General features: G+C 48.9%; 1 long non-coding RNA gene across 2 annotated transcripts; it reads left to right on the top strand.

The window, feature by feature from the left end:
• Positions 1-33,466: 33,466 nt before the first annotated feature.
• LOC140384874 (uncharacterized) lies at positions 33,467-54,305 on the top strand. 2 transcript variants are annotated; one of them, XR_011933186.1, is made up of 5 exons: positions 33,467-33,499; positions 46,360-46,389; positions 50,874-50,903; positions 53,132-53,161; positions 54,258-54,305. It is a non-coding gene; the product is annotated as an uncharacterized lncRNA (long non-coding RNA). The 2 variants fall into 2 exon arrangements; XR_011933185.1 differs by lacking the exon at positions 33,467-33,499 and adding an exon at positions 43,389-43,421.
• Positions 54,306-72,089: the final 17,784 nt, after the last annotated feature.

The following is a 72,089-nucleotide window of genomic DNA, read 5'->3' as shown; positions in this document are numbered from 1 at the left end:
CCCTCATTAAATCAATGTTCCCCACTCACTTGACAACTGGGATTCTGAATTAAAAAGTGATGGAATGATTTTCCATTCTGTATATTCACATCATTAACTGTTTTGTTTACAGCATCAACATCAACGTCAACTTCAACAACAAGTATGTAAAAAACAACATTCTGTCAACATATGTTTTCCATAATCTCGGATTAAAATTTCTTCCTGTGAACGAGAGAGTTTCCCATTTCTGAACCAAAGAGGTCAACTTTTACCTGTCCAACTTGGGTAAATTAGAAGATTAGTCAGTTAATATCCATGTAATTACTCATTCAGAACTCAACTATTTCTTCATCACTAATTTAAAGCCTGCAGCATCTCTGAAAGTTGTAGTGATCTGCATATCTCTATGCATATAAAGGGTTAATATACAGAAGTAACAGCTAGATAACCACTAGATGGCAGCACTAGAGATGGGAAGAAAGACAAGCTGAAGCCGAGTTCCCTCCTCTTCATGTTGCGTGTGACTAGCAGACAGAGGTAGAGAGAGATAGCTCAGAGTGCAGGTGTAGTTAATCATAGTTTAGATATGTCTAATGTTGTTAATTTAATCTCTAGTTGAGTTAGTGAAGAGAGACCAAACTCACAGTTTTTTTGCGAACGTTACTCAACAAACAATTTGCTTTAATTGGAGACCTGGAGTGTAAATGAACATCGAGTACAGGATCATCTTGGAAAGAAGCAAATGAGTAACATATATTACACAATGTAATATAACAAAAGTAAATGGGACACCTGCCGAAAGTAGGCCTCAGCCCCAGAAATGTCTCCAGTGAGACTCCAATGGCATTTTTACTGGGATCAGAGTGGAGTAGCTGGTACAACGTTCCTGCAGGGAGAATCGGGGTAGCAACAGGTGGCAAGAATCAAGAACAATTTTCACTCTGTACGTTTCTGTGGTGCGTGCATGTAATTCATATAAGTGTGTGCTGTACCACATACCTTTTTTGGGATTCATCATATGAATCCAAACCTTGGTTTTGGGAATTCAAGTATAGACCGGGAAATAGGGGATTCTGATTGAGAAAGAGACAAGCACACTGAAATAAATGCAATTTAAACAAGCTTGGAGTTAATTACAATCAAATTCTAACCTAGGTTCATGGTCAGAGTACCCAGTCTAAACGCTGAACAATAGATTAACCGTTTATAGACTTCTGAGTGAGGCACAGTGCAGGAATCTCCATTGAGGAGACTAAGTGTTGCCTCCTGGACCAAATTGCATGGGTGGAATAACCTGCATGAGACTCGTCCAGCTGTTTATGAATGTTTCCCCATTTTCATTGGAACTTGTGCACCAAGGTCTGTGAGATCTTAGACAATTCCTCACTTGGCGCCTGAAAGGACCTTGTGGCTTAAATGTTCAGGACGACCGTCGTCTCGATGGCCACCGGGAGTGTGTAAGCTCCCCCATTTCCCTGCTGGTGTGCCATCATCTGGCAGATATGTCGCACTGTCTCTCTGCACAGCCAGAGTCAGCGGCGGCACGCCGATCTGGCACGTCCTCGAATGACAGGAGCTGCTGCTACACATGAGGCTCTCCAACCTGTGTGGCTGTCACCTGTGTCTCTGCTGCCCGCTCCTCTATTGCTCGCTCCACTGCTGCACTCTGCGCAACTGCAGCTGCTTCCTCCTCCTCAAGCAGTTCACGCTCGTACAGCAGCAGGGATTCTCCCAGGGCTGCGGCCACCAGTAGGAACACCAACATTTCTGGTTATTTTCCAATATCCATTGTCTGCTGGGGGTGAAAGATCAACATGTTAGTATGGTGCGTACCTCTGTGCCCAATCAAGTCCACCGGGCTACACAGTGGCCGCGACTTGCGCTGCGGGATCCGCACCGCATTTCCCCCCAAATCTCCTTTCTCCTCCATAAGCCTCTCCCAGACAGGGCCTCCCATCCCAGAAAGCAAGGGCAACATCCAGGCAGGCAACCGGCAGTCACTCCTATCCATGTCTGTCCTTGTCTCTCTCTCTCTCAATAGCCACGACACCGGTTTCCTGATTTTTTTTAAGCACAAGTGAACCATGCCTTCGGGACCTCGGCCCATCATAGGCAGAGATTCGTTGAGGCCACGGACAATACTGGGTCGGGCTCGCTAATGATATGCAAACGGTATCTACTGTATGTGCGGAGTGAAACGCATTGACACCGTTTCTGTGGTGACAAAGAATTGCGATTTGGCGTCAAATGGGCTCCTGCAGCAATTTTAGCGTCGGAAGCTATTCTCCCATTTTCCGATTTTGCCGTCGGATAACGGAGAATCCCGTCCCATGGAACATTCTCTGATAACAAGATAATTTTGTATTCTCAATACTTAAATCATCAATTGTATCCTTCCAGAGTCAACAACAAGAGCAACATCAACAACAGGTATCAACTTAACCACATCGCTTCAACAAAGTAATAAGTATTTTCCACATCTGCACTAACTGTAACCTCACCAGTGGCTGCATCATTGAGTGTAGCAACTATTAATGTACAAATAATTAGAAAATTGAAACAATATCCACCAGAATAAAAGTGAGCAGAAATGTGCTGCCCACAAAAAGTAGATCAACACCATACCTCACCACCCCATGTGTGATTGAGTGAATTGTGAAATGTCAACAGCAGTGATTGAAATGAGCAAGTATTATCATCCCAGTGTATATGGGCAAATCCAAATAATCAAACTCCCTGAACACCAATGAGGAAACCAGAGTCAGTCCACTCAGCATATCCAGTACAAATTTCAGACACCAGCGGCTGCATTCTCCGATTTTCAGACTATGTCAGGAGGATCCGTGGCATTTTACATCAAAAAAAATCGATGATGCCCCAGCACCGATCCTCCGGCCGGGGAGGGGCTTGCAGCCGCGCCATGTAAAACGCCTCGCCTCCACGGCAAAAATGGGTGGAGAATTGCTGGGTCCGTGGCCGCGTATGCGCACGGCGACGACCTGCAGCTGTCGCACCGTACAACATTGCTCCAGCCGTGCGTGCATCCGGCCTGCTAGATATGCCACACAGGACATCTCCTACACTCCGGGCCACCTCCCCACCAGGTCCCCCCAGTCCTCGCCTCAGCCCCAACGGCCAACAGCACGGCCCCCGCCCGACTGTGGTGGTGCTGGACACAGCCCGCAGCCGCCACGTCGGGTTCCCGATCGCTCAGACCATGGGTCAAATGCACGTTCGGGAACTTGTCCCATTGGGGGCCGTGCATCAGGCTTGACACTCACAACACAATTGTGTCGACTTATTTGTCCAAGATTTTAATACACTCGCACCTCAAATCATTCTTTTCATGTGTTAAGCACACCAACTTCAATAACCATCCGGTTATGTTAGAGGTGGAAAACAAGAAGGACATGATCATGATATTGGGGCGTTAAGTCTGCAGACCTCTAATTTGTGAGAGTGAATGATTGAGAGTTCTTCGAGCACCAGAGAAGACTTATTTGTTCATTTTCTTTTTTAATTCCAGGAGGAATAAGCAGCCAGCCTTATTTTCCAAGACCATCTTCAACAACAGGTAAAGTAGACAAGGTTTATAATCTTGTTCATGTTTTTATTTATATTGGCTTCGATTCCAACAGGATTGAGGGGCGTCATAAATAGTAATTGGGTGGGCGGGTAAACAGGATGTTCTTGTGGTAACAATTTTTATTCGTGTCACAAGTTGGCTTAACACTGAAATGAAGTACTGTGAAAATCTCCTAATCTCCACACTCCAGGCCCAGTTCGGGTAGTCTGGCCAAGTCATGACCTCATGCAAACTACCTAGATTTTCCCGAGGATGCACCTAACTGCAAAGTCGAGATTTTCAATTCAAAAGAAGGTTGTTCTTTTGGAATCTGGGCCTAAAAGCCAGTCCTAAACACTAAACGTCTTTACTGTGATTGACCAACTCTCCTGGGCTATTTTCCAGCTTCCACCCAACAAGTCTAAAATTTGTGGTTATAAAATCTCGTCTGTTGACTTGACAAGGGAGATCTTCAACTGAAAATGTTATATTTTCCCAACTTACATCTTGAGTTACTTGCCTTTCAGCAACAACAACCCCATCAACTTTGACAACAGGTATGATATTGACAATATGCATTCAGCAATGTCTTCAGAATGAAGATGGTTTAAAAAGCCTCATATATTGGCCTGGAGTTTTAGATTGAAACACCAATGGGAATGTATTAATTTAAAGCGTTACGGTCATTGTCAGCAGGAGACACAGGGCTGAATCTTTTCATCGCCACCTGACAACATGCTAATTTCATTAACAGTTGATGGAATCATCATTTAGCATTCCCATTCTTAGCATTTCATCTCCAGTGATACTTGAGACATAAATTCATCGTTGTAATGTTGAACATTTGTCATTCAATTGATCGATTTGTTTCAAATTATGTCTTTCAGGTGAAAGTCCAGTTGGAGGCACTTTGCCAAGTAAGGAATATTATAATTTTACTTTATCCAAATGAGGCAAATTAGTAAAATCTTATCAGATTATGTTGCACAGAGGAAGATTTTTTCCCAGCTCAATCTCAACAATGTAACAAAAGAAGACTGTAGTCAGATCAATATTAATATGGTAGGTTCCTATTCTGCAGCAGTCAGGATTCCCAGGATGAAGGAAATATTTTTGTGTGCTTTGCATCCCCAACATGATGAATTTCCTGGATTTAGTGCACAAATGGTCACTGAACTGTTGGGAACAACGAATAGGCTAAACAGGCTCCAATTCTTCAATAGTATTCGTTGCCTGAATAACACCGTACCCCAGTCTATCCACTTATCTGGTAGCTGCAACTGACAGTCCCTGAGAAGGGACATCAACATACACCATACAAAAATGGGTGTTGGCTCGCAAGTGCAGACAACAATAAAAGAGAATGCATTTATTAATCAGGCACTCTGCTCAGCTACTATCAATTGCTTTCCTATTCACAGACTAATGCCCCCTTTCCTTGGTTTTCCAACTACGCTATAAATGGAAAAGTGAGAGCCTTTACGGTAAAACCAACACCCTTCCCTATTCGCACAGCATCATTCTTCACTTTTACTCCCGGTTCCTTGATCACAGAAACCATCAGAGTATGAGGGACAACTCTGATGAGCAGAAATGGATCAAAAAACTAGGGCGAAATTCTCCGTTATCGGCGCAATGTCCACCGATCGGCTCGGAAAAACGGCGCAAATCCGACTTGCGTCACGTCGGAAAAATGGGTCGAAAGTCTCCGGCCCGAAATGGGCTAGCAGCGACGTAACGGGATCCACGCTTGCGCACGTGGTTGACGCCGTGCAGCGTCATACGCGCCACACGGCGTGACGGCTCATAAGGCCGCGCTGCTCCCACCCCACCCGACCGGAACACCCGACCGGAATACCCAACTGGCTGGCTGGCCGCCGCTCAGCCCTGAGGTTCGAGTCACGGGATGTGGAGGCGCTCCTGGACGCAGTGGAGCAGAGGAGGGACGCCCTGTATCCCGGGCACGGCCGCAGAGTTGCCCCACGCCACAGCCGGCGTCTGTGGAGGGAAGTGGCAGAGGCCGTCACCGCTGTGGCCCTGACACCACGGACAGGCACCCAGTGCCACAAGAAGGTGAACGACCTCGTCAGAGCAGGCAGGGTGAGCCTCCCTCATATCCCCCCTCCCCCATATCCTCCCTCCCCCATATCCCCCCTCCCCCATATCCCCCCTCCCCCATATCCCCCCTCCCCCATATCCCCCCTCCCCCATATCCCCCCCTCCCCCATATCCCCCCCTCCCCCATATCCTCCCTCCCCCATATCACCCTCCCCCATATTCCCCCTCCCCCCCTCCCCCAGATCACCTGATCACTGCCTGCGTGTCTAACTATGCATGCTTCATTGTGTATCGCAGGACCAAATGTCCAGGCACCCATCCCCGCAGATGCAGACCGCCTGCAGGATGCCCCTCGGAGGCCACGGGAGACAGAGAGACCCGGATCCTCCAGCATGCGACGCCCGCAGGATGCCCCTCGGAGGCCACGGGAGACAGAGAGACCCGGACCCTCCAGCATGCGACGCCCGCAGGATGCCCCTCGGAGGCCACGGGAGACAGAGAGACCCGGACCCTCTAGCATGCGACGCCCTCAGGATGCCCCTCGCACACCACGGGAGACGGAGAGACCTGGAGCAACAGGGAGGCGACACACCCGTCACGTGCGGGAGCGACCACCCAGCGACGAGGGGGGGCAGCCACAGGCCCCCGTCACATCCGAGCCAGGACACCACTACCCAGGACACCACTACCCAGGACACCACTGCCCAGGACACCACTACCCAGGACACCACTACCCAGGACACCACTACCCAGGACACCACTAACCGGGACATCACTGCCCAGGACACCACTACCCAGGACACCACTACCCAGGACACCACTACCCAGGACACCACTACACGGGACAGCACTGCCCAGGACACCCCTACACGGGACACCCCTACCCAGGACACCCCTACCCGGGACACCCCTACCCAGGACACCCCTACCCGGGACAGCACTACCCGGGACAGCACTACCCAGGAAGACGAAATACCGGACAGTGACTCAGAGTGGATGGGTGGAGACGAACCCTCACCCCAAAGTGCCATGGACTCAGAGTGGGACGAAGAGCACGACACAACGCCACTGCTGTCACCAACACCCTCCACCATTGCAGAAACACTCACCTCGGTTGGGCACTTTAGTGATGAGGCGTCTGGTACACTCACTGGTGCGCACAACACAGCCGTCCCGGTACAGCAGGTGGAGGTAGGAGCAGCAGAGGGGCCGGGCGGTCGGAGGGCAGCCCAGCCCAAGCGAACATCTGCCGCCCAGATGGATCCCGGGTTCCTGGAGTTTCCACACCCACACATAGATCCGATGCAACCACCGACCCGGAGACGAGCGAAGAGGGTGACGGGCGGCTTGCGGCGGCTGCAGTCGCAGGTGGAGGAGTCGACCCACGTCCAGGAGCTGGAAGTGGTGCCAGTCATGCGTGCCACCCAGGCCGACACCGCACGGCGTCGTGGCGTCGTGGCGTCCGCGGTGGAGGCAATGGGTGGGGACGGTGTCAGACATGGGGAACGGTTTGCGAGGCCTGGGGCTTTCCGTGCAGGCGGCACCTGTGGCCCAGGACATGGCTGCCCTCTCACAGGAGGCCATGAGCCAGTGCCAGATGGCAGAGGCGCTCAACACCATAGCCCAGTCTCAGCAGGCCATGGCCCAGTCTCTGCAGGCCATGGCCCAGTCTCTGCAGGCCATCGCTGAGGGCATCGGCGCCAGTGGCCATGTGCGAGCCAGCGTCGCACTGTCACAGACAGTGTTTGCCAACCCCCTGGACTCCATGGCTGCAAACCTGCAGACCCCTGTCGATACCAGCACGGGCCTCCAGGACTGGCAGCGCCAGATGTCGGGGGGGCGTCGGATGGCCAGTCCGTTCGCATCCCCCACCCATGTAGAGGCCTGGGGGCCATCGGGCACCCCGAGGGAGGAGGAGGTGGTGTGGTCCGTCCCGGCTCCCCCTGTAGGGGAGGTCCCGGAACACCTCAGACTCCCCCCTTCCGTCCCAGGTGCATCGGGTGGGCAACGGGCAGGACAGGCTGGCAGCTCGCCATCCCAGTCGCCCGGGCCGCAGCCTGGCCCATCTAGGCCAGGACGCCCCAGGAAACGGCCGCCAAAGGGATCCAGTGTCAGAGGGCAGGAATCACAGGAGTCCACCTCCAGTTCTGCTGTACCGTCTGGGGAACCACGTAGACATAGTCAAAGGGCCCGTAAGGCCAAACAATTAGACACTGAGTAAGTTGGCACGGGTGCAGGGCACAGATGAGCTTTAGGGGCTAGGGCACGTCCATGAACTCGTTTGGTTATTAAAGTCAATGTTACACCTACAGAAGCTGCCTTTGTGCTCTGTCCTAAGCGTGCGGGGGGTGTCACGTACGTTGAGCGCAAGTGTGTGTGTGAGGGGTGGTCTTACCTCAGCCCCAGGTGAGTCAGCCCCCTTCCCCCTGGGCCGCCATAAACATCCCCCCGGGCAGAGGACGGGACCGTGCGCTGCAGTGTCACAGCCGCATGCAGGGATGGTCCGGGTGGATGGTGGTACTGTGGCCATGGGTCAGACATAGTCCAACGATGTGGAGCCAGGAGCTCACCGCAGGGCGGGTTGTCATCATCCTCCATGGCCTGCAATAGACACCCGCAACTGTGTGAGCCCGGCCGTTGTGCCGCAGGTGGATCGGCAATGGGGGGGGGGATGGTGTGCATGCGGGTTGTGTGGGTGGGGTTGGGGGGTGAGGGTGCTGGGTGGCTGGATGGGTGTGGGGTGTGGGTGGTCGCCTGTTGCCATGGTGTGCGGTCTGTGGCCATCCTACCCGATTCCCACGCCCATCTAGTCAGTGGGGCCGCGACGTCCTCCTCCCCCTCCTCGTCCTGTCGGTCAGGTGTCCCTCCAGCCTGGGCGGCTGCCGCCTGCCCCTCTGCGGCACGCTCCTCCTCCTCCTCCTCATCCAGGGCAACATGGACATTAGCGGCTGCCGCCACGGCGGCCAACATCGCTGGATGATCGGAAAACATGATGGCCTGTTGGGGGGGGGGGGGGGGGGGGGGGAACGACGACACGTCATCATTGCCAATATCCCCTCCTTCCCCCCAGCCAGGTGGCATGGACCGCATGTGTCCAACTGTTGGAGGCTGGCACCTGGCCAGGCGAACCAACTCACTTGCCCTCGCACCCCCCTCCCCTGCACGGACCCCCCCCATCCCCCTCCCCGGCACGGACCCCCCCATCCCCCTCTACGGCACGGACACCCCACCCCCCTTCCCGGCACGGACCCCCCCCCCCCCCCCCATCCGCCTCCCCGGCACGGACCCCCCCCCAACCTCCTCCCTGGCATGGACCCCCCATCCCCCTCCACGGCACGGACCCCCCCCCATCCCCCTCCCCGGCACGGACCCCCCCAAACTCCTCCCCGGCAGGGACCCCAACCTCCTCCCCGGCACAGACCCCCCATTCCCCTCCCAGGCACGGACACCCCCCCCATCCCCCTCCCCGGCACGGATGCCCCATCCCCCTCCCCGGCACGGACCCGCCCCCCCCATCCCCCTCCCCGGCACGGACCCCCCCAACCTCCTCCCCGGCACGGACACCAACCTCCTCCCCGACACGGACCCCCCATACCCCTCCCCGGCACGGACCCCCCCCAACCCCCTCCCCGGCACGGACCGCCTCAACCTCCTCCCCGGCATGGACCCCCCATCCCCCTCCACGGCACGGCCCCCCCCCCATCCCCCTCCCCGGCACAGACCCCCCCAACCTCCTCCCTGGCACGGACCCCAACCTCCTCCCCGGCACGGACCCCAACCTCCTCCCCGGCACGGACCCCCCATTCCCCTCCCCGGGACGGACCCCCCCCATCCCCCTCCCCGGCACGGATGCCACATCCCCCTCCCCGGCACGGACCCCCCCCCCCATCCCCCTCCCCGGCACGGACCCCCCCCCCATCCCCCTCCCCGGCACGGACCCCCCCAACCTCCTCCCTGGCACGGACCCCAACCTCCTCCCCGGCACGGACCCCCCAACCCCCTCCCCGGCACAGACCCCCCCAACTTCCTCCCCGGCACGGACCTCAACCTCCTCCCCGGCACGGACCCCAACCTCCTCCCCGGCACGGACCCCAACCTCCTCCCCGGCACGGACCCCCCATTCCCCTCCCCGGCACGGAACCCCCCAACCTCCTCCCCGGCACGGACCCCCCCATCCTCCTCCCCACCACGGACCCCAACCTCCTTCCGGGCACGGACCCCCCATTCCCCTCCCCGGCACGGACCCCCGCCCATCCCCCTCCCGGGCACGGACCCCCCCAACCTCCTCCCCGGCACGGACCCCCCCCATCCTCCTCCCCGGCACGGACCCTCCTCCCGGCACTCCCCCGGAGCCCAGCACACTCTAACCACCCCCCCCCGCCGCACATACACACACACAACCCGAGACACACCTCTCCCCACACATTCAGACTGCGGCCACGCCATCGCCTGCCCAGAGCCAACCCCACAGGCCGTCACTCACCTCCACGCTGGTCGGCGTGAACCTGGAGCACAGGGTCACGCCGATGAAAAGGAGGTTTGATTTACGTCGACGTGAACGGTCGTCACGTCGACGGGACTTCGGCCAATCCGGAAGGGAAACTATCGGCAGGCCGAAAATCGGCTGCCTTGCGCAGACCCATGCCATTCTCCGAAGTCAGCGGCGCCATTAACGGCCCGCCGACTTTGCTCCCTTCGGAGACTTCAGCAACCGGCGGGGGCGGGATTCACGGCGGCCAACGGCCATTCTCCGACACTCTGGGGGGTCGGAGAATGACGCCCCCTAACTCCCTCCATCAGAAGCTACCAAATGAAAATCCTGCTCCCATCAGTATAACATTAGCTCAGAAGCTGCCACTTCTCACTGCATTACATGCTGTTAATAAATAAAAATAATAATCTTTGTTGTCACAAGCAGGCTTCCATTAACCCTGCAATGAAGTTCCTGTGAAACGACCCTTGTCGCCACATTCCGGCATTTGCTCGGGTACACAGAGGGAGAATTCAGACTGTCCAAATGACTTCACAGCATGTCTTTCGGGACGTGTTGGAGGAAACCAGAGCACCTGGGGGAAACCCACGCAGACACAGGGAGAATGTGCAGACACCGCACAGACAGTGACCCAACCGGGAATCAAACCTGTATCCCTGGCACTGTGAAGCAACAGGACTAACCACTGTGCTACCACGCTGCTTATATTCTCCAGCTTCAATATCTTTATACACATACAGATGGGTCATTTGCAATATTACCTAAAAATTCAATAACTTCTGAAATGATTACGAATTGAGGTATAACTGGAGGTTAATCAAGAACAAAATTAAATTAATTCAGTGAAAATGAAAGGATTGATTTTCAATTACTTGTTTATTGATATTTTCCATTGATAAAAATGGATCATTTTGATGCTTCCCACTCTAACATCATCAACTGTATCCCGTTCAGCATTGGGAACAACTGCAGCTTCAACAACAGATATGGAATTTTAAAAAATATGTAACAATGGTGTTTATCAGTCTTAAAAAGTGCACAAATTAAGATTGATCATCATCATTAAAATATTACTTTGCAGCCTAAGCAATATTTCTAAACCACAGAGGTGGTTTACCTATCCAACTTGGGTACATTAGAAGATTGGTCAGTTAATATCCAGGTAATTACTGATTCGGAACTCTACTTCTTACTCCATCGCTGATTTAAACCCAGCAGCCTCTCTGAAAGCAAATGGACACCCACATAAGTTCGATGATCTATTTCCAGACTTCTGGGTGGAGACACAGTGCAGGATTCTCCATTTGGGAGACCAAGTGTTGCTCCCTGGACCGAATTGCATGGGTGGAATAATCTGCATGGGACTCGTCCAGTTGGGGATGATTGTTTGCACATTGGGGCAGCACGGTAGCATTGTGGATAGCACAATTGCTTCACAGCTCCAGGGTCCCAGGTTCGATTCCCGGCTTGGGTCACTGTCTGTGCGGAGTCTGCACATCCTCCCTGTGTGTGCGTGGGTTTCCTCCGGGTGCTCCGGTTTCCTCCCACAGCCCAAAGATGTGCAGGTTAGGTGGATTGGCCATGATAAATTGCCCTTAGTGTTGGGTGGGGTTACTGGGTTATGGGGATAGGGTGGAGGTGTTGACCTTGGGTAGGGTGCTCTTTCCAGGAGCCGGTGCAGACTCGATGGGCCGAATGGCCTCCTTCTGCACTGTAAATTCTATGAAGTCACACAATCTTTGGAATTTGTGCTCCCCTGCTGAGGGCAGGTAAAGTTACCCGGTATGAGGATAAAAGTTTGGCCACTGCAGAGCCAATTAGAATGGAAACATGACCCGGTGAGATGTTCCGTGTCTCGCGCAGATACTGTTGTTTTACTGAAGGAAAATACTTTTATGAAATTCGTCGGACTACCTTCGCATTATGATAGCTGGCTCGCATTTCCTCTGTGGCTTTATTCGAGAAGCGAGTCAGGAGATACAAGTCCAGCACTCTACCCATGAGAATTTGGAGAAAATCCCGTTCCCCTGGCATCCGATTCGCTGGGTCTGAAATTGGTACTGGAGATTCGGACTAGCTGGAGCTGCTTGTATGCTCTCCACTCCCCAAACATCCTGATTTCAGCCAAGCAGATATGTTCACGGAGTCCTTCCCCATGATTTTATAATCAGAGCTCGATTGCATGCTGGACGAGGTGGAGGAGAGGAGGGAGACCCTCTTCGCCAGGGTGGGCCGGAGACTGAATCCCGCCAGTGTTAACAAAGTCGGGGAAGGTTGCAGAGGCAGTGAGTGTTGCCTGCCTCACCAGCAGTACTGGGACGGGGGCAGGAAAAAGATAAATGACCTCCTCAGGGCAGCTTGCGTGAGTCACTCCCTCTGTGCCAGTGGCATCACTCCTGTCCCTCAAACGTCACATTAACCCTCATTCCCCTAGAGGCCAACCAAAGCCAACCTCCCTGCATCTCACTTCCATCTCACCTTCCACCAAAATCTAACATCTTCATTGTAATCCTTGGCCAGGTGCCTTGCTCCACTGCTGTCCACGTGGCATTCCTCCTGGCGTTCCGCTTTCCTCCCACAGTCCAAACATATGTGGGGTGGCTGAATTGGCCCTGCTAAATTACACCTTAGTGGCCAGGAATGTGCAGGTTAGGTTTCGTGGATCGGGTGGTGTTGACCGTGAGGTGGACATGGATCAAGTGTTCATTCAGAGGGTTGGTGCAGACTTGATGGGTCAAATGGCCTCCTTCTGCACTGTATGATTCTGATTCAGGGTAGAGTCTTTGTGAGCAGCTTCCTTGGTATACCTTATATCAGCATTTCTCACTGAAATATGATGTAGTTGCGCAATATTCCCCTCATTCAAACTTCCAAATCTTTACTTTGCAGCAACAACAACAATGACACCAACTACAACAGGTATCAAATTGCTTATATAAATTGAATGATTTCCCATTCACCTCAAACAAATTCATTGTACTGAGAATGACAGTGGATTTCAGAACTCAATAATTGGCGTTCACTATTAAAGATCACAGGATTATTTAGTATTTCGAATAAATATATCTTCACCACTTAGTAAAACAATAACTTAATTGATCAGAAGAATGTGCATTAATTATACAAAAGACTTTATTGTTGGTGATGAGAGTTTTGGTCATCGGCTTGAGAAGAGGTGAGTGCCCTGCATCGTCTCTGTTCCAGAAGGCCGTGCTCATTAAATGCCAACCTCTGCAATGATGGCTCATCCTTGGGGTCCAAATTCCATCCATGACGAGCAGTCAGCCAATATTACGCCCGCAAGGACAAGGGCGTGTCTCTCAAAGCGAACCCTCCTTCCCAATCCTGTGTCCAGTGATCAGACACCGGATGACTTTCAATAAGATCACCCCCACAAATCCAAAGTGGAATTGCCCACTTAAGTGCCTCAGTTGCTGGTGGGCTGGGGACGCCATTCAGGAGCCGACACACCATGGACTTCATCGGGCAGAGGCAGGAAGGCAGTGAGATCACAACTCACCTCTGTCCTGCTTGATGAAATGCCGCACTGCCACCAAAATATTTGAACCAATATTTCTGAATTAACCTTTGATTTTGTAACACAAATTTCCCACTGAGTAAAGTGTGAAATTGTACGAGTGTCAGAAATTATCAGCACAAGTTGTCCCATTGGATTCTGTGCTCATTTTTCCTACAGCTGTCTAAATCCATCCTCATTACTCCGATATTAATACAGGTTCCAGTCCCTTCCACTGTTTCAAATGTTTATTCACTTTGCTGTGTAAAGATACAATGGTTCCTCTCTCAACCAGTCCCTGTAATATGCTATCACCTTTTCTGCATGCGCGCATTCGATCTTTTTCCAAATTTCTTCAGCACCCCCTCATTAACTCAATGTTCCCCACTCACTTGACAACTGGGATTCTGAATTCCAAGATGATGGAATGATTTTCTATTCTGTATATTCACATCATTAACTGTGTTCTTTACAGCATCAACATCAACGTCAACTTCAACAACAGGTATGTAAACAATAATTCTGTCAACCAATGATTTCCATAATCTCGGATTAAAATTTCTTCCTGTGAACAAGAGAGTTTCCCATTCAGATAGAGGACAGGATTTGAATTTTCAAGATTGTGGGTTTGTGGTGGGTTTCAGAGAATGCAGCAGATGAGAGACCCGAAAATATCAGTAGGTCAGGAGGAACTTAAGGCCATCGACTTTCTGCTCTCACAAGGATAGTTCTGGATGCAAGCAGGAAACTCCCATGAAACTGTCGATGGAGCAATTAAACTATTTAACTATTCCATTCATGGGGGATTTCACATCCAAATCTGAGTTCAGCAGCCAGCACACAACTTTTCTAACCCTTCAACAAAGCAAGAAAACAGACAAGAGCCATTGATCAATTAAACTGACAGGGAACAAAATCTTTAAATAGTAAAATTTCATGGGCGGGATGCTCTTTTGGCAAAATCGGGAACAGCGATTGGTCGGACAATAGCTTCCGAATCGCAGCAGCGCTATTGCATATCATTTGTGGGCTCACCCGCGATTTTCCACCCCCGATGGGCTGGGTTCCCGATGGCGCGGTCCACGTGTGCTATTAAAAATTGTGAACCTGCCGTGGTGGATGCTGAGAGAGAGAGAAGAGGTAGGACACGGAGAGGAGTGACTGTGGGATACCGGGCCGGACACTGGCCGTGCTGTCTGGGGTAGGGTTCCCTGCCAGTCGAGCAGCAGGATTCACCACCATCACCGTGATGCCCCGGGTCCAGGGGCCGATCAACAGGATTCATGTTATCTATGGGCACTTGCGGATGACAGGTGTCTCTACACAAACCGAAAGGGGTTCCACTCGATGAATATTCAGCTGGTCTGTGACCATCAGCCGGGCATCATTCACCTCTGCGCCCGATAGCCGGGTAGTCTGCACGATGCCTTCCTCCTCACGCAATCGGAGATTCCTGACATTTTGGAGAGCCGTCCCCTTCCTGGCTGACGGGTTGTCTCAAGAGTTTCAGGGGTTATCTGCTGCGGTCGTGGCTGATGACACCTATCCGGAGGCTACAGATCGCGCGGAGACCCACTACAATGACATCCATGCAGCGACCAGGGGTGTGATTGAGCGGAGCTTCGGCCTCCTGAAGATGCAGTTGATGTGCCTGGACCATTCTGAGGTGCCCTCCAGTATGATATCGAGAGGATCGTCCACAATGTGGCGGACAGCTGCGTCCTCCACAACATCGTGTATATTCACATCATTAACTGTGTTCTTTGCAGCATCAACCTCAACGTCAACTTCAACAACAGGTATGTAAAAAACAACATTCGGTCAACATATGTTTTCCATAACCTAGGATTCAAATTTCTTCCTGTGAACAAGAGAGTTTCCCATTTCTAAACCACAGAAGTGAACTTTTACCGTAGATTAGTCAGTTAAAATCCAGGTAATTACTAAACCACAGAGATCAACTTTTACCTAACCAACTAGGATAAATTAGAACAATAGTCAGTTTATTTCCAGGTAATTACTCATTCAGAACTCAACTACTTCCTGCATCACTGATTTAAAACCTGCAGCTTCTCTGAAAGTTGCAGTAATCTGCATATCTGTATGTATAGAAAGGGTTAATATACAGACTTAACAGATAGGTAATCACTAGATGGCAGGACTAGAGATGGGTATAAAAGACAAGCGCATACCAAGTTCCTGCTTCGTCGTGTTGGGTGTGACTAGTAGACAGAGGTCGAGAGAGATAGCTCAGAGTGCAGGTGTAGTTAATCAGAGTTTATTTGTATTTAATATCTTAATTTAATCTCTTGTTTAGTTCGTGAAGAGAGAACAAACTCACAGTTAATTTGCTAACGTTACTCAATAAACAATTGGCTTTAATTGGAGACTTTGTGTGTTAATGAACATCGAGTACAGGATCATCTTGGAAAGAAGCAAATGAGGAACATATATTGCACATGAACAAAAGTAAATAAGTAAGTAAGTAAAAGTAAGTGGGAAAGCAGGCGTCAGCCCCTTACATTCCTCCAGTGAGATTCCAATGGCATTTTTACTGGGATCAGAGTGGAGTAGCTGGTACAACGTTCCTGCAGGGAGAATCGGGATAGCAACAGGTGGCAAGAATCAAGAACAATTTTCACTCTGTACGTTTCTGTGGTGCGTGCATGTAATTCATATAAGTGTGTGCTGTACCACATACCTGTTTTGGGATTCATCATATGAATCCAAACTTAAGTTTTGGGAATTAATGTTTAAACCAGAAAATAGGGGATTCTGATTGAGAAACGGACAAGCACACTGAAGTAAATTCAATTTAAACAAGCTTGGCGTTAATTACAATCAAATTCTAACCTAGTTTCAAAGTCAGAGTTCCAAGCTAAACAATAGATGATCCATTTATAGACTTCTGGGTGCGGACACAGTGCAGGATTCTCCGTTTGGGAGACAAAGTGTTGCCCCTGGACCGAATTGCATCGGTAGAATGACCTGCACGATACTCATCCAGCTGGGGATGATTGTTTCCCCGTGATCAATGTCTATCTCAGGTAGACATTGTTGTTTTACTGAAGAAAAAGACTTGTATGAAACTCGTCGGACTACCTTCGCATTATGATAGTTTGACCCGCATTCCCTTTGTGGCCTTGTTCAGGATGTGAGTCAGGTCATACAACTGGGCCAGCACTCTGTCCATGAGAATTTAGAGAAAATCCCATTCCCCTGGCATCTGATTCACTGACCGAAATTGGCGCTGGAGTGTCTGACTAGCTGGAGCTGCTTCTATGCTCTCCACCCCCTAAACATCCTTATTTGAGCCAAGGAAATGGGTTCACGGAGACCTGCCACCTGTTTTTCTGATCTGAGCTCGATGAGGCAGAGAGTGTTGCCTGCCTCACCAGCAGTTCTGGGACCGGAGCAGGGAAAAATGAATGACCTTCTTGCGACAACTTGGGTGAGTCACTGGCATCACTCCTGACCCTCATATGTCACATCAACCCCCCGCCCCCATTCCTCTAGAGACCAACCAAAACCCACCTCCCTGCATCTCACTTACATCTCACCTTCCAGCAAAATCCAACACCTTCATTGTACTTTTTGGCCAGGTGCCATGCTCTACTGCTGTCTCATAGCGCCAGGGACTCGTGTTCAAATCCGGCCTTGGGTGACGTTCTGTGAGGAGTTTGTACCTTCCTTCTGTGACCACGTGGTTTTCTCTAAGTGCTCCGGTTTTCTCCTACAGTCCAAACATATGTGGGTTGGGTGAATTGGCCCTGCTAAATTGCCCCTTGGTGTCCAAGAATGTGCAGGTTAGGTTTCACTGATTGCACGGTGTTGACGGTGATGTGCACATCGATAGAGTGTTCATTCAGGGGGTTGGTGCAGACTTGATGGGTTAAATGGCCTCCTTCTGCACTATTTGATTCTGCTGCAGGGCAGAGTCTTGGTGAGCAAGTTCCTTGGTTGCCCTGAGATCAGCATTTCCCATTGAAAGATGATGTAATTGCGCAATATTCCCCTCACAAAGACCTTCAAATCTTTAGTTTTCAGCACCATCAACAATGGCACCAACAACAACAGGTATCAAATTGCTAATATAAATTCAATGATTTCCCATTCACCTCACAACAAATTCAATGTAGTGAGAGTGACAGTGGATTTCAGAACTCGAAAATTGGCGTTCACTATTAAAGATCACAGGATTATTTCATAATTCTAATAAGTATATCTTCACCAGGTAGGAATATCGTAACTGAATGAATCAAAAGAATGTGTGTTAATTATTCAAAGAACTTTATTTTTCGCGATGAGAGTTTTGGTCATCGGCTTGAACAGACGTGAGCGCCCTGCATTAGCCCTGTTCCAGAAGGCCGTCCTCATTAAGTGCCAACCTGTGCATTGATGACACATTCCTGGGATCAAGAACATTGTGGGTCCAAATCTACTCCATGACGAGCAGCCGGCCAATATTAGGCCAGCAAGGACAGGGGCGTGTCTCTCAAAGGGAACCCTCCTTTCCAATCCTGTGTCCAGTGGTCAGACACCGGCTGACTTTGAATGAGAGCACCCCCACAAATCCAAAGTGGAATTGCCCACTTAAGTGCCACAGTTGTTGGGGAGGCCATTCAGGAGCCGATGCACCATGGACCTTAGCAGGCAGAGGCAGGAGTATTTCTGAATTGAAGGGCAGCACGGTCACATAAGTGGACAGCACTGTGGCATCACAGCACCAGAGTCCCTTGTTCGATTCCCTGCTGGGTCACTGTCTGTGCGGAGTCTGCAGGTTCTCCACGTGTCTGCGTGGGTTTCCTCCGGGTGCTCCGGTTTCCTCCCACAGTCCAATGATGTGCAGGTTAGGTGGATTGGCCATGATAAATTGCCCTTAGTGACCAAAAAGGTTAGGAGGGGTTATTTGGGTTACGGGGATAGGGTGGGTCGGTGCAGACTTGATGGCCGAATGGCCTCCTTCTGCATTGTATGTTCTATGTTCTATGAATTAACCTTTGATTTTGTACAGCAAATTTCCCATTGAGTAAGTGTGAAATTGCACGAAAGTCAGAAATTAACAGCACAAATTGTCCGCATTGGATTCTGTGCTCCTTTTTCCGACAGCTGTCTAAATCCATCCTCATTACTCTGATATTAATACAGGTCCCAGTACCTTCCCCTGCTTCAAATGTTTAGTCACATTTCTGTGTAAAGATATAATGGTTCCTCTCTCAACCATTCCTTGTAACATGTAATCACATTTTCGGGACATGCACGGTCGATTTTCATTTTCCTAATTTATTCAGCATTCCCTCATTAACTCAATGATCCCCACTCACTTGATAACTGGGATTCTGAATTGAGAGATGATGGAATGATTTTCTATTGCGCAAATTCACATCATTAACTGGGGTCTTAGGGCAGTACGGTGGCTCTGTGGTTAGCACTGCACTCTCACGGCGCTGAGGTCCCATGTTCAATCCCGGCTCTGGGTCACTGTCCGTGTGGAGTTTGCACATTCTCCCCGTGTTTGCATGGATTTCGCCCCCACAACACAAAGATGTGCAGAATAGGTAAATTGAACACGCTAAATTGCCCCTTAATTGGAAAAAATGAATTGGGCGTTCTAAATTTTTTTATTTTTAAATTAGCTGTGTTCTTTACAGCATCAACATCAACGTCAACTTCAACAACAGGTATGTAAAAAACAACATTCTGTGAACATATGTTTTCCATAACCTCGGATTAAAATTTCTTCCTGTGAACAAGAGAGTTTCCCATTTCTAAACCACAGAAGTGAACTTTTACCGTAGATTAGTCAGTTAAAATCCAGGTAATTACTCATTCAGAACTTGAATACTTCCTCCGTCACTGATTTAAAACCTGCAGCTTCTCTGAAAGTTGTAATGATCTGTATGTATATAAGCGTTAATATACAGAAGTAGCAGCTAGATAACCACAATATGGCAGCGCTAGAGATGGGTATAAATGACAAGCTCAAGCTTAGTTCCCGCCTCTTCGTGTTGTGTGTGACTAGTCGACAGAGGTAGAGAGAGATAGCTCAGAGTGCAGGTGTAGTTAATCATAGTTTAACTATATTTAATGTTGTTAATTTAATCTCTAGTTTAGTCAGTGAAGAGAGAACAAATTCACAGTTTAATTTGTTAATGTTACTCAGTAACTCAAGCTCCACGTCACCTCAAAACGACCGGTAAACTTAACTCCAATTCGAAATTATTCAAACAGTAATTCCAAATATATCTAGAAGCACATGATTTGACCACCACTACTGAGGCTTGGAAAATAGCACTGCTTTTATCCATGGCAAGAAAGCAGTTTAAAGAAATTTAGAACTCTTTCATATCTTGTGAAGGGGAAGTCAAAAGCAAAATTACCAAATTCGATGACCATTGCAAAACGCAGACAAATGAAATCTTTGAGAGATTCAGGTTCAACAAACGTTTGCAAAAACATGGGGAATCGTTCACCAGCTTTGGCACGATCTTAAATTACCAGGACAGAATTGTAACTATGCAGTTTTCATGATTCGCTGATCCGGGATCAGATAGTGTATTGAATATGTGATGAGAGTTTAAGGGAAGCATTGTTAAGACAGCAAGATTTAACGCTGAAAATCGCAATTAAAAAGTGTTTATCTCCCGAACAGAGTAAAAACCAATATATTGAATTTTATCACCGTGAAAAAGACGCAAAAGTCAACCACGAGGTCGAGACTGTTAAAATGGTGTCGCAGGCAGTAAAGAAGCACGTTTTGGACGGCAGCTATCTTGCACGCGCACCCTCCAACCTGGGACATGCGTTTTTCGCTCGAAAATGCGAGAATGAAGAAAAGAAGTCTGCGCAAGCGCGAACGGTTCTCATACGTCAGAGAGACAACATCATGACATGTTACCGATGTGGCAACGCCCACTTAAAAAGGAAATGGCCGGCTCAAGGCAAATAATGTTTAAAGTGTGGAAAACTCAATCACTATGCTTCACAATGCAGATCTACAGCACAATATCAAACTCTGAAATCAAATTAGAGGAACTTCAACATTCGCAGTGCTGAAGGCAGGCCAGCAGCACGGTTCAATTCCCGTACCAGCCTCCCCGAACAGGCGCCGGAATGTGGCGACTAGGGGCTTTTCACAGTAACTTCATTTGAAGCCTACTTGTGACAATAAGCGATTTTCATTTCACTTTACCAATACACGATTTTACTGAAAAAAGATGCAGAACCTGCAACTCATCCGTTACAGATCCTTTGCGAGAGAGGTTGAAACGAGAACTTGACCGACTACAATCACAAGAAATCATCTCTCGAGTCACGCAGCCAACTGACTGGGTCAGCTTCTCTGGTATGTGTTCAGAAATCATCTGGAGATCTTCAAATCTGCATAGATCCAGAGGATCTAAACAAGAACATTTATAGGCAACATTGTCCCATCCCTAAGCGAGAAGAGATCACATGCGAGATGGCGAATGCTCACATCTTCACTAAACTCGACACTTCGCAGGGATTCTGGCAGATGCAACTTGATGACTCGAGCAGATTATTGTGAACTTTCAATACTCCATTTGGACGCTTCTGCTTTAAATGCATGCCTTTTGGGATCATATCCGCTTCAGAGGTTTACCACAGGATAATAGAGATGATGACTGAGGGTATCGATGATGTAAGAGTGTATGTCGACAACATAATCATCTGGTCCACGACTGAAGAAGAACATATCTGTCATTTAAAAAAGGTGTTTCACAGAATCCATAAATTTGGATTGAAACTAAACCAGTTAAAGTGCACGTTTGCACAAGCATCATTAAACTTCTTGGGAGATACCATATCCCCTCAAGCTGTCAGAACAGATAATGCGAAGATGTCTGCGAAACAAAATATGAAAAAACCAGAAGATAAGAAAGCCGTTCTAAGATTTCTGGGTTTCGTAAATTTCTTGGGCGAATTTATCTTGAATCTATCGACCAGGACTTCAGCATTACACGATCTGATAAGAAAGTCCACCACTTTTGAATGGACACAAAGTCACCAAAATGAATTGGTGGATCTTAAACATCAACAATGACTGCATTAATTCTGTGACTCCCTCTTTTCTTTTTAAACCAAACATTGGGACAAGGCATCCGAGAAAAATACTGACACAGTGCGAGCCGTCTGGCAGCCTGTATGATCTACCATCCTAGTGTTTGAGGATGTAAATAGCATCTGGGAGCAACCTAAGGGTTACCATAAAGAAACAAAAGAGTTTTGAACTTAAAGAGGCAAAATGGGGTGCGTACGGGTCACGGCAGGTAAAATGGGTGGAATCCCTGGGTAGGACGGTGACCAGTGCCGTATGTGCTCTACCTAAGCGTAGCTGACCAGAGGGGAGTCCTCAGGCAGGGCGCGGACCAGTGCCGTTTCACCCCTGCCTGAGCGACCGGCAAGAACGGTAAGAATTTATGGTCGTCGTGGGGGCTACCTCTTATGATTACCTTTGAATCAGAAGAGTAGCTATGATTGGTTGTCCGCGGAGTGGGCGTTAAAAGAGTGATGGCGTGGGGCCATGAAAACTTTAAATTGACAAACAACATTAAACATTCATAATAATGAACAAACATACATTACAAACATGGTGCAGGTTCCATCAGAAAGGACACCGTAACTCTCCATCGGTTCCGTTTTACCATCATCTGGACACCTCATTGCTCTAAAGCGAACAGAGATGCAAAGGGATTTGTTTGGTGGGAGTCATACTCGTGACTGGAGTAGATTTGCGAAAGATGCTTGGGGTCCATCTCATCATTCCGGATGAGCCTGAATGAATTGTCTCGGTGCCAGAATCTTGTGTCGAGGTTGGAGCTGCTAGGGTTTAATCCGTCATCATCGGGCGGTGGGTCTGGTTCAGGGGTTTAATGTATGTTATCTCAAAGGGGTCGCTGGAATAAAGTTCGGAATCGCTGCGAGTGGGGCCTGGTGCAGGGGTATAATCGTGACGTGGTGTGCTGGGGCTGTCGTCATCGCTATCGCTGTCACTGTCAGTTGAAGGAAGGGAGAGGCGGAGTCGTGCCTCTGGGGGTGGAGTCGAAGTTGCGTCCGAGGATGGGCTGGACAGGTGGGAGGAGGGTAGGAATACGTCGTTCGTGGGCGGGGTGTGCTCACCTGCTGCTGCAAGCGAGATGTGGTGTGCATGGTTGTTCTGTGAGCCTTAAGCCTTAAGCTGGTTTATGTGAAACCATGCAGGCTTGCCATTCAGATAGGTGATCTTACACACAGAGGGGCTGACTTTATCTGATATGGAGTACAGTCCGGAAAATTGGGGGGAAAGGAATGAACTGGGGTTGTATAGGGATAGTATCACTTGCTGCCCTACTACAAACTCGGTGGCGTGTACCGTTTTGTCAAAGCAAGCCTTGCTTTGTTTCTTGCGGGTCCCTAGCCTGAAGGCTGCTGCTAGCTCGGCGGCCTTCACATTCTCTATAACTTGTTGTACCGCTTTCTCGTGCGTGAGGGCGGTGACTGTGGCGCTGGCCAAATCCAGTCCTAATAAATATTCTGTGCCTTTCATGGGGCGTCCGGTCATGAGGGTGTGGGGGGTGTAACCTGTGGACGTGGATACTGTGTTTCGAATGAACATTAATGCAAATGGGAGAACTGTGTGGCAGGTGCTGTTGTGCTGTTGCACCATTTTTCTGAGGGTGGCTTTTAGAGTTCTGTTCATCCTTTCTACAATGCCGCTTGATTGGGGGTGGTGTGCTATATGAAACTTTTGTTTTGTTCCGAAAATTGTGAGGACTTTTTTCATCACTCGTCCTGTAAAATGGGAGCCTTGATTGGACTCTATGCTGTGTAGGAGACCACATCTTGTAAAGATGTGCTGGGTTATGTTTTAGCTGTCGTTTTGGCAGTGTTTGTTCTGGATGGAAAAGATTCCACCCATTTTGTGAAGGTGTCGATGACCACCAACACATACTTGAAAGCATTTTTGCAGGGTGGTAGGGGTCCTATATTATTTATTTGCAAATTCGTCCAGGGGCCATTAACGGGGCGGGTGTGACTTAGCTGAGCCTTTCTTGCATATCTGTCCAGATTGTTCTGGGCACAGATTAAGCAATTCTCAATGTAACGGGTGACATTGGCTTTTAAATCAGGCTATCAGCAGAGAGGTCTGAGATGGGCTTGGGTGGGTTCAATGCCCTGGAGTCCATGATTGTCATGGAACTGACAAATAATTTGATTCCTGTCCTGTCTGGGGACTACATAAATGCCGTCTTTTAGAATCACATCATCATGTGTGGTTATCGGGTTTTTAAACTTATCATAAGGGGCTGGGAAGTTGCTTTTTAAAACTTCCCTGTGCTTCTCCTCTTCCTTTTGAGCCTTTGCCAAATCTGGAATGTTGGTCAATGAGACCTGAACTGCGTGTACTGGGGCGCTTTCGGGGTGGTTCCAAAAGTGACCATGTCTGGAACCTGCCTTCACTCGGGCATCTGCTTTAACGTTACCAGGGAGGGGGGAAGAACAATGATGACTTCGAACTTTGATGATTCCATATTTACGGTCTTTGGCCGTTGTCAGAATATGTTGGAGTAATGGAGCTAAGGGTAGGAGCTTTCCATCTGCGGAAACAAATCCTCTAGTTTCCGACAGGGGTAGGAATTCTGTTAAACTGTTGCAGACATATTAACTGTACGAATATATGTCGGCTGGGGTTGGAAATGATTCGGCGTGTGCTACAATATAAGCAATTGCTGCCAGTTCTGCCGCCTGCGAGCCTAAATGTTCTGCCAATTTCAACAAACTCTCTTCTAGGGCGCGTCCCTGCGCGTCCTCTACATAAATACCGCAACCGGTGATTCTTTTCCCATTTAAGACTTTGGAGGAGCTGTCCACATAGATTCTAAGGGGTGCGCATGTGTCTGTGGGCTGGGGTCTCTGGGGTGTAGTATCTGCTTTCCTGGGTGCTGACTTTGGTATAAAGGGTCCTGTATTATGCTTTCTGGTGATGATCTCACACACATGTGAGGTACCTGCGTATTGTAAGTTATCGGCTAGGAAAGCGTGGGTCTTAGTTCTCTTAACCGTGATGTCCCGTCCCTGTAAAAGAAGGGTCCAATGGGCTGCGTGGATCTGGCTGACTGTGGCATCCTTAAGTCGACCATCTAGTAGTAGCTGTGTTGGGGTGTGTTCAGTGAGAATGGTGATAGGGTTGAGTCCTGTAATGTAAGCAAGTATTGTAATGCACAAACAACTGCGAGCAGGTGCCTTTTGCAGGCAGAAAATCCTTGCTCGACTGGATCTAATATGCGTGAGGCATATGCCATGGGGCCTAATCGATCATGTCGTTCCTGAGGAACACGGCCGATAGGGTTCGGTCGGTAGTTGCAATCTCAATTGCGTACGGGGAGAGTGGATCCGGCACCTGTAATGCTGTGTTGAGGGCTCTTTTTAAGGCACCCACGGCATCCGTGTGCTGTGGAAGCCATTCCCAAGGTGCTTGTTTCTGGAGAAGATCGGATAGGGGTGCTGCTTTTGTGGCGAAACCGTCGATATGGTTTCTGCAGTAGCCAACCAGTCCTAGAAATGACCAGAGGGCTGAGACATTATGGGGCACGGGTAATTTGACGATCAAGTCGATTCTTTTCTACTTGATCTCATGTTTGCCATGCGTGATTACTGTACCTAAGTAAATTGCTTTTTCCTTCAAAATCTCAACCTTCTTGGGGTTCACTTTACAGCCAATTTGTTGTAGGAGTCCTAAAAGTTCGACAAGAAGCAAAATGTGCTCTCCCTTTGTGTCCGTCTGTAGTAGCAGATCATCTACATATTGGACCAGACAATCGGGTCGGGAAAATTGAGCAAATCATTTGCCAGCTGTCGGTGGAAAATGGAGGGGGAGTTGTGGAAGCCTTGTGGAAGGCACGTCCACGTATACCGCTGTCCCTGGAATGTGAATGTGAATTTATATTGGCAGGCTTTATCCAATGGAATGGACCAAAAGCCGTTGCTAATGTCCAAAACCGAAAAAATCTTTGACTGGAGTCCCTGTTTGAGCATGGTCTCGGGACTCGTGGCTACAGTGGGGGCTGCTACTTGGCTTACTTTGTTCAGTTCCCGTTAATCAATGGTCAGTCGCCATGATCCATCGGGTTTCCTGACGGGCCAAATTGGTGCATTGTTCATGGAGGCTACTGATTGGAGTACGCCTTGATCAAGCAGACTCTGTATTACTTTCGAGATTTCTCCCTCTGCTTCTTGGGGAAAACCGTACTGCTTTTGGGGCTTGGGGTCGGCACCTGTAATATTCACTAAGTCAGTGACTTTGCCACAGTCGTGCTTGTGCTGTGCAAAAGCTGCTTTGTGTTGTTGCAGGACTTCCCTAACTTGTTTGTTCTGACTAATGGCTCGAGGGTCGAACCAGAAGTCGCCTACTGCGCTGATCCGATTTTCATACTCGCCAACTGTGAGTGTGGCGGGGGCTCGTGCTGCCTTTGCCATACTCCACACACATTTATTTACCGAGTCAAATGAGAGGTTGTGAGAGCTCATGAAGTCAATTCCAAAGATGTGCTCGGCTGTTTGGGGTAGATCGACCAGAACTACAGGGTGTTTTGTTTTAATGTTCCCTATTTGGATTGCTACAGGGGCTGTGATATGTCCCTGCTGCAAATGGCCTGTAAAACCGCTGAGTGTAATGGTGTCGCTGGTGGGCCACGTGCCTCGCTGAAACATCGTGGAGGAATTTAGCGTTGTGCGGGACCCTCCTCTGTCCCAAAGGAATTTTACGGGCAGTCCCCGGACTGAGCCTGCCACTACCGGTCTACCGGACTTGTCCCAAAGAGTGTCGCAGACCCAAGTTGGGGAGTCTGAACACCGTCAGTCGGTGCCGTTCATATCTGCGTTCTCAGAACGGGCGCTAACGCTGTGGATTGGCTTTGCCCTACTCTTATTTCGGGTGCCTGTCAGATGGTTTCTCTGCTGCTTCTGGGGCGCAATGCATTCTCATGCATAGTGTCCTAATTGTCCACAATTGTAACACTCCTGGGTTTTGTGTTGCTGTGGGCTGTTCCTGCCCTCATTTACCCATGCGGGATTCTGCTGCGTCCTAACTGGATGCATGTCTGCCTGTTTTTCCTCTGCTTTTACAAATGCGATTTTGCCTTGGATGGACTGTTCCCAAGGGCGGGACAATCTTTTCAAAACCCATTTCTCATTGTGGGCCTCGTCTGAGGGGTTGTAATTTGGGCAAGGTCTTTGTCTTGCCTCTGTCGCATGAGACACTAGGATGCAAGTCCATTTGGCCACATTATCTGGGGACAAATTGGCGTGGGCTAATTCTCCGAACACTGCTGTGAAATGTATCCACTAGCATCCAGCAAACGCTGTGGGGTGCTCTGTTTTCTTTTGCCTACACCTGTTTAGACTTTCTACAGGGTCTCCTTTGTTATAGCTGATTGCATCTAGGATCGCTGTGTGTATTTCTTGTAGGGTGCCTCCTATATTCTGTGGGTCGGGACGGGCTGCCACGACTGAAGGTTCGTGGCTTAAAACTGTGAGCTTCACTTGCTCCTTTTCATCCAGGCCGTACATGGTCGCCTGGTGTTTTACTCTAGCAAAGAACTGGTGGGGGACCGATGTGGGTAGGAACGGTGTAATCTTATCACACGCGTCTCGTAATTGGGCATGGTTAATGGGGTAGTGTATAGGAAATCTGAGTCTCATCGTGCTGCGACCCTGCGATGTGTGGTTACAGGGTTCATAGGGGTGTGTTCTGCTTGTGCAGTCGGGGGTTGGGGCACTTGTCGTTTCTGGGATTTTTCCTGTGTACATGTCTGTACACATCTATGGGCAGTCTCATTTAATTCCTGCCAATCGGGGCCATTTTCCTGGTCTAACTGGGGTCCAAACGTGCTCAGAAACCCATTTTGAACAGAAAGGAGAGATTGCAATTCTGCAATTTGCTTCCGGCACATTGCTTGATCTACCGAGCTCTGCCTTTGTTCCGTCGTGGAAGTGTGGAGTGCTCGTAGGGCTGCTTTTAAATCGCTGCACTGTTTCTGCAACTGCTCGACCTGTTGTTCGCCGCGCATTGCGTGTCCTGGTAGGCTTTGTCATATTGGGACTGAAAGCTGCTCAAATGGGCGAGACAAGACGGGTGTGCCCGCTTTGCACCCTCCACCTCCTTGTCCCTCGCCGCTAACTGCTCTCTCAGTGTCTTGTTCTCTCTCTCATATCCGTTCACTTCTCCATGACTACTCTTGTCTCTCTCCTCAATCTCTCTACGGAGCGTCCTCACGACTTTCTCTGTGCCTCGCAATTGTGCCAAGCAGGACATGATTGCCATCGGCTTGCGAGCTTTCCCTAAGCTCTTCTTATGGATCTCTGTCAGGTTATTTTCATAGAACTTACAGTGCTGAAGGAGGCCATTCGGCCCATCGAGTCTGCACCGGCTCTTGGAAAGAGCACCCGACCCAAGGTCAACACCTCCACCCTATCCCCATAACCCAGTGACCCCACCCAACATTAAGGGCAATTGTGGTTACTAAGGGCAATTTATCATGGCCAATCCACCTAACCCGCACATCTTTGGACTGTGGGAGGAAACCGGAGCACCCGGAGGAAACCCACGCACACACGGGGAGAACGTGCAGCCTCCGCACAGACAGTGACCCAAGCTGGAATCGAACCTGGGACCCTGGAGCTGTGAAGCAGTTGTGCTATCCACTATGCTACCGTGCTGCCCCTTGGTTATCCCGCCACCAAGTATGCCCTATACTCCTGGGACCTGTTTCATCATTGCTGCAGAATTCACTCCAAAGCGGCCATCCTTTCCCTTTGAGATATTTTCTGATCACTTCTTCCCATACGGGACACTGTCCTACTCTGCTGGTCTCTGCAACCTCAAATTCCTCGGTGTCCACAAGGCATTCCATTGCCTTCATTGCCATTTTTCTCTATCTATGGGATTTCTACCGAATTTGGAACAGGGGGTGATAAAGTGGTGATGTAAACACGGGTACGGCTTATGCTAATTTCCGGCCTAGAAATCTCCCAACAGTTTTACGCAACAAAATCTTCCAGGTTTACCTTATATTCCTGTTCGTACGCATGCAATAACACACTTCCGAATCTTGGAGGTTTGATCAGTATTGTTCTTACACTTGTGGTTTTCCTGTTTCCAATTGGATTCCAATTCAAATTTGGGTTCTCTCAGAGTGATTAGGCCACTTGTAGGTGGAGTCCGATCAGAGGTCGCCAGTAAATATTGCTCTCTTTGGTTGTTTCTAAATATGGCGGTCAATATGGTCGCCTTCCTTAATTTTAATTACGTTTGCTTTAGAGTCGGCAGGTATCTTTCGATACCGCCACAAGGTTCAAACCCAAATTCTGATCAAAGAGTCGCTACACCAGTTAGCTAGTTCAAAGTCAATACTATTTATTTACACACACAGCAATATCTACTCATGCACGAAAAACTACAGACAAAACTATCACTACTGCTAAAGCCTGTACTTAGCATCGGGCTCCCACTCACTCAGAGGAACCATGGCCATTGTTCGGAGCTGAAGCTGCTGGGGTCAAAGTGGTAGAGGGGAAATGCTAAGGTCGTCCGTCTGGGAGCGAGCGTTGACCTTGGACTTACTTGCTTCTGGTGTAGCTGGTGGAAGAATCTCTCCGCTGTGAGAGCCGATTCCAAGAGAGCGATTCTCTTTTGGAGCCTTCTTCGTATACCTGAAGGGGGCTTCGCGTGCTTTTGGGTGGGCTTTGAACTTGGCCCCAATCAATTGGGCCATTTCTTGATCATTCGCATTGATCCTGACCAAGAAAGGGGTAGGTGCCCTGATGGCTGGACATGTCCTAGGTGGCCGTTGGCCTGCTTTGTTTTCTGCTTTCGGTTTGGGGAACTGGCGCCGTGAGTTCTGGGGCCAGATCGGTTACTTCAGTATCTTCCCTTGTTCCCGGAGATGGACCATCCATAAGCTAATGGACCAACAGTTTCAGTCTCGTCTGGGAGCTGTTTCTCCAATATGCAGACAGACTCTGTGCCTGCTTGCTTTCTTGACATTGTCCATTTTTCCCTGCAATCTTTGCAAATGTCCATTTTGTATTCTGGAAGTGGCCATCCCAGATGGCTACAACAAACTCACAGTCTTTTTGCTGACGTTACTCAACAAACAATTTGCTTTAATTGGAGACCTCGAGTGTAAATGAACATCGAGTACAGGATCATCTTGGAAAGAAGCAAATGAGTAACATATATTATACAGCATTATACAACCAATGTAAATGGGACAACCCCCTAAAGTAGGCCTTAGCCCCACAGATTTCTCCAGTGAGACTCCAATGGCATTTTTACTGGGATCAGAGTGGAGTAGCTGGTAGAACGTTCCTGCAGGGAGAATCGGGGTAGCAACAGGTGGCAAGAATCAAGAACAATTTTCACTCTGTACGTTTCTGTGGTGCGTGCATGTAATTCATATAAGTGTGTGCTGTACCACATACCTGTTTTGGGATTCATCATATGAATCCAAACTTTGGTTTTGGGAATTCAAGTATAAACTGGGAAATAGGGGATTCTGATTGAGAATGAGACAAGCACATTGAAATAAATGCAATTTAAACAAGCTTGGAGTTGATTACAATCAAATTCTAACCTAGGTTCATGGTCAGAGTTCCCAGTCTAAACGCTGAACAATAGAGGATCCGTTTATAGACTTCTGAGTGAGGCACAGTGCAGGAATCTCCATTGAGGAGACTAAGTGTTGCCTCCTGGACCAAATTGCATGGGTGGAATAACCTGCATGAGACTCGTCCAGCTGGTTATGATTGCTTCCCCATTTTCATTGGAACATGTGCACCAAGGTCTGTGAGATCTTAGACAATTCCTCACTTGGCGCCTGAAAGGGCCTTGTGGCTTAAATGTTCAGGACGACCGTCGTCTCGATGGCCACCGGGAGTGTGTAAGCTCCCCCATTTCCCTGCTGGTGTGCCATCATCTGGCAGATATGTCGCACTGTCTCTCTGCACAGCCAGAGTCAGCGGCGGCACGCCGATCTGGCACGTCCTCAAATGACAGGAGCTGCTGCTACACATGAGGCTCTCCAACCTGTGTGGCTGCCACCTGTGTCTCTGCTTCCCGCTCCTCTATTGCTCGCTCCACTGCTGCACTCTGTGTAACTGCAGCTGCTTCCTCCTCCTCAAGAAGTTCACACTCACATAGCAGCAGGGCATCTCACAGGGCTGCGGCCACCAGTAGGAACACCAACATTCCTGGTTGTGTCCCAATATCCATTGTCTGCTGGGGGTGAAAGATCAACATGTTAGTATGGTGCGTACCTCTGTACCCAATCAAGTCCACCGGGCTACACAGTGGCCGCGACTGGGGCTGCGGGATCCGCCACGCATTTCCCCCCAAATCTCCTTTCTCCCCCATAAACCACTCCCACTGCCCAGACAGGGCCCCCCTCCCAGAAAGCAGGGGCAACATCCGGGCCAGCAACCTGCAGTCACTCCTATCCATGTCTGACCTCGTCTCTGTCTCCCTCACTAGCCACGACGCCGGTCTCCTGATTTTCTTAAAGCACAAGTGAACCACGCCTTCGGGACCTCGGCCCATCGTAGGCGGAGATTCGTTGAGGCCCCGGGCAATACTGGGGGGCCCGCTAATGATATGCAAACGGTATCTACTGTATGTGCGGAGTGAAACGCATTGACGCCGTTTCTTTGGGGGCAGAGAATTGCGTCAAATGGGCGCCTGCAGCAATTTTAGCGTCGGAAGCTATTCTCCCGTTTTCCGATTTTGGCGTCGGATAAAGGAGAATCCCGTCCCATGGAACATTCTCTGATAACAAGATCATTTTGTATTCTCAACACTTAAATCATCAATTGTATCCTTCCAGAGTCAACAACAAGAGCAACTTCAACAACAGGTATCAACTTAACCACATCGCGTCAACCAAGTAATAAGTATTTTCCACATCTGCACTAACTGTAACCTCACCAGTGGCTGCATCATTGACTGTATCAACTATTAATGTACAAATAATTAGAAAATTGAAACAATATCCACCAGAATAAAAGTGAGCAGAAATGTGCTGCCCACAAAAAGTAGATCAACACCATACCTCACCACCCCATGTGTGATTGAGTGAATTGTGAAATGTCAACAGCAGTGATTGAAATGAGCAAGTATTATCATCCCAGTGTATATGGGCAAATCCAAATAATCAAACTCCCTGAACACCAATGAGGAAGCCAGAGTCAGTCCACTCAGCATATCCAGTACAAATTTCAGACACCAGGGGCTGCATTCTCTGATTTTCAGGCTATGTCAGGAGGATCCGTGTAAAACGCCTCGCCTCCACGGCAAAAACGGGTGGAGAATTGTCGAGTCCGTGGCCGTGTATGCGCACGGCGACTACCTGCAGCGGTCGCGTCGTACAACATTGCTCCGGCCGAGCGTGCACCCGACCTGCCAGATAGTGCCACACAGGACATCTCCTACACTCCGGGCCACCCCCCACCAGTCCTCCCAGTCCTCGCCTCAGCCCCCCCCGGCCAACAGCACGGCTCCCGCCCGACTGTGGTGGTGCTGGACACAGACCGCAGCCGCCACGTCGGGTTCCCCATCGCTCAGACCATGGGTCAAATGCACGTTCGGGAACTTGTCCCATTGGGGGCCGTGCATCAGGCTTGACACTCACAACACAATTGTGTCGACTTATTCGACCAAGATTTTAATACATTCGCACCTTCAAATCAATCTTTTCATGTGTTAAGCACACCAACTTCAATAACCATCCGGTTATGTTAGAGGTGGAAAACAAAAAGGACATGATCATGATATTGGGGCGTTAAGTCTGCAGACCTCTAATTCGTGAGAGTGAATGATTGAGAGTTCTTCGAGCACCAGAGAAGACTTGTTTGTTCATTTTCTTTTTTAATTCCAGGAGGAATAAGCAGCCAGCCTTATTTTCCAAGACCATCTTCAACAACAGGTAAAGTAGACAAGGTTTATAATCTTGTTCATATTTTTATTTATATTGGCTTCGATTCCAACAGGATTGAGGGGGGTCCTAAATAGTAATTGGGTGGGCGGGTAAACAGGATGTTATTGTGGTAACAATTTTTATTCGTGTCACAAGTTGGCTTAACACTGAAATGAAGTACTGTGAAAATCTCCTAATCTCCACACTCCAGCGCCAGTTCGGGTAGTCTGGCCAAGTCATGACCTCATGCAAACAACCTAGATTTTCCCGAGGATGCACCTAACTGCAAAGTCGAGATTTTCAATTCAAAAGAAGGTTGTTCTTTTGGAATCTGGGCCTAAAAGCCAGTCCTAAACACTAAACGTCTTTACTGTGATTGACCAACTCTCCTGGGCTATATTCCAGCTTCCACCCAACGAGTCTAAAATTTGTGGTTATAAAATCTCATCTGTTGACTTGACAAGGGAGATCTTCAACTGAAAATGTTATATTTTCCCAACTTACATCTTGAGTTACTTGCCTTTCAGCAACAACAATCCCATCAACTTTGACAACAGGTATGATATTGACAATATGCATTCAGCAATGTCTTCAGAATGAAGACGGTTTAAAAAGCCTCATATATTGGCCTGGAGTTTTAGATTGAAACACCAATGGGAATGTATTAATTTAAAGGGTTACGATCATTGTTAGCAGGAGACACAGGGCTGAATCTTTTCATCGCCACCTGACAACATGCGAATTTCATTAAAAGTTGATGGAATCATCATTTAGCATTCCCATTCTTAGCATTTCATCTCCAGTGATTCTTGAGACATAAATTCATCGTTGTAATGTTGAACATTTGTCATTCAATTGATCAATTTGGTTCAAATTATGTCTTTCAGCTGAAAGTCCAGTTGGAGGCACTTTGCCAAGTAAGGAATATTTTAATTTTACTTTATTCAAATGAGGCAAATTAGTAAAATCTTATCAGATTATGTTGCACAGAGGAAGATTTTTTCCCAGCTCAATCTCAACACTGTAACAAAAGAAGACTGTAGTCAGATCAATATTAATATGGTAGGTTCCTATTCTGCAGCAGTCAGGATTCCCACGATGAAGAAAATATTTTTGTGTGCTTTGCAAATCCAACATGATGAATTTCCTGGATTTAGTGCACAAATGGTCACTGAACTGTTGGAATCAACGAATAGGCTAAACAGGCTTCAATTCTTCTTTAGTATTAGTTGCCTGAATAACACCGTACCCCAGTCTATCCACTTATCTGGTAGCTGCAACTGACAGTCCCTGAGAAGGGACATCAACATACATCATACAAAAATGGGTGTTGGCTCGCAAGTGCAGACAACAATAAAAGTGAATGCATTCATTAATCTGGCACTCTGCTCAGCCACTATCAATCGCTTTCCTATTCACAGACTAATGCCCCCTATCCTTGGTTTTCCAAATATGCTATAAATGGAAAAGAAAGAGCCCTTACGGTGAAACCACCACCCTCCATCAAGGAAGAAATAGCGAGGCATCTGGATGGAAATTGTCCCATTGGACAGACGCAGCATGGGTTCATAAAGGGCAGGTCGTGCCTAACTAATTTAGTGGAATGTTTTGAGGACATTAACAGTGCGGTAGATAACGGGGATCCAATGGAAGTGGTATATCTGGATTTCCAGAAAGCCTTTGACAAGGTGCCACACAAAAGGTTTTTGCATCAGATAAGGATGCATGGCATTAAGGGGAAAGTAGTAGCATGGATAGAGGATTGGTTAATTAATAGAAAGCAAAGAGTGGGGATTAATGGGTGTTTCTCTGGTTGGCAATCAGTAGCTAGTGGTGTCCCTCAGGGATCAGTGTTGGGCCCACAACTGTTCACAATTTACATAGATGATTTGGAGTTGGGGACCAAGGGCAATGTGTCCATGTTTGCAGACGACACTAAGATAAGTGGTAAAGCAAAAAGTGCAGAGGATACTGGAAGTCTGCAGAGGGATTTGGATAGGCTAAGTGAATGGGCTAGGGTCTGGCAGATGGAATACAATGTTGACAAATGTGAGGTTATCCATTTTGGTAGGAGTAACAGCAAAAGGGATTATTATTTAAATGATAAAATATCAAAACATGCTGCTGTGCAGAGAGACCTGGGTGTGCTAGTGCATGTGTCGCAAAATGTTGGTTTTCAGGTGCAACAGGTGATTAAGAAGGCAAATGGAATTTTGTCCTTCATTGCTAGAGGGATGGAGTTTAAGACTAGGGAGGTTCTGCTGCAATTGTAAAAGGTGTTAGTGAGCCCACACCTGGAGTATTGTGTTCAGTTTTGGTCTCCTTACTTGAGAAAGGACGTACTGGCACTGGAGGGTGTGCAGAGGAGATTCACTAGGTTAATCCCAGAGCTGAAGGGGTTGGATTACGAGGAGAGGTTGAGTAGACTGGGACTGTACTCGTTGGAATTTAGAAGGATGAGGGGGGATCTTATAGAAACATATAAGATTATGAAGGGAATAGATAGGATAGATGTGGGCAGGTTGTTTCCACTGGCGGGTGAAAGCAGAACTAGGGGGCATAGCCTCAAAATAAGGGGAAGTAGATTTAGGACTGAGTTTAGGAGGAACTTCTTCACGCAAAGGGTTGTGAATCTATGGAATTCCTTGCCCAGTGAAGCAGTAGAGGCTCCTTCATTAAATGTTTTTAAGATAAAGATAGATAGTTTTTTGAACAATAAAGGGATTCGGGGATATGGTGTTCGGGCCGGAAAGTGGAGCTGAGTCCACAAAAGATCAGCCATGATCTCATTGAATGGTGGAGCAGGCTCGAGGGGCCAGATGGTCTACTCCTGCTCCTAGTTCTTATGTTCTTATGTTCTTCCCTATTCCCACAGCATCATTCTTCACTTTAACTCCCGGTTCCTTGATCACAGAAATCAGCAGAATATGAGTGACAACTCTGATGAGCAGAAATTGATCAAAAAGCTAAACTCTCTCCATCAGAAGCTACCAATTGAAAATCCTGCTCCCATCAGTATAACATTAGCTCAGAAGCTGCCACTTCTCACTGCATTACATGCTGTTAATAAATGAAACTAATAATCTTTGTTGTCACAAGTAGGCTTCCATTAACCCTGCAATGAAGTTACTGTGAAAAGCCCCTGGTCGCCACATTCCGGCACCTGCTCAGGTACACAGAGGGAGAATTCAGAATGTTCAAATTACTTCACAGCATGTCTTTCGGAACGTGTTGGAGGAAACCAGAGCACCTGGAGGAAACCCACGCAGACACAGGGAGAACGCGCAGACTCCGCATAGACAGTGACCCAAGCCGGGAATCAAACCTGGTTCCCTGGCGCTGTGAAGCAACAGGACTAACCACTGTGCTATCACGGTGCTTATATTCTCCAGCTTCAATATTTTTATACACATACAGATGCTTTGTTTGTAATATTACCTAAAAATTCAATAACTTATGAAATGAATACGAATTGAGGTATAACTGGAGGTTAATCAAGAACAAAATTAATTCAGTTAAAATGAAAGGATTGATTTTCAATAACTTGTTTATTGATATTTTCCATTGATAAAAATGGATCATTTTGATGCTTCCTACTCTGACATCATCAACTGTATCCCGTCCAGCATTGGGAACAACTGCACCTTCAACAACAGATATGGAATTTTAAAACATATGTAACAATGGTGTTTATCAGTCTTAAAAAGAGCTCAAATTAAGATTGATCATCATCATTAAAATATTACTTTGCAGCCTAAGCAATATTTCTAAAGCACAGAGGTCAACCTTTACCTATCCAACTCCGGTAAATTAGAAGATTATTCAGTTAATATTCAGGCAATTACTGATTCGGAACTCGACTTCTTCCTCCATCGCTGATTTAAACACTGCAGCCTCTCTGAAAGCAAATGGGACACCCACCTAAGTTAGATGATTGAGTTCCTGAATTCTGGGTGGAGAAACAGTGCAGGATTCTCCATTTGGGAGACAAAGTGTTGCTCACTGGACCGAATTGCATGGGTGGAATAATCTGCATGGGACTCGTCCAGTTGGAGATGATTGTTTACCCATGAACTTTGGAATTTGTGCTCCCCTGCTGAGGGCAGGTAAAGTTACCCAGTATGAGGATAAAAGTTTGGCCACAGCAGAGCCAATTAGAATGGAAACATGACCCGGTGAGATGTTCCGTGTCTTGCGCAGATACAGTAGTTTTACTGAAGGAAAATCTTTTATGAAATTCGTCGGACTACCTTCGCATTATGATAGCTGGCTCGCATTTCCTTTGGGACTTTATTAGGGAAACGAGTCAGGAGATACAACAAGTCCAGCACTCTACCCTTGAGAATTTGGAGGAAATCCCATTCCCCTGACAACCGATTAGTTGGGTCTGAAATTGGTGCTGGAGATTCTGACTAGCTGGAGCTGCTTACATGCTCTCCACTCCCCAAACATCCTGATTTTAACCAAGAAGATAGATTCACAGAGACCTGCCCCATGATTTTAGAATCAGAGCTCAATTGCATGCTGGACGAGGTGGAGAAGAGGAGGGAGACCCTCTTCGCCAGGGTGGGCCAGAGTCTGAATCCCGCCAGTGTTAACAAAGTCGGGGAAGGTTGCAGAGGCAGTGAGTGTTGCCTGCCTCACCAGCAGTACTGGGACGGGGGCAGGAAAAAGATAAATGACCTCCTCAGGGCAGCTTGCGTGAGTCACTCCCTCTGTGCCCGTCGCATCACTCCTGTCCCTCAAATGTCACATTACCCTCATTCCCCTAGAGGCCAACCAAAGCCCACCTCCCTGCATCTCACTTCCATCTCACTTTCCACCAAAATCTATCACCTTCATTGTAATCTTTGGCCAGGTGCCTTGCTCCACTGCTGTCCACATGGCTTTCCACCTAGTTTTCCGCTTTCCCCCCACAGTCCAAACATATGTTGGGTGGCTGAATTGGCCCTGCTAAATTACCCCTTAGTGGCCAGGAATGTGCAGGTTAGGTTTCGTGGATCCGGTGGTGTTGACCGTGAGGTGGACATGAATCAAGTGTTCATTCAGAGGGTTGGTGCAGACATGATGGGTCAAATGGCCTCCTTCTGCACTGTAGGATTCTGATTCAGTGTAGAGTCTTTGTGAGCAGGTTCCTTGGTTTACCTCATATCAGCATTTCTCACTGAAATATCATGTAGTTGCGCAATATTCCCCAAACTCAAACTTCCAAATCTTTACTTTGCAGCAACAACAACAATGGCAACAACAACAGTTATCAATTTGCTGATATAAATTGAATGAATTCCCATTGACCTCAAACAAATTCATTGTGATGAGAATGAAAGTAGATTTCAGAACTCGAGAATTGGTGCTCACTATTAAAGATCACATGATTATTTCATAATTGTAATAAGTATATCTTCACCAGTTAGTAAAATAATAACTTTATTAATCAGAAGAATGTGCATTAATTATTCAAAAGACTTTATTGTTGGTGATGAGAGTTTTGGTCATCGGCTTGAGAAGGGGTGAGTGCCCTGCATCGTCTCTGTTCCAGAAGGCCGTGCTCATTAAATGCCAACCCCTGCAATGATGGCTCAACCTTGCGGTCCAAATTCCATCCATGACGAGCAGTCAGCCAATATTCGACCCGCAAGGACAAGGGCGTGTCTCTCGAAGGGAACACTCCTTCCCAATCCTGTGTCCAAGGATCAGACATTGATAAAGAGCATCACTACAAATCCAAAGTGGAATTGCCCACTTAAGTGCCTCAGTTGCTGGAGGGCTGAGGAGGCCATTCAGGAGCCGACACACCATGGACTTCATCGGGCAGAGGCAGGAAGGCAGTGAGCTCACAACTCACCTCTGGCTGCTTGATGAAATGCCGCACTGCCACCAAAGTCAGCACGGAGGAGGGCATTAAATTCCACGCAATGTCAACATAGTTGCAATTTTCAACAGCAGTATTTCATGAATCGGAAACATTTGACCCAATATTTCTGAATTAACCTCTGATTTTGTACAGCAAATTTTCATTGAGTAAGTGTGAAATTATACTAAAGTCAAAAATTATCAGCACAAATTGTCCCTTTGGATTCTGTGCTCCTTTTTCCAACAGCTGTCTAAATCCATCCTCATTACTCTGATATTAATACAGGTCCCAGTACCTTCCCCTGCTTCAAATGTTTATTCACTTTGCTGTGTAAAGATACAATGGTTCCTCTCTCAACCATTCCTTGTAACATGCTATCACCGTTGCTGCACATGCACGGTCGATCTTCCTTTTCCAAATATATTCAGCACCCCCTCATTAAATCAATGTTCCCCACTCACTTGACAACTGGGATTCTGAATTGAGAAGTGATGGAATGATTTTCCATTCTGTATATTCACATCATTAACTGTTTTCTTTACAGCATCAACATCAACGTCAACTTCAACAACAAGTATGTAAAAAACAACATTCTGTCAACATATGTTTTCCATAATCAAGGATTAAAATTTCTTTTTGTGAACAAGAGAGTTTCCCATTTCTGAACCAAAGAGGTCAACTTTTACCTGTCCAACTTGTGTAATTTAGAAGATTAATCAGTTAATATCCAGGTAATTACTCATTCAGAACTCAAGTATTTCTTCATCACTAATTTAAAACCTGCAGCATCTCTGAAAGTTGTAGTGATCTGCATCTCTCTATGCATATAAAGGGTTAATATACAGAAGTAACAGCTAGATAACCACTAGATGGCAGCACTAGAGATGGGAAGAAAGACAATCTCAAGCCGATTTCCCTCCTTTTCATGTTGGGTGTGACTAGCAGACAGAGGTAGAGAGAGATAGCTCAGAGTGCAGGTGTAGTCAATCATATGTCTAATATTGTTAATTTAATCTCTAGTTGAGTTAGTGAAGAGATACCAAACTCGCAGTTTTTTTGCGAACGTTACTCAACAAACAATTTGCTTTAATTGGAGACCTCGAATGTACATGAACATCGAGTACAGGATCATCTTGGAAAGAAGCAAATGAGTAACATATATTACACAATGTAATATAACAAAAGTAAATGGGACACCTGCCTAAAGTAGGCCTCAGCCCCAGAAATTTCTCCAGTGAGACTCCAATGGCATTTTTACTGGGATCAGAGTGGAGTAGCTGGTACAACGTTCCTGCAGGGAGAATCGGGGTAGCAACAGGTGGCAAGAATCAAGAACAATTTTCACTCTGTACGTTTCTGTGGTGTGTGCATGTAATTCATATAAGTGTGTGCTGTTCCACATACCTGTTTTGGGATTCATCATATGAATCCAAACTTTGGTTTTGGGAATTCAAGTATAAACCGGGAAATAGGGGATTCTGATTGAGAAAGAGACAAGCACACTGAAATAAATAATCAAATTCTAACCTAGGTTCATGGTCAGAGTACCCAGTCTAAACACTGAACAATAGATTATCCGTTTATAGACTTCTGAGTGAGGCACAGTGCAGGAATCTCCATTGAGGAGACTAAGTGTTGCCTCCTGGACCAAATTGCATTGGTGGAATAACCTGCATGAGACTGGTCCAGCTGGTTATGATTGTTTCCCCATTTTCATTGGAACTTGTGCACCAAAGTCTGTGAGATCTTAGACAATTCCTCACTTGGCGCCTGAAAGGACCTTGTGGCTTAAATGTTCAGGACGACCGTCGTCTCGATGGCCACCGGGAGTGTGTAAGCTCCCCCATTTCCCTGCTGTTGTGCCATCATCTGGCAGATATGTCGCACTGTCTCTCTGCACAGCCAGAGTCAGCGGCGGCATGCCGATCTGGCACGTCCTCGAATGACAGGAGCTGCTGCTACACATGAGGCTCCCCAACCTGGATGGCTGCCACCTGTGTCTCAGCTTCCCGCTGCTCTATTGCTCGCTCCATTGCTGCACTCTGCGTAACTGCAGCTGCTTCCTCCTCCTCAAGCAGTTCACACTTGCATAGCAGCAGGGATTCTTCCAGGTTTGCAGCCACCAGTAGGAAGACCAACATTCCTGGTTGTGTCCCAATATCCATTGTCTGCTGCGGGTGAAAGATCAACATGTTAGTATGGTGCGTACCTCTGTGCCCAATCAAGTCCACTGGGCTACACAGTGGCCCCGACTGGTGCTGCGGGATCCGCCACGCATTTCCTCCCAAATCTCCTTTCTCCCCCATAAACCACTCCCACTGCCCAGACAGGGCCCCCCATCCCAGAAAGCAGGGGCAACATCCGGGCCAGCAACCTGCAGTCACTCCTATCCATGTCTGACCTCGTCTCTGTCTCCCTCACTAGCCACGACGCCGGTCTCCTAATTTTCTTAAAGCACAAGTGAACCACGCCTTCGGGACCTCGGCCCATCGTAGGCGGAGATTCGTTGAGGCCCCGGACAATACTGGGTCGGGCCCGCTAATGATATGCAAACGGTATCTACTGGATGTGCGGAATGAAACGCATTGACGCCGTTTCTTTGGGGGCAGAGAATTGCGTCAAATGGGCGCCTGCAGCAATTTTAGCGTCGGAAGCTATTCTCCCGTTTTCCGATTTTGGCGTCGGATAACGGAGAATCCCGTCCCATGGAACATTCTCTGATACAAGATCATTTTGTATTCTCAACACTTAAATCATCAATTGTATCCTTCCAGAGTCAACAACAAGAGCAACTTCAACAACAGGTATCAACTTAACCACATCGCGTCAACAAAGTAATAAGTATTTTCCACATCTGCACTAACTGTAACCTCACCAGTGGCTGCATCATTGACTGTATCAACTATTAATGTACAAATAATTAGAAAATTGAAACAATATCCACCAGAATAAAAGTGAGCAGAAATGTGCTGCCCACAAAAAATAGATCAACACCATACCTCACCACCCCATGTGTGATTGAGTGAATTGTGAAATGTCAACAGCAGTGATTGAAATGAGCAAGTATTATCATCCCAGTGTTTATGGGCAAATCCAAATAATCAAACTCCCTGAACACCAATGAGGAAACCAGAGTCAGTCCACTCAGCAAATCCAGTACAAATTTCAGACACCAGGGGCTGCATTCTCCAATTTTCAGGCTATGTCAGGAGGATCCGTGTAAAACGCCTCGCCTCCACGGCAAAAACGGGTGGAGAATTGTCGAGTCCGTGGCCGTGTATGCGCACGGCGACGACCTGCAGCGGTCGGTCGTACAACATTGCTCCGGCCGTGCGTGCACCCGACCTGCCAGGTATTGCCACACAGGACATCTCCTACACTCCGGGCCACCCCCCACCAGTCCTCCCAGTCCTCGCCTCAGCCCCCCCGGCCAACAGCACGGCCCCCGCCCGACTGTGGTGGTGCTGGACACAGACCACAGCCGCCACGTCGGGTTCCCCATCGCTCAGACCATGGGTCATATGCACGTTCGGGAATTTGTCCCATCGGGGGCCACCAGATAGTGCCACACAGGACATCTCCTACACTCCTGGCCACCCCCCAACAGTCCTCCCAGTCCTCGCCTCAGCCCTCCCGGCCAACAGCGCGGCCCCCGCCCGACTGTGGTGGTGCTGGACACAGTCCGCAGCCGCCACACCGGGTTCCTGATCGCTCAGACCATGGGTCAAATGCACGTTCGGGAACTTGTCCCATCGGGGGCCGTGCATCAGGCTTGACACTCACAACACAATTGTGTCGACTTATTTGTCCAAGATTTTAATACACTCGCACCTTCAAATCAATCTTTTCATGTGTTAAGCACACCAACTTCATTAACCATCCGGTTATGTTAGAGGTGGAAAACAAAAAGGACATGATCATGATATTGGGGCGTTAAGTCTGCAGACCTCTAATTCGTGAGAGTGAATGATTGAGAGTTCTTCGAGCACCAGAGAAGACTTGTTTGTTCATTTTCTTTTTTAATTCCAGGAAGAATAAGCAGCCAGCCTTATTTTCCAAGACCATCTTCAACAACAGGTAAAGTAGACAAGGTTTATAATCTTGTTCATGTTTTTATTTATATTGGCTTCGATTCCAACAGGATTGAGGGGGGTCATAAATAGTAATTGGGTGGGCGGGTAAACAGGATGTTATTGTGGTAACAATTTTTATTCGTGTCACAAGTTGGCTTAACACTGAAATGAAGTACTGTGAAAATCTCCTAATCTCCACACTCCAGCGCCAGTTCGGGTAGTCTGGCCAAGTCATGACCTCATGCAAACAACCTAGATTTTCCCGAGGATGCACCTAACTGCAAAGTCGATATTTTCAATTCAAAAGAAGGTTGTTCTTTTGGAATCTGGGCCTAAAAGCCAGTCCTAAACACTAAACGTCTTTACTGTGATTGGCCAACTCTCCTGGGCTATATTCCAGCTTCCAACCAACGAGTCTAAAATTTGTGGTTATAAAATCTCATCTGTTGACTTGACAAGGGAGATCTTCAACTGAAAATGTTATATTTTCCCAACTTACATCTTGAGTTACTTGCCTTTCAGCAACAACAATCCCATCAACTTTGACAACAGGTATGATATTGACAATATGCATTCAGTAATGTCTTCAGAATGAAGATAGTTTAAAAAGCCTCATGTATTGGCCTGGCGTTTTAGATTGAAACACCAATGGGAATGTATTAATTTAATGCGTTACGATTATTGTTAGCAGGAGAAACAGGGCTGAATCTTTTCATGGCCACCTGACAACATGCTAATTTCATTAAAAGTTGATGGAATCATCATTTAGCATTCCCATTCTTAGCATTTCATCTCCAGTGATTCTTGAGACATAAATTCATCGTTGTAATGTTGAACATTTGTCATTCAATTGATCAATTTGTTTCAAATTATGTCTTTCAGGTGAAAGTCCAGTTGGAGACACTTTGCCAAGTAAGGAATATTTTAATTTTACTTTATTCAAATGAGGCAAATTAGTAAAATCTTATCAGATTATGTTGCACAGAGGAAGATTTTTTCCCAGCTCAATCTCAACACTGTAACAAAAGGAGACTGTAGTCAGATCAATATTAATATGGTAGGTTCCTATTCTGCAGCAGTCAGGATTCCCAGGATGAAGGAAATATTTTTGTGTGCTTTGCATACCCAACATGATGAATTTCCTGGATTTAGTGCACAAATGGTCACTGAACTGTTGGAATCAACGAATAGGCTAAACAGGCTCCAATTCTTCTTTAGTATTAGTTGCCTGAATAAGACCGTACCCCAGTCTATCCACTTATCAGGAAGCTGCAACTGACAGTCCCTGAGAAGGGACAACAACATACATCATTCAAAAATGGGTGTTGGCTCGCAAGTGCAGACAACAATAAAAGTGAATGCATTCATTAATCTGGCACTCTGCTCAGCCACTATCAATCGCTTTCCTATTCACAGACTAATGCCCCCTTTCATTGGTTTTCCAAATACGCTACAAATGGAAAAGAAAGAGCCCTTTCGGTGAAACCAACACCCTCCCCTATTCCCACAGCATCATTCTTCACTTTAACTCCCGGTTCCTTGATCACAGAAATCAGCAGAATATGAGTGACAACTCTGATGAGCAGAAATTGATCAAAAAGCTAAACTCTCTCCATCAGAAGCTACCAATTGAAAATCCTGCTCCCATCAGTATAACATTAGCTCAGAAGCTGCCACTTCTCACTGCATTACATGCTGTTAATAAATGAAACTAATAATCTTTGTTGTCACAAGTAGGCTTCCATTAACCCTGCAATGAACTTACTGTGAAAAGCCCCTGGTTGCCACATTCCGGCACCTGCTCGGGTACACAGAGGGAGAATTCAGAATGTCCAAATTACTTCACAGCATGTCTTTCGGGACGTGTTGGAGGAAACCAGAGCACCTGGAGGAAACCCACGCAGACACAGGGAGAACGTGCAGACTCCGCATAGACAGTGACCCAAGCCGGGAATCAAACCTGGTTCCCTGGCGCTGTGAAGCAACAGGACTAACCACTGTGCTACCACGCTGCTTCTCTTCTCCAGCTTCAATATCTTTATACACATACAGATACTTCGTTTGCAATATTACCTAAAAATTCAATAACTTATGAAATGAATACGAATTGAGGTATAACTGGAGGTTAATCAAGAACAAAATTAATTCAGTTAAAATGAAAGGATTGATTTTCAATTACTTGTTTATTGATATTTTCCATTGATAAAAATGGATCATTTTGATGCTTCCTACTCTGACATCATCAACTGTATCCCGTTCAGCATTGGGACCAACTGCAGCTTCAACATCAGATAAGGAATTTTTAAAAATATGTAACAATGGTGTTTATCAGTCTTAAAAAGTGCACAAATTAAGATTGATCATCATCATTAAAATATTACTTTGCAGTCTAAGCAATATTTCTAAACCACAGAGGTCAACCTTTACCTATCCAACTCCGGTAAAATAGAAGATTATTCAGTTAATATCGAGGTAATTACTGATTCGGAAACTCGACTTCTTCCTCCATCGCTGATTTAAACCCTGCAGCCTCTCTGAAAGCAAATGGGCCATCCACCTAAGTTAGATGATTGATTTCCTGAATTCTGGGTGGAGACACAGTGCAGGATTCTCCATTTGGGAGACGAAGTGTTGCTCACTGGACCGAATTGCATGGGTGGAATAATCTGCATGTGACGCATCCAGTTGGGGATGATTGTGTACCCATGATCTTTGGAATTTGTGCTCTCCTGCTGAGGGCAGGTAAAGTTACCCAGTATGAGGATAAAAGTTTGGCCACAGCAGAGCCAATTAGAATGGAAACATGACCCGGTGAGATGTTCCGTGTCTCGCGCAGATACTGTTGTTTTACTGAAGGAAAATCTTTTATGAAATTCGTCGGACTACCTTCGCATTGTGATAGCTGGCTCGCATTTCTTTTGTGGCTTTATTCGAGAAGCGAGTCAGGAGATACAACAAGTCCAGCACTCTACCCTTGAGAATTTGTAGGAAATCCCATTCCCCTGACAACCGATTAGTTAGGTCTGAAATTGGTGCTGGAGATTCGGACTAGCTGGAGCTGCTTATATGCCCTCCACTCCCAAAACATCCTGATTTTAGCCAAGAAGATAGGTTCACGGAGATCTGCCCCATGATTTTATAATCAGAGCTCGATTGCATGCTGGACGAGGTGGAGGAGAGGAGGGAGACCCTCTTCGCCAGGGTGGTCCGGAGGCTGAATCCCGCCAGTGTTAACAAAGTCGGGGAAGGTTGCAGAGGCAGTGAGTGTTGCCTGCCTCACCAGCAGTACTGGGACGGGGGCAGGAAAACGATAAATGACCTCCTCAGGGCAGCTTGCGTGAGTACTCGCTCTGTGCCTGTTGCATCACTCCTGTCCCTCAAACGTCACATTCGAGAGGCCAACCAAAGCCCACCTCCCTGCATCTCACTTCCATCTCACCTTCCACCAAAATCTAACACCTTCATTGTAATCTTTGGCCAGGTGCCTTGCTCCACTGCTGTCCACATGACTTTCCTCCTGGTGCTCCACTTTCCTCCCACAGTCCAAACATATGTTGAGTGGCTGAATTGGCCCTGCTAAATTACCCCTTAGTGGCCAGGAATGTGCAGGTTAGCTTTTGCGGATCGGGTGGTGTTGACCATGAGGTGGACATGGATCAAGTGTTCATTCAGAGGGTTGGTGCAGACTTGATGGGTCAAATGGCCTCCTTCTGCACTGTATGATTCTGATTCAGGGTAGAGTCTTTGTGAGCAGGTACCTTGGTTTACCTCATATCAGCATTTCTCACTGAAATATGATGTAGTTGCGCAATATTCCCCTCACTCAAACTTCCAAATCTTTACTTTGCAGCAACAACAACAATGGCACCAACAACAACAGGTATCAAATTGCTAATATAAATTGAATGATTTCCCATTCACCTCACAACAAATTCATTGCAATGAGAATGACGGTGGATTTCAGAACTCAATAATTTGCATTCACTATTAAAAATCACAGGATTATTTAGTATTGCTAATAAGTATATCTTCTCATGTTAGTAAAATAATAACTTTATTAATCAGAAGAATGTGCATTAATTATTCGAAAGACTTCATTGTCGGTGATGAGAGTTTTGGTCATCGTCTTGAGAAGGGGTGAGTGCCCTGCACAGTCTCTGTTCCAGAAGGCCGTGCTCATTAAATGCCAACCTCTGTAATGATGGCTCATCCTTGGGGTCCTTAAGGGGGAGGGGGAGCAGCCCCAAGTCGTGGTCCACTTAGGTACCAACAACATAGGTAGGAAAAGGGATAGGGATGTAAGGCAGTAATTCAGGGAGCTAGGGTGGAAACTTAGATCTAGGATAAACAGAGTTATTATCCCTGGGTTGTTACCCATGCCACGTGCTAGCGAGACGAGGAATAGGGAGAGAGAGGAGTTGAACACGTGGCTACAGGAATGGTGCAGGAGGGAGGGTTTCTGATTTCTGGATAATTGGGGCTCATTCTGGGGTTGGTGGGACCTCTACAAATGGGATGGTCTACACCTGGACCAGAGGAGTACCAATATCCTGGGGGGGAAATTTGCTAATGCATTTCGGGAGGGTTTAAACTAGTTCAGCAGGGGCTTGGCCACCTGAATTGTAGCTCCAGTATGTAGGAGGTTGAGAGTAGTGAGGTCATGAGTAAGGTTTCAAAGTTGCAGGAGTGTACCGGCAGGCAGGAAGGTGGTTTAAAGTGTGTCTTCTTCAATGCCAGAAGCATCCGGAAAAAGGTGGGTGAACTTGCGGCATGGGTTGGTACATGGGACTTTGATGTTGTGGCTATTTTGGAGACATGGATACAGCAGGGACAGGAATGGTTGTTGCAGGTGACGAGGTTTAGATATTTCAGTAAGCTCAGGGAAAGTGGTAAAAGAGGGGGAGGGGTGGCATTGTTAGTCAAGGACAGTATTACGGTGGCAGAAAGGACGTTTGATGAGGACTCGTCTACTGAGGTAGCATGGGCTGAGGTTAGAAACAGGAAAGGAGAGGTCACCCTGTTAGGGTTTCCTATAGGCCTCTGAAAAGTTCCAGAGATGTAGAGGAAAGGATTGCAAAGATGCTTCTGGATAGGAGCGAAAGCAACAGGGTAGTTGTTATGGGGGACTTTAACTTTCCAACTATTGACTGGAAATGCTATAGTTCGAGTACTTTAGATGTGTCCGTTTTTGTCCAATGTGTGCAGGAGGGTTTCCTGACACAGTATGTAGATAGGCCAATGAGAGGCGAGGCCATTTTGGATTTGGTCCTGGGTAATGAACCAGGACAGGTGTTAGATTTGGAGGTAGGTGAGGAGTTTGGTGATAGTGACCACAATTCGACACGTTTACTTTAGTGATGGAAAGGGATAGGTATATACCACAGGGCAAGAGTTATATCTGGGGGAAAGGCAATTATAATGCGATGAGGCAAGACTTAGGATGCATCGGATGGAGAGGAAAACTACAGGGGATGGGCACAATGGAAATGTGGAGCTTGTTCAAGAAACAGCTACTGCGTGTCCTTGATAAACATGGACCTGTCAAGCAGGGAGGAAGTGGTCAAGTAAGGGATCCGTGGTTTACTAAAGCAGTCGAAACACTTGTCAAGAGGAAGAAGGCGGCTTATGTAAAGATGAGGCATGAAGGTTCAGTTAGGGCGCTTAAGAGTTACAAGGTAGCTAGGAAGGACCTAAAGAGAGAGCTAAGAAGAGCCAGGAGGGGACATGAGAAGTCTTTGGCAGGTAGGATCAAGGATAACCCTAAAGCTTTCTATAGATATGACAGGAATAAAAGAATGACGAGGGTAAGAGTAGGGCCAGTCAAGGAGAGTAGCGGGAAGTTGTGCGTGGAGTCCGAGGAGATAGGAGAGGTGCTAAATGAATATTATTTGGCAGTATTCACACAGGAAAAAGATAGTGTTGTCAAGGAGAATACTGAGATTCAGGCTACTAGACTAGAAGGGCTTGAGGTTCATAAGGAGGAGGTGTTAGCAATTCTGGAAAGTGTGAAAATAGATAAGTCCCCTGGGCCAGATGGGATTTATCCTAGGATTCTCTGGGAAGCTAGGGAGAGAGATTGCTGAGCCTTTGGCTTTGATCTTTAAGTCATCCTTGTCTACAGGAATAGTGCCAGAAGACTGGAGGATAGCAAATGTTGTCCCCTTGTTTAAGAAGGGAAGTAGAGACAACCCCGGTAACTATAGACCAGTGAGCCTTACTTCTGTTGTGGGCAAAATCTTGGAAAGGTTTATTAGAGATAGGATGTATAGTCATCTGGAAAGGAATAATTTGATTAGAGATAGTCAACACGGTTTTGTGAAGGGTAGGTCGTGCCTCACAAACCTTATTGAGTTCTTTGAGAAGGGGACCAAACAGGTGGATGAGGGTAAAGCAGTTGATGTGGTGTATATGGATTTCAGGAAAGCAGTTGATAAGGTTCCCCACGGTAGGCTACTGCAGAAAATACGGAGGCATGGCATTCAGGGTGATTTAGCAGTTTGGATCAGAAATTGGCTAGCTGGAAGAAGACAAAGGGTGGTGGTTGATGGGAAATGTTCAGACTGGAGTCCAGTTACTAGTGGTGTACCACAAGGATCTGTTTTGGGACCTCTGCTGTTTGTCATTTTTACAAAATGACCTGGAGGAGGGCGTAGAAGGATGGGTGAGTAAATTTGCAGATGCCACTAAAGTCGGTGGAGTTATGGACACTGCGGAAGGATGTTACAAGTTACAGAGGAACATAGATAAGCTGCAGCGCTGGGCTGAGAGGTGTCAAATGGAGTTTAATGCAGAATAGTGTGAGGTAATTCATTTTGGAAGGAATAACAGGAAGACAGAGTACTGGGCTAACGGTAAGATTCTTGGCAGTGTGGATGAGCAGAGAGATCTCAGTGTCCATGTACATAGATCCCTGAAAGTTGCCACCCAGGTTGAGAGGGTTGTTCAGAAGGCGTATGGTGTGTTAGCTTTTATTGGTAGAGGGATTGAGTTTCGGAGCCATGAAGTCATGTTGCAGCTGTACAAAACTCTGGTGCGGCCGCATTTGGAGTATTGCGTGCAATTCTGGTCGCCGCATTATCGGAAGGATGTGGAAGCATTGGAAAGGGTACAGAGGAGATTTACCAGAATGTTGCCTGCTATGGAGGGAAGATCTTATGAGGAAAGGCTGAGGGACTTGAGGATGTTTTCGTTAGAGAGAAGAAGGTTAAGAAATGACTTAATTGAGCCATCCAAGATTATCAGAGGATTGGATAGGGTGGACAGTGAGAGCCTTTTTCCTTGGATGGTGATGTCCAGCACGAGGGGACATAGCTTTAAATTGAGGGGAGATAGAAACAGGACAGATGTCAGAGGTAGGTTCTTTACTCAGAGAGTAGTAAGGGCGAGGAATGCCCTGCCTGCAACAGCAGTGGACTCGCCAACACTAAGGGCATTCAAATGGTCATTGGATAGACATATGGGTGATAAGGGAATAGTGTAGGTGGGCTTTCAAGTGGTTTCACAGGTCGGCGCAACATCGAGGGCCGAAGGGCCTGTACTGGGTTGTAATGTCCATGTTCTATGTTCTATGACGAGCAGTCAGCCAATATTAGGCCCGCAACGGCATGTCTCTCAAAGGGAACCCCCCTTCCCAATCCTGAGTCCAGTGATCAGACACCGTATGACTTTCAATAAGTGCACCCCCACAAATCCAAAGTGGAATTGCCCACTTAAGTGCCTCAGTTGCTGGTGGGCTGAGGAGGCCATTCAGGAGCTGACACACCATGGACTTCATCGGGCAGAGGCAGGAAGGCAGTGAGCTCACAACTCACCTCTGGCTGCTTGATGAAATGCCGCACTGCCACCAAATTCAGCATGGAGGAGGGCATTAAATTCCACCCAATGTCTACATAGTTGCAATTTTCAACAGCAGTATTTCATGAATCGGAAATATTTTACCCAATATTTCGGAATTAACCTTTGATTTTGTACAGCAAATTTCCATTGAGTAAGTGTGAAATTGTACTAAAGTCAAAAATTATCAGCACAAATTGTCCCATTGGATTCTGTGCTCCTTTTTCCAACAGCTGTCTAAATCCATCCTCATTACTCTGATATTAATACAGGTCCCAGTACCTTCCCCTGCTTCAAATGTTTATTCACTTTGCTGTGTAAAGATATAATGGTTCCTCTCTCAACCATTCCTTGTAACATGCTATCACCTTTGCTGCACATGCACGGTCGATCTTCCTTTTCCAAATATATTCAGCACTCCCTCATTAAATCAATGTTCCCCACTCACTTGACAACTGGGATTCTGAATTGAGAAGTGATGGAATGATTTTCCATTCTGTATATTCACATCATTAACTGTTTTGTTTACAGCATCAACATCAACATCAACTTCAACAACAAGTATGTAAAAAACAACATTCTGTCAACATATGTTTTCCATAATCTTGGATTAATATTTCTTCCTGTGAACAAGAGAGTTTCCCATTTCTATACCAAAGAGGTCAACTTTTACCTGTCCAACTTGGGTAATTTAGAAGATTAGTCAGTTAATATCCATGTAATTACTCATTCAGAACTCAACTATTTCTTCATCACTAATTTAAAACCTGCAGCATCTCTGAAAGTTGTAGTGATCTGCATATCTCTATGCATATAAAGGGTTAATATACAGAAGTAACAGCTAGATAACCACTAGATGGCAGCACTAGAGATGGGAAGAAAGACAAGCTGAAGCCGAGTTCCCTCCTCTTCATGTTGGGTGTGACTAGCAGACAGAGGTAGAGGGAGATAGCTCAGAGTGCAGGTGTAGTTAATCATAGTTTAGATATGTCTAATATTGTTAATTTAATCTCTAGTTGAGTTAGTGAAGAGAGACCAAACTCGCAGTTTTATTGCGAACGTTACTCAACAAACAATTTGCTTTAATTGGAGACCTGGAGTGTAAATGAACATCGAGTACAGGATCATCTTGGAAAGAAGCAAATGAGTAACATATATTACACAATGTAATATAACAAAAGTAAATGGGACACCTGCCTAAAGTAGGCCTCAGCCCCAGAAATTTCTCCAGTGAGTCTCCAATGGCATTTTTTCTGGGATCAGAGTGGAGTAGCTGGTACAACGTTCCTGCAGGGAGAATCGGGGTAGCAGCAGGTGGCAAGAATCAAGAACAATTTTCACTCTGTACGTTTCTGTGGTGCGTGCATGTAATTCATATAAGTGTGTGCTGTACCACATACCTGTTTTGGGATTCATCATATGAATCCAAACTTTGGTTTTGGGAATTCAAGTATAAACCGGGAAATAGGGGATTCTGATTGAGAAAGAGACAAGCACACTGAAATAAATGCAATTTAAACAAGCTTGGAGTTAATTACAATCAAATTCTAACCTAGGTTCATGGTCAGAGTTCCCAGTCTAAACGCTGAACAATAGATGATCCGTTTATAGACTTCTGAGTGAGGCACAGTGCAGGAATCTCCATTGAGGAGACTAAGTGTTGCCTCCTGGACCAAATTGCATGGGTGGAATAACCTGCATGAGACTCGTCCAGCTGGTTATGAATGTTTCCCCATTTTCATTGGAACTTGTGCACCAAGGTCTGTGAGATCTAAGACAATTCCTCACTTGGCGCCTGAAAGGACCTCGTGGCGTAAATGTTCAGGACGACCGTCATCTCGATGGCCACCGGGAGTGTGTAAGCTCCCCCATTTCCCTGCTGGTGTGCCATCATCTGGCAGATCTGTCGCACTGTCTCTCTGCACAGCCAGAGTCAGCGGCGGCACGCCGATCTGGCACGTCCTCGAATGACAGGAGCTGCTGCTACACATGAGGCTCTCCAACCTGGATGGCTGCCACCTGTGTCTCTGCTGCCCGCTTCTCTATTGCTCGCTCCATTGCTGCACTCTGCGCAACTGCTGCTGCTTCCTCCTCCTCAAGAAGTTCACACTCGCATAGCAGCAGGGCTTCTCCCAGGGCTGCAGCCACCAGTAGGAACACCAACATTCCTGGTTGTGTCCCAATATCCATTGTCTGCTGGGGGTGAAAGATCAACTTGTTAGTATGGTGCGTACCTCTGTGCCCAATCAGGTCCACTGGGCTACACAGTGGCCGCGACTGGTCCGCCCCGCATTTCCCCCAAATCTCCTTTCTCCCCCATAAACCTCTCTCACTGCCCAGACAGGGAATCCCATCCCAGAAAGCAGGGGCAAAATCCGGGCCAGCAACCTGCAGTCACTCCTATCCATGTCTGACCTCATCTCTGTCTCCCTCACTAGCCACGACGCCGGTCTCCTGATTTTCTTAAAGCACAAGTGAACCACGCCTTCGGGACCTCAGCCCATCGTAGGCGGAGATTCGTTGTGGCCCTGGACAATGCTGGGTCGGGCCCGCTAATGATATGCTAACGGTATCTACTGTATGTGCGGAGTGAAACGCATTGACGCCGTTTCTGTGGTGACAGAGAAATGCATCAAATGGGCGCCTGCAGCAATTTTGGCGTCGGATGCTATTCTCCCGTTTTCCGATTTTGCCGTCGGATAACGGAGAATCCCGTCCCATGGAACATTCTCTGATAACAAGATCATTTTGTATTCTCAACACTTAATTCATCAATTGTATCCTTCCAGAGTCAACAACAGGAGCAACTTCAACAACAGGTATCAACTTAACCACATCGCGTCAACAAAGTCATAAGTATTTTCCACATCTGCACTAACTGTAACCTCACCAGTGGCTGCATCATTGAGTGTATCAACTATTAATGTACAAATAATTCGAAAATTGAAACAATATCCACCAGAATAAAAGTGAGCAGAAATGTGCTGCCCACAAAAAGTAGATCAACACCATACCTCACCACCCCATGTGTGATTGAGTGAATTGTGAAATGTCAACAGCAGTGATTGAAATGAGCAAGTATTATCATCCCAGTGTATATGGGCAAATCCAAATAATCAAACTCCCTGAACACCAATGAGGAAACCAGAGTCAGTCCACTCAGCATATCCAGTACAAATTTCAGACACCAGCGGCTGCATTCTCCGATATTCACGCTATGTCAGGAGGATCCGTGGCATTTTACATCAAAAAAAATCGATGATGCCCCAGCACCGATCCTCCGGCCGGGGAGGGGCTTGCAGCCGCGCCATGTAAAACGCCTAGCCTCCACGGCAAAAACGGGTGGAGAATTGCTGGGTCCGTGGCCGTGTATGCGCACGGCGACGACCTGCAGCTGTCGCACCGTACAACATTGCTCCAGCCGTGCGTGCACCCGGCCTGCTAGATATGCCACACAGGACATCTCCTACACTCCGGGCCACCTCCCCACCAGTCCCCCCAGTCCTCGCCTCAGCCCCAACGGCCAACAGCACGGCCCCCGCCCGACTGTGGTGGTGCTGGACACAGCCCGCAGCCGCCACGCCGGGTTCCCGATCGCTCAGACCATGGGTCAAATGCACGTTCGGGAACTTGTCCCATCGGGGGCCGTGCATCAGGCTTGACACTCACAACACAATTGTGTCGACTTATTTGTCCAAGATTTTAATACACTCGCACCTTCAAATCAATCTTTTCATGTGTTAAGCACACCAACTTCAATAACCATCCGGTTATGTTAGAGGTAGAAAACAAGAAGGACATGATCATGATATTGGGGCGTGAAGTCTGCAGACCTCTAATTCGTGAGAGTGAATGATTGAGAGTTCTTCGAGCACCAGAGAAGACTTATTTGTTCATTTTCTTTTTTAATTCCAGGAGGAATAAGCAGCCAGCCTTATTTTCCAAGACCATCTTCAACAAAAGGTAAAGTAGACAAGGTTTATAATCTAGTTCATGTTTTTATTTATATTGGCTTCGCTTCCAACAGGATTGAGGGGGGTCCTAAATAGTAATTGGGTGGGCGGGTAAACAGGATGTTATTGTGGTAACAATTTTTATTCGTGTCACAAGTTGGCTTAACACTGAAATGAAGTACTGTGAAAATCCCCTAATCTCCACACTCCAGCGCCAGTTCGGGTAGTCTGGCCAAGTCATGACCTCATGCAAACAACCTAGATTTTCCCGAGGATGCACCTAACTGCAAAGTCGAGATTTTCAATTCAAAAGAAGGTTGTTCTTTTGGAATCTGGGCCTAAAAGCCAGTCCTAAACACTAAACGTCTTTACTGTGATTGACCAACTCTCCTGGGCTATTTTCCAGCTTCCACCCAACGAGTCTAAAATTTGTGGTTATAAAATCTCGTCTGTTGACTTGACTAGGGAGATCTTCAACTGAAAATGTTATATTTTCCCAACTTACATCTTGAGTTACTTGCCTTTCAGCAACAACAATCCCATCAACTTTGACAACAGGTATGATATTGACAATATGCATTCAGCAATGTCTTCAGAATGAAGATGGTTTAAAAAGCCTCATATATTGGCCTGGAGTTTTAGATTGAAACACCAATGGGAATGTATTAATTTAAAGCGTTACGGTCATTGTCAGCCGGAGACACAGGGCTGAATCTTTTCATCGCCACCTGACAACATGCTAATTTCATTAAAAGTTGATGGAATCATCATTTAGCATTCCCATTCTTAGCATTTCATCTCCAGTGATACTTGAGACATAAATTCATCGTTGTAATGTTGAACATTTGTCATTCAATTGATCGATTTGTTTCAAATTATGTCTTTCAGGTGAAAGTCCAGTTGGAGGCACTTTGCCAAGTAAGGAATATTTTAATTTTACTTTATCCAAATGAGGCAAATTCGTAAAATCATATCAGATTATGTTGCACAGAGGAAGATTTTTTCCCAGCTCAATCTCAACAATGTAACAAAAGAAGACTGTAGTCAGATCAATATTAATATGGTAGGTTCCTATTCTGCAGCAGTCAGGATTCCCAGGATGAAGGAAATATTTTTGTGTGCTTTGCATACCCAACATGATGAATTTCCTGGATTTAGTGCACAAATGGTCACTGAACTGTTGGGAACAACAAATAGGCTAAACAGGCTCCAATTCTTCAATAGTATTCGTTGCCTGAATAACACCGTACCCCAGTCTATCCACTTATCTGGTAGCTGCAACTGACAGTCCCTGAGAAGGGACATCAACATACACCATACAAAAATGGGTGTTGGCTCGCAAGTGCAGACAACAATAAAAGAGAATGCATTTATTAATCAGGCACTCTGCTCAGCCACTATCAATCGCTTTCCTATTCACAGACTAATGCCCCCTTTCCTTGGTTTTCCAACTACGCTATAAATGGAAAAGTGAGAGCCTTTACGGTAAAACCAACACCCTCCCCTATTCCCACAGCATCATTCTTCACTTTAACTCCCGGTTCCTTGATCACAGAAACCATCAGAGTATGAGTGACAACTCTGATGAGCAGAAATGGATCAAAAAACTAGGGCGAAATTCTCCGTTATCGGCGCAATGTCCACCGATCGGCTCGGAAAAACGGCGCAAATCCGACTTGCGTCACGTCGGAAAAATGGGTCGAAAGTCTCCGGCCCGAAATGGGCTAGCAGCGACGTAACGGGATCCACGCTTGTGCACGTGGTTGATGCCGTGCAGCGTCATACGCGCCACACGGCGTGACGGCTCATAAGGCCGCGCTGCTCCCCCCCCCCACCCGACCGGAACACCCGACCGGAATACCCAACTGGCTGGCTGGCCGCCGCTCAGCCCTGAGGTTCGAGTCACGGGATGTGGAGGCGCTCCTGGACGCAGTGGAGCAGAGGAGGGACGCCCTGTATCCCAGGCACGGCCGCAGAGTTGCCCCACGCCACAGCCGGCGTCTGTGGAGGGAAGTGGCAGAGGCCGTCACCGCTGTGGCCCTGACACCACGGACAGGCACCCAGTGCCACAAGAAGGTGAACGACCTTGTCAGAGCAGGCAGGGTGAGCCTCCCCCATATCCCCCCTCCCCCATATCCTCCCTCCCCCATATCCCCCCTCCCCCATATCCCCCCTCCCCCATATCCCCCCTCCCCCATATCCCCCCTCCCCCATATCCCCCCTCCCCCATATCCCCCCTCCCCCATATCCCCCCTCCCCCATATCCTCCCTCCCCCATATCACCCTACCCCATATTCCCCCTCCCCCATATCCCCCCCTCCCCCATATCCCCCCTTCCCCATATCCCCCCCTCCCCCAGATCACCTGATCACTGCCTGCGTGTCTAACTATGCATGCTTCATTGTGTATCGCAGGACCAAATGTCCAGGCACCCATCCCCGCAGATGCAGACCGCCTGCAGGATGCCCCTCGGAGGCCACGGGAGACAGAGAGACCCGGACCCTCCAGCATGCGACGCCCGCAGGATGCCCCTCGGAGGCCACGGGAGACAGAGAGACCCGGACCCTCTAGCATGCGACGCCCTCAGGATGCCCCTCGCACACCACGGGAGACGGAGAGACCTGGAGCAACAGGGAGGCGACACACCCGTCACGTGCGGGAGCGACCACCCAGCGACGAGGGGGGGCAGCCGCAGGCCCCCGTCACATCCGAGCCAGGACACCACTACCCAGGACACCACTACCCAGGACACCACTGCCCAGGACACCACTACCCAGGACACCACTACCCAGGACACCACTACCCAGGACACCACTAACCGGGACATCACTGCCCAGGACACCACTACCCAGGACACCACTACCCAGGACACCACTACCCAGGACACCACTACCCGGGACAGCACTGCCCAGGACACCCCTACACGGGACACCCCTACACGGGACACCCCTACCCAGGACACCCCTACCCGGGACACCCCTACCCAGGACACCCCTACCCGGGACAGCACTACCCGGGACAGCACTACCCAGGAAGACGAAATACCGGACAGTGACTCAGAGTGGATGGGTGGAGACGAACCCTCACCCCAAAGTGCCATGGACTCAGAGTGGGACGAAGAGCACGACACAACGCCACTGCTGTCACCAACACCCTCCAGCATTGCAGAAACACTCACCTCGGTTGGGCACTTTAGTGATGAGGCGTCTGGTACACTCACTGGTGCGCACAACACAGCCGTCCCGGTACAGCAGGTGGAGGTAGGAGCAGCAGAGGGGCCGGGCGGTCGGAGGGCAGCCCAGCCCAAGCGAACATCTGCCGCCCAGATGGATCCCGGGTTCCTGGAGTTTCCACACCCACACATAGATCCGATGCAACCACCGACCCGGAGACGAGCGAAGAGGGTGACGGGCGGCTTGCGGCGGCTGCAGTCGCAGGTGGAGGAGTCGACCCACGTCCAGGAGCTGGAAGTGGTGCCGGTCATGCGTGCCACCCAGGCCGACACCGCACGGGTGGCGTCCGCGGTGGAGGCAATGGGTGGGGACGGTGTCAGACATGGGGAACGGTTTGCGAGGCCTGGGGCTTTCCGTGCAGGCGGCACCTGTGGCCCAGGACATGGCTGCCCTCTCACAGGAGGCCATGAGCCAGTGCCAGATGGCAGAGGCGCTCAACACCATAGCCCAGTCTCAGCAGGCCATGGCCCAGTCTCTGCAGGCCATGGCCCAATCTCTGCAGGCCATCGCTGAGGGCATCGGCGCCAGTGGCCATGTGCGAGCCAGCGTCGCACTGTCACAGACAGTGTTTGCCAACCCCCTGGGCTCCATGGCTGCAAACCTGCAGACCCCTGTCGATACCAGCACGGGCCTCCAGGACTGGCAGCGCCAGATGTCGGGGGGGCGTCGGATGGCCAGTCCGTTCGCATCCCCCACCCATGTAGAGGCCTGGGGGCCATCGGGCACCCCGAGAGAGGAGGAGGTGGTGTGGTCCGTCCCGGCTCCCCCTGTAGGGGAGGTCCCGGAACACCGCGACACCTCAGACTCCCCCCTTCCGTCCCAGGTGCATCGGGTGGGCAACGGGCAGGACAGGCTGGCAGCTCGCCATCCCAGTCGCCCGGGCCGCAGCCTGGCCCATCTAGGCCAGGACGCCCCAGGAAACGGCCGCCAAAGGGATCCAGTGTCAGAGGGCAGGAATCACAGGAGTCCACCTCCAGTTCTGCTGTACCGTCTGGGGAACCACGTAGACGTAGTCAAAGGGCCCGTAAGGCCAAACAATTAGACACTGAGTAAGTTGGCACGGGTGCAGGGCACAGATGAGCTTTAGGGGCTAGGGCACGTCCATGAACTCGTTTGGTTATTAAAGTCAATGTTACACCTACAGAAGCTGCCTTTGTGCTCTGTCCAAAGCGTGCGGGGGGTGTCACGTACGTTGAGCGCAAGTGTGTGTGTGAGGGGTGGTCTTACCTCAGCCCCAGGTGAGTCTGCCCCCTTCCCCCTGGGCCGCCATCAATATCCCCCGGGCAGAGGACGGGACCGTGCGCTGCAGTGTCACAGCCGCATGCAGGGATGGTCCGGGTGGATGGTGGTACTGTGGCCATGGGTCAGACATAGTCCAACGATGTGGAGCCAGGAGCTCACCGCAGGGCGGGTTGTCATCATCCTCCATGGCCTGCAATAGACACCCGCAACTGTGTGAGCCCGGCCGTTGTGCCGCAGGTGGATCGGCAATGGGGGGGGGGGGATGGTGTGCATGCGGGTTGTGTGGGTGGGGTTGGGGGGTGAGGGTGCTGGGTGGCTGGATGGGTGTGGGGTGTGGGTGGTCGCCTGTTGTCATGGTGTGCGGTCTGTGGCCATCCTACCCGATTCCCACGCCCATCTAGTCAGTGGGGCCGCGACGTCCTCCTCCCCCTCCTCGTCCTGTCGGTCAGGTGTCCCTCCAGCCTGGGCGGCTGCCGCCTGCCCCTCTGCAGCACGCTCCTCCTCCTCCTCCTCATCCAGGGCAACATGGACATTAGTGGCTGCCGCCACGGCGGCCAACATCGCTGGATGATCGGAAAACATGATGGCCTGTTGGGGGGCGGGGGGGGGGAACGACGACACGTCATCATTGCCAATATCCCCTCCTTCCCCCCAGCCAGGTGGCATGGACCGCATGTGTCCAACTGTTGGAGGCTGGCACCTGGCCAGGTGAACCAACTCACTTGCCCTCGCACCCCCCTCCCCTGCACGGACCCCCCCCATCCCCCTCCCCGGCACGGACCCCCCCATCCCCCTCCCCGGCACGGACACCCCACCCCCCTCCCCGGCACGGACCCCCCCCCCCCCAACCTCCTCCCCGGCATGGACCCCCCATCCCCCTCCACGGCACGGACCCCCCCCCATCCCCCTCCCCGGCACAGACCCCCCCAACCTCCTCCCCGGCACGGACACCAACCTCCTCCCCGGCACGGACCCCAACCTCCTCCCCGGCACGGACCCCCCATTCCCCTCCCCGGCACGGACCACCCCCATCCCCCTCCCCGGCACGGATGCCCCATCCCCCTCCCCGGCACGGACCCCCCCCCCCCATCCCCCTCCCCGGGACGGACCCCCCCCCCCCATCCCCCTCCCCGGCACGGACCCCCCCAACCTCCTCCCCGGCACGGACACCAACCTCCTCCCCGACACGGACCCCCCATACCCCTCCCCGGCACGGACCCCCCCCCAAACCCCTCCCCGGCACGGACCCCCTCAACCTCCTCCCCGGCATGGACCCCCCATCCCCCTCCACGGCACGGACCCCCCCCCCCATCCCCCTCCCCGGCACAGACCCCCGCAACCTCCTCCCCGGCAAGGACACCAACCTCCTCCCTGGCACGGCCCCCAACCTCCTCCCCGGCACGGACCCCAACCTCCTCCCCGGCACGGACACCAACCTCCTCCCTGGCACGGACCCCAACCTCCTCCCCGGCACGGACCCCAACCTCCTCCCCGGCACGGACCCCCCATTCCCCTCCCCGGTACGGAACCCCCCCATCCCCCTCCCCGGCACGGATGCCACATCCCCCTCCCCGGCACGGACCCCCCCCCATCCCCCTCCACGGCACGGACCCCCCCCCAACCCCCTCCCCGGCACGGACCCCCCCAACCTCCTCCCTGGCACGGACCCCAACCTCCTCCCCGGCACGGACCCCCCAACCCCCTCCCCGGCACAGACCCCCCCAACTTCCTCCCCGGCACGGACCTCAACCTCCTCCCCGGCACGGACCCCAACCTCCTCCCCGGCACGGACCCCAACCTCCTCCGCGGCACGGACCCCCCATTCCCCTCCCCGGCACGGAACCCCCCAACCTCCTCCCCGGCACGGACCCCCCCATCCTCCTCCCCACCACGGACCCCAACCTCCTTCCGGGCACGGACCCCCCATTCCCCTCCCCGGCACGGACCCCCCCCATCCCCCTCCCGGGCACGGACCCCCCCAACCTCCTCCCCGGCACGGACCCCCCCCAACCTCCTCCCCGGCACGGACCCTCCTCCTGGCACTCCCCCGGAGCCCAGCACACTCTAACCACCCCCCCCCCCCCGCCGCACACACACACACACAACCCGAGACACACCTCTCCCCACACATTCAGACTGCGGCCACGCCATCGCCTGCCCAGAGCCAACCCCACAGGCCGTCACTCACCTCCACGCTGGTCGGCGTGAACCTGGAGCACAGGGTCACGCCGATGAAAAGGAGGTTTGATTTACGTCGACGTGAACGGTCATCACGTCGACGGGACTTCGGCCAATCCGGAAGGGAAACTATCGACAGGCCGAAAATCGGCTGCCTTGCGCAGACCCATGCCATTCTCCGAAGTCAGCGGCGCCATTAACGGCCCGCCGACTTTGCTCCCTTCGGAGACTTCGGCAACCGGCGGGGGCGGGATTCACGGCGGCCAACGGCCATTCTCCGACACTCTGGGGGGTCGGAGAATGACGCCCCCTAACTCCCTCCATCAGAAGCTACCAAATGAAAATCCTGCTCCCATCAGTATAACATTAGCTCAGAAGCTGCCACTTCTCACTGCATTACATGCTGTTAATAAATAAAAGTAATAATCTTTGTTGTCACAAGCAGGCTTCCATTTACCCTGCAATGAAGTTCCTGTGAAACGACCCTTGTCGCCACATTCCGGCATCTGCTCGGGTACACAGAGGGAGAATTCAGACTGTCCAAATGACTTCACAGCATGTCTTTCGGGACGTGTTGGAGGAAACCAGAGCACCTGGGGGAAACCCACGCAGACACAGGGAGAATGTGCAGACACCGCACAGACAGTGACCCAACCGGGAATCAAACCTGTATCCCTGGCACTGTGAAGCAACAGGACTAACCACTGTGCTACCACGCTGCTTATATTCTCCAGCTTCAATATCTTTATACACATACAGATGGGTCATTTGCAATATTACCTAAAAATTCAATAACTTCTGAAATGATGACGAATTGAGGTATAACTGGAGGTTAATCAAGAACAAAATTAAATTAATTCAGTTAAAATGAAAGGATTGATTTTCAATTACTTGTTTATTGATATTTTCCATTGATAAAAATGGATCATTTTGATGCTTCCCACTCTAACATCATCAACTGTATCCCGTTCAGCATTGGGAACAACTGCAGCTTCAACAACAGATATGGAATTTTAAAAAATATGTAACAATGGTGTTTATCAGTCTTAAAAAGTGCACAAATTAAGATTGATCATCATCATTAAAATATTACTTTGCAGCCTAAGCAATATTTCTAAACCACAGAGGTGGTTTACCTATCCAACTTGGGTACATTAGAAGATTGGTCAGTTAATATCCAGGTAATTACTGATTCGGAACTCTACTTCTTCCTCCATCGCTGATTTAAACCCTGCAGCCTCTCTGAAAGCAAATGGACACCCACATAAGTTCGATGATCTATTTCCAGACTTCTGGGTGGAGACACAGTGCAGGATTCTCCATTTGGGAGACCAAGTGTTGCTCCCTGGACCGAATTGCATGGGTGGAATAATCTGCATGGGACTCGTCCAGTTGGGGATGATTGTTTCCACATGATCTTTGGAATTTGTGCTCCCCTGCTGAGGGCAGGTAAAGTTACCCGGTATGAGGATAAAAGTTTGGCCACTGCAGAGCCAATTAGAATGGAAACATGACCCGGTGAGATGTTCCGTGTCTCGCGCAGATACTGTTGTTTTACTGAAGGAAAATACTTTTATGAAATTCGTCGGACTACCTTCGCATTATGATAGCTGGCTCGCATTTCCTCTGTGGCTTTATTCGAGAAGCGAGTCAGGAGATACAAGTCCAGCACTCTACCCATGAGAATTTGGAGAAAATCCCGTTCCCCTGGCATCCGATTCGCTGGGTCTGAAATTGGTACTGGAGATTCGGACTAGCTGGAGCTGCTTATATGCTCTCCACTCCCCAAACATCCTGATTTCAGCCAAGCAGATATGTTCACGGAGTCCTTCCCCATGATTTTATAATCAGAGCTCGATTGCATGCTGGACGAGGTGGAGGAGAGGAGGGAGACCCTCTTCGCCAGGGTGGGCCGGAGACTGAATCCCACCAGTATTAACAAAGTCGGGGAAGGTTGCGGAGGCAGTGAGTGTTGCCTGCCTCACCAGCAGTACTGGGACGGGGGCAGGAAAAAGATAAATGACCTCCTCAGGGCAGCTTGCGTGAGTCACTCTCTCTGTGCCAGTCGCATCACTCCTGTCCCTCAAACGTCACATTACCCCCATTGTCCTAGAGGCCAACCAAAGCCCACCTCCCTGCATCTCACTTCCATCTCACCTTCCACCAAAATCTAACATCTTCATTGTAATCCTTGGCCAGGTGCCTTGCTCCACTGCTATCCATGTGGCTTTCCTCCTGGTGTTCCGCTTTCCTCCCACAGTCCAAACATATGTGGGGTGGCTGAATTGGCCCTGCTAAATTACACCTTAGTGGCCAGGAATGTGCAGGTTAGGTTTCGTGGATCGGGTGGTGTTGACCGTGAGGTGGACATGGATCAAGTGTTCATTCAGAGGGTTGGTGCAGACTTGATGGGTCAAATGGCCTCCTTCTGCACTGTATGATTCTGATTCAGGGTAGAGTCTTTGTGAGCAGCTTCCTTGGTATACCTCATATCAGCATTTCTCACTGAAATATGATGTAGTTGCGCAATATTCCCCTCATTCAAACTTCCAAATCTTTACTTTGCAGCAACAACAACAATGACACCAACTACAACAGGTATCAAATTGCTAACATAAATTGAATGATTTCCCATTCACCTCAAACAAATTCATTGTACTGAGAATGACAGTGGATTTCAGAACTCAATAATTGGCGTTCACTATTAAAGATCACAGGATTATTTAGTATTTCGAATAAATATATCTTCACCACTTAGTAAAACAATAACTTAATTGATCAGAAGAATGTGCATTAATTATACAAAAGACTTTATTGTTGGTGATGAGAGTTTTGGTCATCGGCTTGAGAAGGGGTGAGTGCCCTGCATCGTCTCTGTTCCAGAAGGCCGTGCTCATTAAATGCCAACCTCTGCAATGATGGCTCATCCTTGGGGTCCAAATTCCATCCATAGAACATAGAACATAGAAAATACAGCACAGAACAGGCCCTTCGGCCCACGATGTTGTGCCGAACCTTTGTCCTAGATTAATCATAGATTATCATTGAATTTACAGTGCAGAAGGAGGCCATTCGGCCCTTTGAGTCTGCACCGGCTCTTGGAAAGAGCACCCTACCCAAACTCAACACCTTCACCCAACACCAAGGGCAATTTGGACATTAAGGGCAATTTATCATTGGCCAATTCACCTAACCTGCACATCTTTGGATTGTGGGAGGAAACCGGAGCACCCGGAGGAAACCCACGCAGACACGGGGAGGACGTGCAGACTCCGCACAGTCAGTGACCCAAGCCGGAATCGAACCTGGGACCCTGGAGCTGTGAAGCAATTGTGCTATCCACAATGCTACCGTGCTGCCCTTGAGAACAAATAAATCTACACTATATCATTTAACCGTAATCCATGTACCTATCCAATAGCTGCTTGAAGGTCCCTAATGTTTCCGACTCAACTACTTCCACAGGCAGTGCATTCCATGCCCCCACTACTCTCTGGGTAAAGAACCTACCTCTGATATCCCTCCTATATCTTCCACCTTTCACCTTAAATTTATGTCCCCTTGTAATGGTTTGTTCCACCCGGGGAAAAAGTCTCTGACTGTCTACTCTATCTATTCCCCTGATCATCTTATAAACCTCTATCAAGTCGCCCCTCATCCTTCTCCGTTCTAATGAGAAAAGGCCTAGCACCCTCAACCTTTCCTCGTAAGACCTACTCTCCATTCCAGGCAACATCCTGGTAAATCTTCTTTGCACCTTTTCCAAAGCTTCCACATCCTTCCTAAAATGAGGCGACCAGAACTGTACACAGTACTCCAAATGTGGCCTTACCAAAGTTTTGTACATCTGCATCATCACCTCACGGCTCTTAAATTCAATCCCTCTGTTAATGAACGCGAGCACACCATAGGCCTTCTTCACAGCTCTATCCACTTGAGTGGCAACTTTCAAAGATGTATGAACATAGACCCCAAGATCTCTCTGCTCCTCCACATTGCCAAGAACTCTACCGTTAACCCTGTATTCCGCATTCATATTTGTCCTTCCAAAATGGACAACCTCACACTTTTCAGGGTTAAACTCCATCTGCCACTTCTCAGCCCAGCTCTGCATCCTATCTATGTCTCTTTGCAGCCGACAACAGCCCTCCTTACTATCCACAACTCCACCAATCTTCGTATCATCTGCAAATTTACTGACCCACCCTTCAACTCCCTCATCCAAGTCATTAATGAAAATCACAAACAGCAGAGGACCCAGAACTGATCCCTGCGGTACGCCACTGGTAACTGGGATCCAGGCTGAATATTTGCCATCCACCACCACTCTCTGACTTCTATCGGTTAGCCAGTTCGTTATCCAACTGGCCAAATTTCCCACTATCCCATGCCTCCTTACTTTCTGCATAAGCCTACCATGGGGAACTTTATCAAATGCCTTACTAAAATCCATGTACACTACATCCACTGCTTTACCTTCATCCACATGCTTGGTCACCTCCTCAAAGAATTCAATAAGATTTGTAAGGCAAGACCTACCCCTCACAAATCCGTGCTGACTATCCCTAATCAAGCAGTGTCTTTCCAGATGCTCAGAAATCCTATCCTTCAGTACCCTTTCCATTACTTTGCCTACCACCGAAGTAAGACTAACTGGCCTGTAATTCCCAGGGTTATCCCTAGTCCCTTTTTTGAACAGGGGCACGACATTCGCCACTCTCCAATCCCCTGGTACCACCCCTGTTGACAGTGAGGACGAAAAGATCATTGCCAACGGCTCTGCAATTTCATCTCTTGCTTCCCATAGAATCCTTGGATATATCCCGTCAGGCCCGGGGGACTTGTCTATCCTTAAGTTTTTCAAAATGCCCAACACATCTTCCTTCCTAACAAGTATTTCCTCGAGCTTACCAATCTGTTTCACACTGTCCTCTCCAACAATATCGCCCCTCTCATTTGTAAATACAGAAGAAAAGTACTCGTTCAAGACCTCTCCTATCTCTTCAGACTCAATACACAATCTCCCGCTACTGTCCTTGATCGGACCTACCCTCGCTCTAGTCATTCTCATATTTCTCACATATGTGTAAAAGGCCTTGGGGTTTTCCTTGATCCTACCCGCCAAAGATTGTTCATGCCCTCTCTTAGCTCTCCTAATCCCTTTCTTCAGTTCCCTCCTGGCTATCTTGTATCCCTCCAATGCCCTGTCTGAACCTTGTTTCCTCAGCCTTACATAAGTCACCTTTTTCCTCTTAACAAGATATTCAACCTCTCTTGTCAACCATGGTTCCCTCACTCGACCATCTCTTCCCTGCCTGACAGGGACATACATATCAAGGACACGTAGCACCTGTTCCTTGAACAAGTTCCACATTTCATTTGTGTCCTTCCCTGCCAGCCTATGTTCCCAACTTATGCACTTCAATTCTTGTCTGACAACATCGTATTTACCCTTCCCCCAATTGTAAACCTTGCCCTGTTGCACGTACCTATCCCTCTCCATTACTAAAGTGAAAGTCACAGAATTGTGGTCACTATCTCCAAAATGCTCCCCCACTAACAAATCTATCACTTGCCCTGGCTCATTACCAAGTACTAAATCCAATATTGCCCCTCCTCTGGTCGGACAATCTACATACTGTGTTAGAAAAGCTTCCTGGACACACTGCACAAACACCACCCCATCCAAACTATTTGATCTAAAGAGTTTCCACTCAATATTTGGGAAGTTAAAGTCGCCCATGACTACTACCCTATGACTTCTGCACCTTTCCAAAATCTGTTTCCCAATCTGTTCCTCCACATCTCTGCTACTATTGGGGGGCCTATAGAAAACTCCTAACAAGGTGACTGCTCCTTTCCTATTTCTGACTTCAACCCATACTACCTCAGTAGGCTGATACTCCTCGAACTGCCTTTCTGCAGCTGTTATACTATCTCTAATTAATAATGCCACCCCCCCACCTCTTTTACCACCCTCCCTAATCTTATTGAAACATCTATAACCAGGGACCTCCAACAACCATTTCTGCCCCTCTTCTATCCAAGTTTCCATGATGGCCACCACATCGTAGTCCCAAGTACCGATCCATGCCTTAAGTTCACCCACCTTATTCCTGATGCTTCTTGCGTTGAAGTATACACACTTCAACCCCTCTCCGTGCCTGCAAGTACTCTCCTTTGTCAGTGTTCCCTTCCCCACTGCCTCATTACACGCTTTCGCGTCCTGAATATCGGCTACCTTAGTTGCTGGACTACAAATCCGGTTCCCATTCCCCTGCCAAATTAGTTTAAACCCTCCCGAAGAGTACTAGAAAACCTCCCTCCCAGGATATTGGTGCCCCTCTGGTTCAGATGCAACCCGTCCTGCTTGTACAGGTCCCACCTTCCCCAGAATGCGCTCCAATTATCCAAATACCTGAAGCCCTCCCTCCTACACCATTCCTGCAGCCACGTGTTCAACTGCACTCTCTCCCTATTCCTAGCCTCGCTATCACGTGGCACCGGCAACAAACCAGAGATGACAACTCTGTCTGTCCTGGCTTTTAACTTCCAGCCTAACTCCCTAAACTTGTTTATTACCTCCACACCCCTTTTCCTACCTATGTCGTTGGTACCAATGTGCACCACGACTTCTGGCTGCTCACCCTCCCCCTTAAGGATCCTGAAGACACGATCCGAGACATCCCTGGCCCTGGCACCCGGGAGGCAACATACCTTCCGGGAGTCTCGCTCGCGACCACAGAATCTCCTATCTATTCCCCTAACCATTGAATCTCCTACAACTATTGCTTTACTATTCTCCCCCCTTCCCTTCTGAGCCCCAGAGCCAGACTCAGTGCCAGAGACCTGGCCGCTAGGGCCTTCCCCCGGTAGGTCATCCCCCCCAACAGCATCCAAAACGGTATACTTGTTTTGAAGGGGAACGGCCACGAGGGATCCCTGCACTTTCTGCCTGTTTGTTTTTTTCCCCCTGACTGTAACCCAGCTATTCTTGTCCTGTACCTTGGGTGTGGTTACCTCCTTGTAACTCTTCTCAATCACCCCCTCTGCCTCCCGGATGATCCGAAGTTCATCCAGCTTCAGCTCCAGTTCCCTAACACGGTCTTTGAGGAGCTGAAGTTGGGTGCACTTCCCGCAGGTATAGTCAGCGGGGACACCGGTGGTATCCCTCACCACCCACATCCTACAGGAGGAGCATGTAACTGGCCTAGCCTCCATCCCCTCTTACCTGACAGAATATAGCTGCCCTGTGGACTAACTAGATCTCCGCCCACCGACCCTGCTCCCAGTCAGCTACACTTTCTGTAAACTCCTGGCTCTCTTCGCACTCTTTGCGGAAATGTCGGAAACAAAATGAAAGGAGCGCCTTACTCCCTCCTCACCTAACTCCCTTGGTCACCAAACTCTCACTATCGCACTCAAATGCACCAAATTCAGCACTCAGTGCAAACAAAGTCTGCACTGTAGGCAGACGAGCAGTCAGCCAATATTAGACCCGCAAGGGCAAGGGCATGTCTCTCAAAGCGAACCCTCCTTCCCAATCCTGTGTCCAGTGATCAGACACCGGATGACTTTCAATAAGATCACCCCCACAAATCCAAAGTGGAATTGCCCACTTAAGTGCCTCAGTTGCTGGTGGGCTGGGGACGCCATTCAGGAGCTGACACACCATGGACTTCATCGGGCAGAGGCAGGAAGGCAGTGAGATCACAACTCGCCTCTGTCCTGCTTGATGAAATGCCACACTGCCACCAAAATATTTGAACCAATATTTCTGAATTAACCTTTGATTTTGTAACACAAATTTCCCACTGAGTAAAGTGTGAAATTGTACGAGTGTCAGAAATTATCAGCACAAGTTGTCCCATTGGATTCTGTGCTCATTTTTCCTACAGCTGTCTAAATCCATCCTCATTACTCCGATATTAATACAGGTTCCAGTCCCTTCCACTGTTTCAAATGTTTATTCACTTTGCTGTGTAAAGATACAATGGTTCCTCTCTCAACCAGTCCCTGTAATATGCTATCACCTTTTCTGCATGCGCGCATTCGATCTTTTTCCAAATTTCTTCAGCACCCCCTCATTAACTCAATGTTCCCCACTCACTTGACAACTGGGATTCTGAATTCCAAGATGATGGAATGATTTTCTATTCTGTACATTCACATCACTAACTGGGTTCTTTACAGCATCAACATCAACGTCAACTTCAACAACAGGTATGTAAACAATAATTCTGTCAACCAATGATTTCCATAATCTCGGATTAAAATTTCTTCCTGTGAACAAGAGAGTTTCCCATTCAGATAGAGGACAGGATTTGAATTTTCAAGATTGTGGGTTTGTGGTGGGTTTCAGAGAATGCAGCAGATGAGAGACCCGAAAATATCAGCAGGTCAGGAGGAACTTAATGCCATCGACTTTCTGCTTTGACAAGGATAGTTCTGGATGCAAGCAGGAAACTCCCATGAAACTGTCGATGGAGCAATTAAACTATTTAAATATTCCATTCATGGTGGATTTCACATCCAAATCTGAGTTCAGCAGCCAGCACACAGCTTTTCTAACCCTTCAACAAAGCAAGAAAATAGACAAGAGCCATTGATCAATTAAACTGACAGGGAACAAAATCTTTAAATAGTAAAATTTCATGGGCGGGATGCTCTTTTGGCAAAATCGGGAACAGCGATTGGTCGGACAATAGCTTCCGAATCGCATCAGCGCTATTGCATATCATTTGTGGGCCCACCCGCGATTTTCCGCCCCCGATGGGCTGAGTTCCCGACGGCGCGGTCCACGTGTGCTATTAAAAATTGTGAACCAGCCGTGGTGGATGCTGAGAGAGAGAGAAGAGGTAGGACACGGCGAGGAGTGACTGCGGGATACCGGGCCGGACACTGGCCGTGCTGTCTGGGGTAGGGTTTCCTGCCAGTCGAGCAGCAGGATTCACCACCATCACCGTGATGCCCCGGGTCCAGGGGCCGATCAACAGGATTCATGTTATCTATGGGCACTTGCGGATGACAGGTGTCTCTACACAAACCGAAAGGGGTTTCACTCGATGAATATTCAGCTGGTCTGTGACCATCAGCCGGGCATCATTCACCTCTGCGCCCGATAGCCGGGTAGTCTGCACGATGCCTTCCTCCTCACGCAATCGGAGATTCCTGACATTTTGGAGAGCCATCCCCTTCCTGGCTGACGGGTTGTCTCAAGAGTTTCAGGGGTTATCTGCTGCGGTCGTGGCTGATGACACCTAACTGGAGGCTACAGATTGCGCGGAGACCCACTACAATGACATCCATGCAGCGACCAGGGGTGTGATTGAGCGGAGCTTCGGCCTCCTGAAGATGCAGTTGATGTGCCTGGACCATTCTGAGGGGCCCTCCAGTATGATATCGAGAGGATCGTCCACAATGTAGGCCTGGCCTCGTCTGACGAGGAGGATGTGGGGGAAGGCGAGGTTGGGCAGGGCATGGGGATCAGGCAGGAACAGGATACCGCACGACGTGTGTGCCAGAGCCAAGGTGCACAGGACGCCCTGATCGCCTCCAGGTTCACTGACTAGGATGGGGGAGGTAGAAGGGTGAGGGGGGCAGTCCAGGGGCACCACCACCCTGGAACCCCACCGCCTGTACCCCTCTGTAATACATACCTGCCACCCTACTGCTGCGGGCCCTGGGTTGGCAGCAACAGCAGGACTGGTCCATGGGATGGAGGATGATGACAACCCGCTCCGCAATGAGCTTTGGTGCTCTGCATCGTATGACAACATCTGAACTTGCCTATGGTAGCACCTCCACCTGCATGGTCCCTGCTTGGGCCTTGCCATTCCAGCTCAAGCTCCCATCAAATACTTGGGGTGGCGGTGGTGGGTACGGTAGGGGGGCTTGGGTAGTGTGGGGAACACTGGCCACCCACAGAGCCTGCACCATTCCATGTCGTCCCCCCCCGCCCCCCCATGGCAATGACAGACCAGCCCACCCCTGACACCCCTCAGACAGAGCACCCAGACACGTAGTGACAGAATTAACAGGTGTTTATTGTGAACAAATCTGTACAGGTTTGTGCCCTCGCCCCTGTAATTCTGTGCCCTAGCTCCTGTACCTCAACTGTGTCCTGCACCAGTGCCAATTCAACTGGGGCGGGATTCTCCCCTACCCGGCGTTCTCCCCTACCCGGCGGGGCGGGGGGGTTCCGGTGTAATGGAGTGGCGGGAACCACTTCGGCGTCGCATCTTGAGGGGCCAAGCCCTCACCTTGAGGGGTTAGGCCCGCGCCGGAGTGGTTTGCGCGCAGCCGGCTGGTGGGAAAGGCCTTTGGCACGACGCCAGCCGGGGCCGCAGGGTCTTCGCCGGGCGACACGGATCGGCACATGAGCAGGAGCGTCAGCAGCTGCTGACGTCATCCCCGTGCATGCGCAGGGGAGCGGATCTCTTCCGCCTCTGCCATAGTGAAGACCATGGCGTAGACGGAAGAAAAAGAGTGCCCCTATGGCACAGACCCACCCACGGATCTGTGGGCCCCGATCACGGGCCAGGCCACTGTGGGGGCACCCCCCGGGGCCAGATCGCCCCTCGCTCCCCCCAGTACCCCGGAGCCTGCCCGCGCCGCTTGTCCCGCCATTCAAAAGTGGTTTAATCCACGCTGGCGGGACAGGCATTCCAGCAGCGGGACTTCGGCCCATCGCGGGCTGGAGAATCGGCGGGGGTGGGCCCGCCAACTGTATTCGGTTCCAGTACCTTCCGTTGCTTCAAATGTTTATTCACTTTGCTGTGTAAAGATACAATGGTTCCTCTCTCAAACATTCCCTGTAATATGCTATCACCTTTTCTGCATGTGCGCGGTCGATCTTCTTTTTCCAAATTTATTCAGCACCTCCTCATTAACTCAGTGTTCCCCACTCACTTGACAACTGGGATTCTGAATTGAGAGATGATGGAATGATTTTCCATTCTGTATATTCACATCATTAACTGTGTTCTTTGCAGCATCAACCTCAATGTCAACTTCAACAACAGGTATGTAAAAAACAACTTTCTGTCAACATATGTTTTCCATAACCTAGGATTCAAATTTCTTCCTGTGAACAAGAGAGTTTCCCATTTCTAAACCACAGAGATCAACTTTTACCTAAC

Source organism: Scyliorhinus torazame, chromosome 10 (assembly GCF_047496885.1).
Source record: "Scyliorhinus torazame isolate Kashiwa2021f chromosome 10, sScyTor2.1, whole genome shotgun sequence".
Taxonomy (NCBI): Eukaryota; Metazoa; Chordata; class Chondrichthyes; order Carcharhiniformes; family Scyliorhinidae; genus Scyliorhinus; species Scyliorhinus torazame.
This window is presented reverse-complemented; position numbering and strand designations above follow the sequence as displayed.